Source organism: Saccostrea cucullata, unplaced genomic scaffold (assembly GCF_032062105.1).
Source record: "Saccostrea cucullata isolate Sc308-1 unplaced genomic scaffold, CSIRO_AGI_Scuc_v1 ctg879, whole genome shotgun sequence".
Taxonomy (NCBI): Eukaryota; Metazoa; Mollusca; class Bivalvia; order Ostreida; family Ostreidae; genus Saccostrea; species Saccostrea cuccullata.
Window position 1 is genome coordinate 414 of NW_026924910.1, and position 72,089 is coordinate 72,502.

The window sequence follows — 72,089 nt, forward strand, 5'->3', positions numbered from 1 at the left end:
ATTTAGCCTTAATGATTTAATTAATATTCTTTTTTAATTAAAACATATGTCCGTAAATTTTTTTATCCAATTTCTGATTGTGTTTAGAATTCATTTTTGGGTATGACCCTTAGTGTATATATACTGGAAAATGGCAAATCATATGATTTCCTGGACTCGTTTCTTCCTTCTGAAAGTTGTTTTTTCAAGTTTGGAAAATAAAAGAAGTCTAAAGACGAAAGAGCTGGTGAATATTGAGAAGGTGAAAGAATTAACTTTATGTTTATCCCCCAAACCCCTTTACTCTTCAGGGTGTGCGGGTTTGGACGCTGTCATGAAGAAATATTATTTAGTTGATTCCTGATTTTGGTTCCTTCCTCTCAGTAACCTTTCAATTTTTTTGCAACAAATTTGCTTTGTAGGTTCTTCAACAAATTACCCCGTGGGGATCCGGGTTAGAATAGGTCCTCAGTACCCCCTTGCTTGTCGTAAAAGGCGACTAAATGGGGCGGTCCTTCGGATGAGACCGTATAAACCGAGGCCCCGTGTGGCACGATAAAGATCCCTCCCTGCTCAAAGGCCGTAAGTGCCGAGCATAGGCCTAAATTTGCAGCCCTTCACCGGCAATGGTGACGTCTCCATATCAGTGAAATATTCTGGAGAGGGACGTTGAATAGTATACAATCAATTAATCTTCAACAAATTAAATTGCCTCCCTGAATACGAATTTGAACAACAAGACCGCTAATAATTTAGAACATTGCATATAAGTCTGTCTGTGCTCTTGCAATTCTTTGCTCTTCTCAGACCTTTGCTGTTTTTGTCAAGTATCATTGTAAATTTTGTTTTGAGGGTTTTAAGCAATAGATTCAAGTTTCATTATTTGTTGGTATTCAAAATAAACGTGGATAACTACAATTACTGATATTTCAAAATAATTTGTTAGATATTCTCACACGCTATGGTTTTCACTAATTTTTCAAAACATAGGGTGACCTTTGAGTACTAAGCTTTTTTACTGTCAAACGTTTCTTTAAAACAGTATGAACTACTCCCGAAATGATGTCTATCAAATTTGCTATATCTCTTAAAGTCAATCAAACATCATCAGTGATTATTTGTTGAAATTTGGCAAATAGTACATAAGCTGTTTAATTTTTTTGTTAGCAAGGACGGTACCCATTTTCGATGCCCATTATATAATTTTTTATCATTGAAATCCACCTGCTCATTTGTCTATAAAACATACATTAGTTGCAGTAAGTTTTATCCAAAAAAAAAATAATAATAATTTTCCTTGATGAAATAAAGCTAAATATACATGTATATTTATATTTTGCAATCGCATACACGCGTTCTTCTATGAAAATACCACCACTTATACGAGCCTGGTCTCGGATAGGTGAGTTTATTTCAGTAACCCTATGTCCCTCCATTCCGGATATCTTAAGTCATTTCAGATATATATTTATACTCACCCTTAGTCACAACCTATCATTCCGGATAATGTAGGTCCATTGCATATATAGTCTAATATTTAGTTGATTCCTATTCTTCTTTTCTCGATGAATGGATAAAATGGTAAGGTCATGGGAAATTTTATGAAGTTGAATGGTTGCAATGTTTTAATTTTTCCTACCCACCCTCCTTTTGTTTTAGAAAAATACTGCTGTTCTTGTAATGTCATTGTAGCTGTAGTCCGCCTGCTTGGTCCTGCATCCACAAGAGCTATGTCGCAGCGATAATCGTGTGCTCCAATAATCCTTAATGGTGCCCTGCTTTGTCCAGCTACGTCATCTACTTGCGTTGCGTTAGTGAATTCTGTGTAATTGCGAGTTCTGCAAAGACTGCCCGTTGGGTACAGCGTCCACATCAACCAATGTCGCGGTGATGAAGTCTCCATTTTACATATACCGTGAAGAATGCCTGTTGGGGATAGCGTCCACTTCAGCCTTATCGTGATTGAAATTTATAGTGTTTGCGTATTCCATCGCACCTCAACGCAATTGGACGAGTGCAACACATATTCTTACGCTCATTTCATTGTTAATGACTTGATTGATATTTGAATTGATTGATTGATTAATAATTGATTGATTGACAAGTAATTGACTTGATTGATATTTGAATTAATCGATTGACTCATTGATTAATAATTGATTGATTGAATTTGGAAAGTTTTCTAAAAGTTAGTAGATGTTGTCACAGCGAAGAAATTCCTTATATTTTGCATCACTACAACTAATGTTATCGTAGCTCTTTCTTGTGATCAAAATGACATTTAACTTAACATTTAAATTTCAATGCCGTTTAATATCACTGAATTTCATAATCACATAAAAATGTGTCCTTCATAAACATTTTAGATCCAAAAAGTTGATAAAAGTTAAGAAAATGGCAATCATTATTCTTTTAAGTTGAAAAATGAGAAAAGAGATCTGGAAAATCAATTTTGGAAATTATTATCTGAAAAATTTCTTATTTTTTTATGAATAAGTCTTTGTATGTGACATAACTCGTAAACGTCTCATGTGACGAAAAAAATATCGCTAATTTTATATTGATAGTAAAAAAAACTTTGTTCATAATTGGCTTTTGCAGAAGTACTGACTTTTACAGTTGACAGATTATTTTGACATTTAAACCTGTATCATGTACAGAAGTTTAAAATTGATAATGGAAAAGAGAGACATTTCTAGTGGTCATGGGTGTTAAGGGCATATACATGCTGAGGTTGGAAGTCGAGCTTTGGTAATTGTCTCCAAGGGCAACGTATTTGTGCTTTGAAATAATCCGTAATTTTTGTTGAATTAAGATGTTGAGCTTCCGTTCATTGTCCTAGTGTAAACAGTAAGCCGTCAATTGTAAAAGTAAGCCCTCCTCCTCCTCCTCGCAAAAGTCCATTATGAGAATGTATTAAAGAAAATCTCTATATCTTCACGGTTAAAAAATGTTTAAATTATTGCATTGATAAAAATGTTTACATGCAATTCTGATCAACAAAAATCAGTATAAATATTGTATGTATTCATTAAGATTGATGGAGAAAATCAAGAGTCCATTATGCAATCGGCACTCTCTATACATTTATCTTCGCACACCGGCACCAAGACCTGTAAAAATACAAAATGAAACTAAATATGTAAAGTATTCCATATTTCACTATTAAAATATAATTAATATTTCGAGAGCAATTCATAAATATATATTATTTTATATTATTTAAAGAGAGAATTTATCACTGGTGCTTCTCTTGAATGAACAATCTGAAATTAGAAAATAAATTGTAAATTTTCTGTTCACTCAAATCATTACAAAAGTATTATACATGTATCGTGATCAATTTAATTATCGATATATAAGGAAAAACATGAATAATAACCCATTGTACAAAATAATAGCATCCATGGAAGTTCAACATTAACCACAAATTAAAAAACATAAAGCACATTAATACAAACTATATGTATACAACTCACATTCAAACGCTTTCACTCATTATATAAAAAACGCTTTTATTAGAAAATATGACCAAGTAAAACATAAACAAGTTAACAAAACAAAAACAAAAATGATTAAAAGTTTGACTGCATGATTATATAATTCTTTAAATAGTTTTATTTTCCTATCATAAAATATTGAAGATAAAGTATAATAATTGTATTTATGACAGCATTCTTTATATTGCATGAAGAAAGCAAGAAAAAGATTTATACTTACTTATAAAAGGGCTGAAATGAAAATTAAACAGATTATCGTATAATACATAATAAGTACATTTGCAAATAAATTCATCATGACTTCTTCTGTCTCAGTTCTGTATTAAGGCTAAAAACCCTGTTTTGTTTAGTTCGGAATACATAAAGCTGGTATATCATAATGAGTAAAACTTCATACTAGTAAACTTTCAGCAATTGATACATTCATATGCTTACATGCAAGTCACTGTCTGATTTATGAATTCTTGGCATCTATATCCCGCATCACATGCTCCTTGTGAGTTCACAACAGCGCATCCATCAGATGAGTTGGTTATTATAACTACAAAAAACAATACAACCTTTATATTGTGATATCTGTAGGAGAAATAATTCTTACTTAATTATGTATATGTGGTATATATGTATCAGAAAGATTTGATTGATAGAAAACTAACACTTATTTTTTTTTTTTAAATTAAAACCTTTTCAACTGTAAAAATATACTATATAGCTAAAAAATTCATTACCCTCGCCGTATGTTGAATGTTGTATTGAAGCAGTGGTAACGTTGACTATTTCTCCCGAGAAGTTGACAAATACCAGACCATTCACAAGCTTGTACACGGTGTCAACGACGAGTACTTTTGATATTGGACTGTCTGGTATGACGAGGTCAAAGTCAACAATCAAGCTTCCCATCCTGTTAAATAAACATACAGTTTCTTATTTTAAATATTTGGAATGTAAACATGTATCATTATAGATGTTTTAAAATCAATACAATTATTAAGTTACTCGCTTTGAACATATTTCACCCAATCAAATCTTTGTAGCGATGGAATAATCCCTCTTAACTGAATTGTGTCAATTTAGCAATTTGCAGGTGACGGACATATTTCATAACAATATATGTCGGTTCGAACATCCTCAATCTATTTTTGTTTTCATGCACAAAAATGTAACCTATATTTGAAAGATATCGTTTTGGTAAATATAATTTGAGTATTTGATCATTTTTTTAATTGTCGTTTTATGTATAGCATTTTATTTTTTTCATTTACTTCACATGCATACATGTAATCTTTGATGAAATAAACAATTTATTTACGACCAAGACGACCCAAAAATGTTAAATAAGGGTCATGTTACTTTACAAAACTGTTATTCAAAGTAATCCACTAAGATACGTGAACACGAAGAGGAAATAATTTTTTTAATTCATTTATACATAAAAAACCACCTCTATTCCTAAGATTTTTCGATACATTCTTTCAAAAAATTTGTTTTTGACGTACTGTTCTTTAAATAATGAAATGTTATATTCAATCACAAATTTGGGTAAACAATTTCTAATATACATTTTGAAATCATTAAAAACCCACAAGCCAAAAATTAAATATTTACAGGTTCCTTTTATATAAAATCCCATTTAAAAATACTAACAAGCTGCTTTGTAAACATACCTTAAGCTTTTTATTATGACTTTTGATCCAACAATTCTTTTACTGTAAACATCAGTTAACTATAAAATATAATCAGATGAATGTTCATTATAAATAAATGTTAAATTGTTTTTAAACTCAAAAAAGATATAAATACTAACCGCTTCTTGAACTTTATTCTTTACTTTGATATATTCTTTCTCTATGCTCAGATTTTCTGTTGTTGTAACGTCGAGATTCAAGACAAGCTTATATTTCATCAAATTTGATTCTTCAATGAAAATATGTAAAATTGCATCAAAAATTCATAAAAGAGAACCATATTTTTAAGGTGTGTGGCAAAGCACTTTGAAAAAATTACGCACTTTGAAAATTATTTTACAAGTGCATTAAAATTGGGACAAAACGCACTTTGATAAAAATTTCAAAGTGCGTTAAATTTGGGACCAATTCAACGCACTTTGAAAATTTTGCGTTAAGAGTCTACACCAACATGTTTTACCATGGAGACACTTAACGCACTTTGAAAAAAAATCATATTTTAGTAATGGAAAGATTTTTTTTGATAATTATCTTTCAAAAAAAAATAACCCTAACCCTAACCTCAAAAAAGAATTGATTTACTCCCGTCGAAAAGAGGAGAAGACGGGTATAAGATTCCTCAGTCAAAATCTTTATCTTTCCAATACATAGGTGTCGGTAACAAACTGGGGAGGGGAGCAATAAATCCAAAAAGGGTAAGCTGCATTTTCAACGCTTATACGATGTATATATCTTTCCAAAATAAGTGGGGGGCTTAGCCCCCTCCCCCCTCCCCCCTCCCCTGGCCCTTCGCCCGGTCTCAATGTCTATGCTTTACTCAAAATATTCATATAATTATGTATTTACCTAACTGGTATGAAGTTGAAAACTTTCAATATTAAATGATTTAATTAAAAAAGATGAAAACTAGAATTTTTTAAAGTACAGTGAAACGTATGAGAGAGAAAGAATTTTCATAGTTTTGAACAATCAAATTGCCCTTTTTTGTTATGATTAATGCTACATGTAAGTTGCTAAAAGCTGTCCACTGTTAGTGCCCCCTTTACACCTTTACATCTACTTATCAAAGACTAGAACTTTAAAAAAAAACGAATTAATTATCTTTAACATTCGTCACTCTTTTTTTCAAGACCCCTTTCCCTTTTATTTTATCAAAACCTCAAATATTTAAAACGTCAATATCTCAGGTCCTGAAGTGACTTTATCATAAAAAAAATTATCCAGCCAGGATCTGTTATTTATCATACAGATTATTTGTAGGAATATTGATCAGTCTTTACATTATTTTTCAAAGTGCGTTAATATGGTCGATTATAACGCACTTTGAAAAAAAAAATTATTTTTTTCTAAGTGCGTTAGCTGGTCCCAATTTTGACGCATTTTAAAATTTTTTTTCAAAGTGCGTAATTTTTCAAAGTACGTTGTAACAAAGGTGTCATTTAAGAACAGATTAGTTGGAATATTAAAGATGCAAGTGATGATGATAGTACTCAAATACATTTCATAAGAATGATAAGAATACATTTATTCGAATAATTTGAATTCATAACATTATTAAAAGTACAAATCATTTAATTCAACTTACTTGTTGAGCAATCTGTACCGTTAAATTCAACATCACACTGACATTCATACTCATTGACCAAATCAACACAGGTTCCATTGTTCTGACAAGGCAATGAAGCGCACTCATCCACATCTATTTAAGAAAATATTGAGAATTTTCATAAATGTTTTATTCAAAGTACGGCAAGATAATTTTCTTTGAACCAAAGTTATTGTATAAGTACTCTTTTCCGCGTGGTTTTAATTTACACTATGCACGCGGTCACAAAGAACTATATGCGGTATACTGCATATCTTTGCCCCCACAAAAGTCAAATTTTGAAAAATTCTTGAAATATGTGGAATTTTATAAATTATGTAAAGAAAATATAAATTAACTGAACATATTATAGTTTCAAAGTAGTTTATTGACAAGTTTTGTTTCTATGACGTCACAAATTAGTCTAATCTTATATCATTTTTTTTAGAAAGAGGACAAAATTTCAACAATTTTAGCTTAAAAATTTATAGAGCGCAGGTTTGCTCAGGAACAATATTTACATATTTCAATGATATTATCATTATTCACAGTATATCAAAATATTGAGCCTGATCAGACCTGCGCTCGGTGACTTTTACTCCAAATATCGACGTAATATATACATTTTTCTGTAGAAATCATGGAAATTCTAAATTTACGTCATTTTCGTGACGTCATTTCAAATATATGACGTCATTGCTTATGAAAATATTCAGTGATATGAAGTCAGCATATATTCCCCTAATTAAGAACATAATTAAATATTTCTCCGTCAAAGTTTGATTTTGGGGGAAATATTGCTTATTACCGAATAAAATTCTTTTCCGCGGAAATTTGTCCGAGCGTACTTAATATAAATGTCAGGAATAAAGAGACAGTCTATGGAATCCGCATACTTTTCTACCAGCGAATTAAACAGAAATTGAGATTCTGCGGAATTATTATCCCGTGGGAAAAAGTACGTCTACAGTATAACAAACATTAACCTAGAAAATATTTGCACTGATCAGTAAGATTCCACCCTTTATTTTCAAAATCTAACTAATTCTACAATTAATGTTATTGAATCAATGAACACAAACAATCATAATCATTGATTAGACATACATATGCACCATTCGTCCGACAAGGACCCACTCATTAATATTTAAAGAAATTAAATATTAGAATACATTTTCTGTAATGAGGTCCAATAAGGAGCTTCTTTACAAGAAATACCTACCGCTTGCGCAGTTTGTATCATTAAATCCGGGAACACAGAAACATTCATAACCATTGATGAGGTCCACACACGTTCCATTGTTCTGACAAGGACCATCAGAACATTCATCAACATCTGTAATAAATTTTGCCTTCAAACAAATTGATATTTAAATAAAGCGGATATCAAATATTCTGGAGATTCACAGATTTTCCTCCAAGAAAAAGGCACCACATTCCAAATATATCTTACTGAACAAGCGATCTTCAAAATGAAATAACTTCTTTTGTCGTAATTGTATTAATTAACTTACTCCTCTCACAGTTTGTACCATTAAATCCTGCCTCACAACTGCAGTTGTAATCATTGATGAAGTCCTCACATGTTGCATTGTTTTGACAAGGATTTTCTGCACATTCATCTATATCTGTTACAAATAAAACGCATAAGATATGATTTAGAGATGAAGAATATGCAATGGTTTGCAATATTGAATCCAATCAGTCATTTCATTCACTACTGGCAAAGGATTTCTAAAACTTTCACGTGATGCTTTGCAATTGGATCCGTAATTTATTTCACCACTGGCAAAGGATTTTAAAATGTTCACGAGACTTTGAAAATGAAGGTGTTAATTTTTCAAGCCTGGAAGAAATTGATTGCACGACTGAAAAAGACTTCTTTTATGGAACATATGGAGATTACGAACAGTATTCAAGATCAAACGTCTATAAAACAATACAAAATGGGAGCACAGCAAATACGGACCTCCAAAACATCAGATGTGGGATCAGGTCATGATATTGATCAAGAAAAGTCTCAAGGAATGACTAATTGTGAACAGTTTCGTAAAGAATATTGTTGGGAGATATTAAGGAGTAGACGGATAATTCAGGGGACGCCAGAAAGGGGTCAGGTTAAACAGGGGTTAGATCAAGGTACGTCAAGGGGTAGAATACTTTCAAAATATCTTTGTCTGTGGTGGAACACATAGATTGGTATGAGACGTCAGACTTGAACAATTGTGAGATGAGGATTTTAATACTGGTATAACTTGAACGACCTCTAAAAGATAAAATGTATCTTCAAGAAAAAAGCTTGGAAAAACATGCTTCTTTATATATACTCACTGTTTGTACAATTAGTGTCATTGAATCCTGCAGCACAGTTACAATGGTAATCATTGATGAGATCAAGGCATGTCCCATTGTTCTGACATGGATTTTCAGCACATTCATCAATATCTGTAACAGATGCTCTTTGCTAAGCATACCTGATTTTAAACTAGTTTAATTCACCGTCATTTCATATCATTTTCATTGACTTACCTTCCTCGCAATTGGTTCCATTAAATCCAGGAGCACAGCTACACTCATAAGCATTGATGAGGTCCGCACATGTTCCATTGTTCTGACAAGGGTTATCGGCACATTCATCAATATCTGTAAAAACATCTTTCATGTAATCCCAACATTCACTTATACAAATGATAGCCAATGTTCTTAAGCAATGCCATATCAGAATTTAAAGAGTTGTGCTATCTAAAATGTGATCTAAAGTTTCATTTGTCTTAGGTTCATTAATTTACTCACTCTCCTCACAGTTTGTACCATTAAATCCTGCCTCACAACTGCAGTTGTAATCATTGATGAGGTCCTCACATGTTGCATTGTTTTGACAAGGATTTTCTGCACATTCATCTATATCTGTTACAAATAAAACGCATAAGATATGATTTAGAGATGAAGAATATGCAATGGTTTGCAATATTGAATCCAATCAGTCATTTCATTCACTACTGGCAAAGGATTTCTAAAACTTTCACGTGATGCTTTGCAATTGGATCCTTAATTTATTTCACCACTGGCAAAGGATTTTAAAATGTTCTCGAGACTTTGAAAATGAAGGTGTTAATTTTTCAAGCCCGGAAGAAATTGATTGCACGACTGAAAAAGACTTCTTTTATGGAACATATGGAGATTACGAACAGTATTCAAGATCAAACGTCCATAAAACAATACAAAATGGGAGCACAGCAAACACGGACCTCCAAAACATCAGATGTGGGATCAGGTCATGATATTGATCAAAAAAAGTCTCAAGTAATGACTAAGTAAGAGAAGTGTCGTAAAGGAATTTGTTGGGAGATACTAAGGAGTAGACGGATAATTCAGGGGACGCCAGAAAGGGTCAGGTTAAACAGGGGTTAGGTCAAGGTACGTCAAGGGGTAGACTACTTTCAAAATATCTTTGTCTGTGGTGGAACACATAGATTGGTATGAGACGTCAGACTTGAACAATTGTGAGATGAGGATTTTAATACTGGTATAGCTTGAACGACCTCTAAAAGATAAAATGTATCTTCAAGAATAAGTCCACATTTGCTTGGAAAAACATGCTTCTTTATAGATACTCACTGTTTGTACAATTAGTGTCATTGAATCCTGCAGCACAGTTACAATGGTAATCATTGATGAGATCAAGGCATGTTCCATTGTTCTGACATGGATTTTCAGCACATTCATCAATATCTGAAACAGATGCTCTTTGTTAAGCATAACTGATTTTAAACTAGTTTAATTCACCGTCATTTCATATCATTTTCGTTGGCTTACCTTCCTCGCAATTGGTTCCATTAAATCCAGGAGCACAGCTACACTCATAACCATTGATGAGGTCCGCACATGTTCCATTGTTCTGACAAGGGCTATTGGCACATTCATCAATATCTGTAAAAACGTCTTTCATGTAATCCCAACATTCACTTATACAAAGGATAGCCAATGTTCTTAAGCATTGACGTATCAGAATTTACATAGTTGTGATATCTAAAATGTGATCTAAAGTTTCATTTGTCTTAGGTTCATTAATTTACTCACTCTCCTCACAGTTTGTACCATTAAATCCTGCCTCACAACTGCAGTTGTAATCATTGATGAGGTCCTCACATGTTGCATTGTTTTGACAAGGATTTTCTGCACATTCATCTATATCTGTTACAAATAAAACGCATAAGATATGATTTAGAGATAAAGAATATGCAATGGTTTGCAATATTGAATCCAATCAGTCATTTCATTCACTACTGGCAAAGGATTTCTAAAACTTTCACGTGATGCTTTGCAATTGGATCCGTAATTTATTTCACCACTGGCAAAGGATTTTGAAATGTTCACGAGACTTTGAAAATGAAGGTGTGTAGTTTTCAAGCCCGGAAGAAATTGATTGCACGACTGAAAAAGACTTCTTTTATGGAACATATGGAGATTACGAACAGTATTCAAGATCAAACGTCTATAAAACAATACAAAATGGGAGCACAGCAAATACGGACCTCCAAAACATCAGATGTGGGATCAGGTCATGATATTGATCAAGAAAAGTGTCAAGGAATGACTAATTGTGAACAGTTTCGTAAAGAATATTGTTGGGAGATATTAAGGAGTAGACGGATAATTCAGGGGACGCCAGAAAGGGGTCAGGTTAAACAGGGGTTAGATCAAGGTACGTCAAGGGGTAGAATACTTTCAAAATATCTTTGTCTGTGGTGGAACACATAGATTGGTATGAGACGTCAGACTTGAACAATTGTGAGATGAGGATTTTAATACTGGTATAACTTGAACGACCTCTAAAAGATAAAATGTATCTTCAAGAAAAAAGCTTGGAAAAACATGCTTCTTTATATATACTCACTGTTTGTACAATTAGTGTCATTGAATCCTGCAGCACAGTTACACTGGTAATCATTGATGAGATCAAGGCATGTCCCATTGTTCTGACATGGATTTTCAGCACATTCATCAATATCTGTAACAGATGCTCTTTGCTAAGCATACCTGATTTTAAACTAGTTTAATTCACCGTCATTTCATATCATTTTCATTGACTTACCTTCCTCGCAATTGGTTCCATTAAATCCAGGAGCACAGCTACACTCATAAGCATTGATGAGGTCCGCACATGTTCCATTGTTCTGACAAGGGTTATCGGCACATTCATCAATATCTGTAAAAACATCTTTCATGTAATCCCAACATTCACTTATACAAATGATAGCCAATGTTCTTAAGCAATGCCATATCAGAATTTAAAGAGTTGTGCTATCTAAAATGTGATCTAAAGTTTCATTTGTCTTAGGTTCATTAATTTACTCACTCTCCTCACAGTTTGTACCATTAAATCCTGCCTCACAACTGCAGTTGTAATCATTGATGAGGTCCTCACATGTTGCATTGTTTTGACAAGGATTTTCTGCACATTCATCTATATCTGTTACAAATAAAACGCATAAGATATGATTTAGAGATGAAGAATATGCAATGGTTTGCAATATTGAATCCAATCAGTCATTTCATTCACTACTGGCAAAGGATTTCTAAAACTTTCACGTGATGCTTTGCAATTGGATCCTTAATTTATTTCACCACTGGCAAAGGATTTTAAAATGTTCTCGAGACTTTGAAAATGAAGGTGTTAATTTTTCAAGCCCGGAAGAAATTGATTGCACGACTGAAAAAGACTTCTTTTATGGAACATATGGAGATTACGAACAGTATTCAAGATCAAACGTCCATAAAACAATACAAAATGGGAGCACAGCAAACACGGACCTCCAAAACATCAGATGTGGGATCAGGTCATGATATTGATCAAAAAAAGTCTCAAGGACTGACTAAGTAAGAGAAGTGTCGTAAAGGAATTTGTTGGGAGATACTAAGGAGTAGACGGATAATTCAGGGGACGCCAGAAAGGGTCAGGTTAAACAGGGGTTAGGTCAAGGTACGTCAAGGGGTAGACTACTTTCAAAATATCTTTGTCTGTGGTGGAACACATAGATTGGTATGAGACGTCAGACTTGAACAATTGTGAGATGAGGATTTTAATACTGGTATAGCTTGAACGACCTCTAAAAGATAAAATGTATCTTCAAGAATAAGTCCACATTTGCTTGGAAAAACATGCTTCTTTATAGATACTCACTGTTTGTACAATTAGTGTCATTGAATCCTGCAGCACAGTTACATTGGTAATCATTGATGAGATCAAGGCATGTTCCATTGTTCTGACATGGATTTTCAGCACATTCATCAATATCTGAAACAGATGCTCTTTGTTAAGCATAACTGATTTTAAACTAGTTTAATTCACCGTCATTTCATATCATTTTCGTTGGCTTACCTTCCTCGCAATTGGTTCCATTAAATCCAGGAGCACAGCTACACTCATAACCATTGATGAGGTCCGCACATGTTCCATTGTTCTGACAAGGGCTATTGGCACATTCATCAATATCTGTAAAAACGTCTTTCATGTAATCCCAACATTCACTTATACAAAGGATAGCCAATGTTCTTAAGCATTGACGTATCAGAATTTACATAGTTGTGATATCTAAAATGTGATCTAAAGTTTCATTTGTCTTAGGTTCATTAATTTACTCACTCTCCTCACAGTTTGTACCATTAAATCCTGCCTCACAACTGCAGTTGTAATCATTGATGAGGTCCTCACATGTTGCATTGTTTTGACAAGGATTTTCTGCACATTCATCTATATCTGTTACAAATAAAACGCATAAGATATGATTTAGAGATAAAGAATATGCAATGGTTTGCAATATTGAATCCAATCAGTCATTTCATTCACTACTGGCAAAGGATTTCTAAAACTTTCACGTGATGCTTTGCAATTGGATCCGTAATTTATTTCACCACTGGCAAAGGATTTTGAAATGTTCACGAGACTTTGAAAATGAAGGTGTGTAGTTTTCAAGCCCGGAAGAAATTGATTGCACGACTGAAAAAGACTTCTTTTATGGAACATATGGAGATTACGAACAGTATTCAAGATCAAACGTCTATAAAACAATACAAAATGGGAGCACAGCAAATACGGACCTCCAAAACATCAGATGTGGGATCAGGTCATGATATTGATCAAGAAAAGTCTCAAGGAATGACTAATTGTGAACAGTTTCGTAAAGAATATTGTTGGGAGATATTAAGGAGTAGACGGATAATTCAGGGGACGCCAGAAAGGGGTCAGGTTAAACAGGGGTTAGATCAAGGTACGTCAAGGGGTAGAATACTTTCAAAATATCTTTGTCTGTGGTGGAACACATAGATTGGTATGAGACGTCAGACTTGAACAATTGTGAGATGAGGATTTTAATACTGGTATAACTTGAACGACCTCTAAAAGATAAAATGTATCTTCAAGAAAAAAGCTTGGAAAAACATGCTTCTTTATATATACTCACTGTTTGTACAATTAGTGTCATTGAATCCTGCAGCACAGTTACACTGGTAATCATTGATGAGATCAAGGCATGTCCCATTGTTCTGACATGGATTTTCAGCACATTCATCAATATCTGTAACAGATGCTCTTTGCTAAGCATACCTGATTTTAAACTAGTTTAATTCACCGTCATTTCATATCATTTTCATTGACTTACCTTCCTCGCAATTGGTTCCATTAAATCCAGGAGCACAGCTACACTCATAAGCATTGATGAGGTCCGCACATGTTCCATTGTTCTGACAAGGGTTATCGGCACATTCATCAATATCTGTAAAAACATCTTTCATGTAATCCCAACATTCACTTATACAAATGATAGCCAATGTTCTTAAGCAATGCCATATCAGAATTTAAAGAGTTGTGCTATCTAAAATGTGATCTAAAGTTTCATTTGTCTTAGGTTCATTAATTTACTCACTCTCCTCACAGTTTGTACCATTAAATCCTGCCTCACAACTGCAGTTGTAATCATTGATGAGGTCCTCACATGTTGCATTGTTTTGACAAGGATTTTCTGCACATTCATCTATATCTGTTACAAATAAAACGCATAAGATATGATTTAGAGATGAAGAATATGCAATGGTTTGCAATATTGAATCCAATCAGTCATTTCATTCACTACTGGCAAAGGATTTCTAAAACTTTCACGTGATGCTTTGCAATTGGATCCTTAATTTATTTCACCACTGGCAAAGGATTTTAAAATGTTCTCGAGACTTTGAAAATGAAGGTGTTAATTTTTCAAGCCCGGAAGAAATTGATTGCACGACTGAAAAAGACTTCTTTTATGGAACATATGGAGATTACGAACAGTATTCAAGATCAAACGTCCATAAAACAATACAAAATGGGAGCACAGCAAACACGGACCTCCAAAACATCAGATGTGGGATCAGGTCATGATATTGATCAAAAAAAGTCTCAAGGACTGACTAAGTAAGAGAAGTGTCGTAAAGGAATTTGTTGGGAGATACTAAGGAGTAGACGGATAATTCAGGGGACGCCAGAAAGGGTCAGGTTAAACAGGGGTTAGGTCAAGGTACGTCAAGGGGTAGACTACTTTCAAAATATCTTTGTCTGTGGTGGAACACATAGATTGGTATGAGACGTCAGACTTGAACAATTGTGAGATGAGGATTTTAATACTGGTATAGCTTGAACGACCTCTAAAAGATAAAATGTATCTTCAAGAATAAGTCCACATTTGCTTGGAAAAACATGCTTCTTTATAGATACTCACTGTTTGTACAATTAGTGTCATTGAATCCTGCAGCACAGTTACATTGGTAATCATTGATGACATCAAGGCATGTTCCATTGTTCTGACATGGATTTTCAGCACATTCATCAATATCTGAAACAGATGCTCTTTGTTAAGCATAACTGATTTTAAACTAGTTTAATTCACCGTCATTTCATATCATTTTCGTTGGCTTACCTTCCTCGCAATTGGTTCCATTAAATCCAGGAGCACAGCTACACTCATAACCATTGATGAGGTCCGCACATGTTCCATTGTTCTGACAAGGGCTATTGGCACATTCATCAATATCTGTAAAAACGTCTTTCATGTAATCCCAACATTCACTTATACAAAGGATAGCCAATGTTCTTAAGCATTGACGTATCAGAATTTACATAGTTGTGATATCTAAAATGTGATCTAAAGTTTCATTTGTCTTAGGTTCATTAATTTACTCACTCTCCTCACAGTTTGTACCATTAAAGACGTACAACACACTGGGGGAGATAACTCTTGCGATTTCAATTGAACGTTTGACGTGACGTCAAATTTAACGTCAAAAATAAAGCGTCAAAATGACGAGTAAAACGATCCCAATGTATTTCAATCATTAAAGAAAAATGGGATATGGGGCTTGGCTGTGATTATGCGTACCATACTCAGTCAATAAGTATTTTTTTTAATTAACCCGATTAAACTCCGTGAAAAAGCAAGTAATAGACATAAATTGTCGCATATCTGCGGTGATTTTCTTTGATCTTTGTGTGGTGATATATCCCATATCACATATGCGATAATACTTTCCACGCCCCTTCATATATCACTGCAGGAGGCAGAAATCAGGTCATGAGAAAAAAAAACTAATTTTATTTCACAAGTTCATAACTACAGAAAAATGAAGATTTTAAGCTATTTCTTAGCCTTTAACTAAATTAAAACACATGTATTTAACTCGGTTGAAAGTTCCCAGTCGTTCAATAGATTAATCCATTTTGAAATTTTGAAAGTTACGGAAAAATCTCCAAATTTTATATCGTTAAACTCCTTGATATTTGCTTCTGTGATTTCACATTTGTCGAGTGCTAACCTCAAAAATAAATTGTCAAAATCTTCAAACTCAGTTAAAAAGTCAAAGACAAATTCACTAAGAACGTCCGACATGTTGGAGAGCTAGCTTGAAATGAATTTTAAGTTAATGACTCTGAATATTTTTTTTTATTTTGACACTCTCAATGAAATTTACGTCATCAGACATGCGACAAGTTGCTTACATCATAGATGCCTCGTACTATTGGTTATATCGTTTTCATGGGGCGTGGAAATCTCGGGCGCTCCGCGCCCTCGATTTCCACGCCCCATGAAAACGATATAATCAATACTACTCGGCTTCTATGATGTAACCTATACATACCATCCTTTAATGTTTATTTCATTTCATTCCATAAATTGTAAACTTGATCTAAAGCGCAGCATTTTTTTTTATTCTGAAAATTTTATTTTACATTGCCGAAATTCTCATTATGTACAATTGGCTATATAACATTCCGATTAATTAATGGTCTTCATTACAATTTGTGCATTTACGATATAGATATTGTTTTTCTTCTTTAATTAAATAAAACAACAATAAACAAACAAAAAACTTTTTACAATGTAAAATCGATGTTGTTCTCAGACACTTACTGATCAAAGAGGAACAACTACTGAAAATGTAGGAGATGTTTATTTTCCTCCCTTTATTCACGGTTTTCCACAGAAATACATTTACAGCAAGACCTGATAAATCCGAGTATTCAATACTATAGACCTCATATACACAATGTAAGTATAGAATTGAAAAGAATTGTTTACTAGTACTGAAATTATCTGCTTTTATGAATATCGGCTATTTCAGCAAATCGTTTGACTTTCTGTCACTGCCAACAATGCAATGTCGGTTCGCATTTCCTCGAATCAAAACAAAACGTAGCCTATAAGATTTTAAAAAATATCAATGTGCGATTTGATATAAATTGAAATAGATGAAGAGTTTAATGTTTGATATTTTGAAGTTAATGTGGACGAATACGGAATTTTCATTTTAACTTTAGAAGCAACGACATTGAAAGAAATGCGTAAAATATCATGAGGGGTGTACATCTATACAAATGTCGATGTATCCCCACGGCCACATACTGTCTCGTTTGAAATTATAATGACATGAAAGAAACTACAATTATTCCATTTATATCACAGGAGAATTGAACATACACCATTTTTTTTAATGAATAAAATTAAAGAAATAAAATTAAAATCAACATATAAGTTCAACATAACTTGAATTCGTATCTAGGTTTCATGTGATATGGAATGCATAACGCGTACATATATGGACTTAAAACTAAAATCTTTCAGTAATTTTTTCCTGATACATATAAAAACAGTAGTCAATATTTATCAATATTTATTCTGCATTCATTCATTTAAAAACTAATGCATACCTCCGGGATTCAAATAACGAAATACTAGTATATTTGCACTGTTTAAACGACGTTTCGTCAAACGCTAACATTGGTCTGCGACGCAAAAAAGGAAGGGGTGGGGGTGGTAGGGGTATTCAAAAAATTACCTATAAATCTACATTTAAATACGCTTTACATATGAGAACTTTTAAATTTGTAAGTTAATATATTTTTTAAGCAAAAGCAATATTCCAATTTGATTTTTTTTTTAAAATGTGTATTTGTAGATAACTGATTCATAGCAAAGTGATCGACCCCCGTCTGAAAGACGCGCGGGAACGTGATTTATTGAGGAAGGGGGAGGGGGTAATTTTCCGCTATTAAATCAAAACTGGTCGTACAAAAATTATACAAAAAATTATGAAGATTGTTTTTACTACCAGCTACCTAAAGAAAGTTTTTTACCAAAATTAAACGACAGGTTTTTTCACAAAAAAATTTTAATTTGAAAAATACACAATTTTTAAGGCTTAGATAATTCATAGTTTTTCAGTTTAAGGCCTTTAAAAATTGTTTTGATGATATGTATATCAAAAAGATGACTATGTTTTTGTGTTAAATGGTTAAAGGAATAAGTCAATGAAATTTGACATTTATATCTAACCTGGCTGTTTTGAAAATCAAGGTTTAAGTAGTTCATTGATTAAAAATTTTCTCTCCTTGTAAACAACTAAAGGGGGGTAACTTTTGGAAGTTCCTGCCCAAAAACCACTCGAATGATTTTGTCCAAAATGTGCTTACACGCAGTAGATATAGTCATGTACTAAATATACAAAAATAACGAAAATTAAACGACAGGAATTTTTGGGGGTAGGTGTGTTGTACATCCTTAAATCCTGCCTCACAACTGCAGTTGTAATCATTGATGAGGTCCTCACATGTTGCATTGTTTTGACAAGGATTTTCTGCACATTCATCTATATCTGTTACAAATAAAACGCATAAGATATGATTTAGAGATAAAGAATATGCAATGGTTTGCAATATTGAATCCAATCAGTCATTTCATTCACTACTGGCAAAGGATTTCTAAAACTTTCACGTGATGCTTTGCAATTGGATCCGTAATTTATTTCACCACTGGCAAAGGATTTTGAAATGTTCACGAGACTTTGAAAATGAAGGTGTGTAGTTTTCAAGCCCGGAAGAAATTGATTGCACGACTGAAAAAGACTTCTATTATGGAACATATGGAGATTCCGAACAGTATTCAAGATCAAACGTCCATAAAATAATACAAAATGGGAGCACAGCAAACACGGACCTCCAAAACATCAGATGTGGGATCAGGTCATGATATTGATCAAAAAAAGTATCAAGGAATGACTAAGTGAGAGAAGCGTCGTAAAGGATATTGTTGGGAGATATTAAGGAGTAGACGGATAATTCAGGGGACGCCAGAAAGGGGTCAGGTTAAACAGGGGTTAGGTCAAGGTACGTCAAGGGGTAGAATACTTTCAAGATATCTTTGTCTGTGGTGGAACACATAGACTGGTATGAGACGACAGACTTGAAGAATTGTGAGATAAGGATTTTAATATTAGTATAACTTGATTGACCTCTAACAGATAAAATGTATCTTCAAGAAAAAGTCCACATTTCCTTGGAAAAACATGCTTCTTTATATATACTCACTGTTTGTACAATTAGTGTCATTGAATCCTCCAGCACAGTTACATTGGTAATCATTGATGAGATCAACGCATGTCCCATTGTTCTGACATGGATTTTCAGCACATTCATCATTATCTGTAACACATGGTCTTTGTTAAGCATAACTGATTTTAAACTAGTTTAATTCACCGTCATTTCATATCATTTTCATTGGCTTACCTTCCTCGCAATTGGTTCCATTAAATCCAGGAGCACAGCTACACTCATAAGCATTGATGAGGTCCGCACATGTTCCATTGTTCTGACAAGGATTATCGGCACATTCATTAATATCTGTAAAAACGTATTTCATGTAATCCCAACTTTCACTTATAGAAAGGATAGCCAAAGTTCTTCAGCATTGAGTATCAGAATTTATAGAGTTGTGATATTTAAAATGTGATCTAAAGTTGCATTTGTCTTAGGTTCATTAATTTACTTACCTTCCTCACAGTTTGTTCCATTAAATCCTGCCTCACAAGTGCAGTTGTAATCATTGATGAGGTCCTCACAGGTTGCATTGTTTTGACAAGGATTTTCTGCACATTCATCTATATCTGTTACAAATAAAACGCATAAGATATGATTTACAGATAAAGAATATGCAATGGTTTGCAATATTGAATCCAATCAGTCATTTCATTCACTACTGGTAAAGGATTTCTAAAACTTTCACGTGATGGTTTGCAATTGGATCTGTTATTTATTTCAACACTGGCAAAGGATTTTGAAATGTTCACGAGACTTTGAAAATGAAGGTGTGTAGTTTTCAAGCCTGGAAGAAATTGATTGCACGACTGAAAAAGACTTCTTTTATGGAACATATGGAGATAACCAACAGTATTCAAGATCAAACGTCCATAAAACAATACAAAATAGGAGCACAGCAAACACGGACCTCCAAAACATCAGATGTGGGATCAGGTCATGATATTGATCAAGAGAAACCTCAAGTAATGACTAAGTGAGAGAAGCGTCGTAAAGGATATTGTTGGGAGATATTAAGGAGTAGACGGATAATTCAGGGGACGCCAGAAAGGGGTCAGGTTAAACAGGGGTTAGGTCAAGGTACGTCAAGGGGTAGAATACTTTCAAATTATCTTTGTCTGTGGTGGAACACATAGACTGGTATGAGACGGCAGACTTGAAGAATTGTGAGATAAGGATTTTAATATTCGTATAACTTGATTGACCTCTAACAGATAAAATATATCTTCAAGAAAAAGTCCACATTTCCTTGGAAAAACATGCTTCTTTATATATACTCACTGTTTGTACAATTAGTGTCATTGAATCCTGCAGCACAGTTACATTGGTAATCATTGATGAGATCAAGGCATGTTCCATTGTTCTGACATGGATTTTCAGCACATTCATCAATATCTGAAACAGATGCTCTTTGTTAAGCATAACTGATTTTAAACTAGTTTAATTCACCGTCATTTCATATCATTTTCGTTGGCTTACCTTCCTCGCAATTGGTTCCATTAAATCCAGGAGCACAGCTACACTCATAACCATTGATGAGGTCCGCACATGTTCCATTGTTCTGACAAGGGCTATTGGCACATTCATCAATATCTGTAAAAACGTCTTTCATGTAATCCCAACATTCACTTATACAAAGGATAGCCAATGTTCTTAAGCATTGACGTATCAGAATTTACATAGTTGTGATATCTAAAATGTGATCTAAAGTTTCATTTGTCTTAGGTTCATTAATTTACTCACTCTCCTCACAGTTTGTACCATTAAATCCTGCCTCACAACTGCAGTTGTAATCATTGATGAGGTCCTCACATGTTGCATTGTTTTGACAAGGATTTTCTGCACATTCATCTATATCTGTTACAAATAAAACGCATAAGATATGATTTAGAGATAAAGAATATGCAATGGTTTGCAATATTGAATCCAATCAGTCATTTCATTCACTACTGGCAAAGGATTTCTAAAACTTTCACGTGATGCTTTGCAATTGGATCCGTAATTTATTTCACCACTGGCAAAGGATTTTGAAATGTTCACGAGACTTTGAAAATGAAGGTGTGTAGTTTTCAAGCCCGGAAGAAATTGATTGCACGACTGAAAAAGACTTCTATTATGGAACATATGGAGATTCCGAACAGTATTCAAGATCAAACGTCCATAAAATAATACAAAATGGGAGCACAGCAAACACGGACCTCCAAAACATCAGATGTGGGATCAGGTCATGATATTGATCAAAAAAAGTATCAAGGAATGACTAAGTGAGAGAAGCGTCGTAAAGGATATTGTTTGGAGATATTAAGGAGTAGACGGATAATTCAGGGGACGCCAGAAAGGGGTCAGGTTAAACAGGGGTTAGGTCAAGGTACGTCAAGGGGTAGAATACTTTCAAGATATCTTTGTCTGTGGTGGAACACATAGACTGGTATGAGACGACAGACTTGAAGAATTGTGAGATAAGGATTTTAATATTAGTATAACTTGATTGACCTCTAACAGATAAAATATATCTTCAAGAAAAAGTCCACATTTCCTTGGAAAAACATGCTTCTTTATATATACTCACTGTTTGTACAATTAGTGTCATTGAATCCTGCAGCACAGTTACATTGGTAATCATTGATGAGATCAACGCATGTCCCATTGTTCTGACATGGATTTTCAGCACATTCATCATTATCTGTAACACATGGTCTTTGTTAAGCATAACTGATTTTAAACTAGTTTAATTCACCGTCATTTCATATCATTTTCATTGGCTTACCTTCCTCGCAATTGGTTCCATTAAATCCAGGAGCACAGCTACACTCATAAGCATTGATGAGGTCCGCACATGTTCCATTGTTCTGACAAGGATTATCGGCACATTCATTAATATCTGTAAAAACGTATTTCATGTAATCCCAACTTTCACTTATAGAAAGGATAGCCAAAGTTCTTCAGCATTGAGTATCAGAATTTATAGAGTTGTGATATTTAAAATGTGATCTAAAGTTGCATTTGTCTTAGGTTCATTAATTTACTTACCTTCCTCACAGTTTGTTCCATTAAATCCTGCCTCACAACTGCAGTTGTAATCATTGATGAGGTCCTCACAGGTTGCATTGTTTTGACAAGGATTTTCTGCACATTCATCTATATCTGTTACAAATAAAACGCATAAGATATGATTTAGAGATAAAGAATATGCAATGGTTTGCAATATTGAATCCAATCAGTCATTTCATTCACTACTGGTAAAGGATTTCTAAAACTTTCACGTGATGGTTTGCAATTGGATCTGTTATTTATTTCAACACTGGCAAAGGATTTTGAAATGTTCACGAGACTTTGAAAATGAAGGTGTGTAGTTTTCAAGCCTGGAAGAAATTGATTGCACGACTGAAAAAGACTTCTTTTATGGAACATATGGAGATAACCAACAGTATTCAAGATCAAACGTCCATAAAACAATACAAAATAGGAGCACAGCAAACACGGACCTCCAAAACATCAGATGTGGGATCAGGTCATGATATTGATCAAGAGAAACCTCAAGTAATGACTAAGTGAGAGAAGCGTCGTAAAGGATATTGTTGGGAGATATTAAGGAGTAGACGGATAATTCAGGGGACGCCAGAAAGGGGTCAGGTTAAACAGGGGTTAGGTCAAGGTACGTCAAGGGGTAGAATACTTTCAAAATATCTTTGTCTGTGGTGGAACACATAGACTGGTATGAGACGGCAGACTTGAAGAATTGTGAGATAAGGATTTTAATATTAGTATAACTTGATTGACCTCTAACAGATAAAATATATCTTCAAGAAAAAGTCCACATTTCCTTGGAAAAACATGCTTCTTTATATATACTCACTGTTTGTACAATTAGTGTCATTGAATCCTGCAGCACAGTTACATTGGTAATCATTGATGAGATCAAGGCATGTCCCATTGTTCTGACATGGATTTTCAGCACATTCATCAATATCTGTAACAGATGCTCTTTGTTAAGCATACAGACCCTAAACCGTGCTACTACACCTCAGAAACGAACCGTACCGTTCTGTGCAGAAAGCGTACCGTACCGGGAACAAAGCGAACCGTTCCGTTCACAAAACGTACCGTTCCGTGCACAAAGCGAACCGTTCCGTGCACAAAGCGTACCATACCGTTCTCAAAGCGAACCGTTCCGCCCACAAAGCGTACCGTTCCGTGCAAGAAACGAACCGTGTTGTTCTTTGGTTAATTATGCAAACCACGCTCCCAATGATTTTTGAATCGTGTAATGACCAAATAAGTCATTTTGGTTTATTTCTCGCTACGGCGCCTGTGAAAGGAGGACGGAGGTTGTGTCTGCTCGATCGAAACACCATTATCAAGTATCATGCATCTGGGCCTTCAACTTGAAAAATAAGGAAACTACTCGAAGCGAACTACAACTTTAAAACAACTAGACAGAGTGTGAGACGATTCCTTATTTGCTATAAATTAGATCAACTGGTTGTGTTTGTGGTCAAAGGTACAGTACAGGCCACGAGTTTTTCCCGCAAAACACGTACGGGGCACAGTGGACCTCGAACAATGTCGGCGTCTTTGAAGTCTTTCATTTTCTTTATAATACCACCAAGATAGAACACGCTTTCATGAATTAATTCCCTGGTTGTCTCTACTTTTGATTTTAATTTTGCTCATTTTATTTATTAAAACTTATCGGAAACAAGATCGTTTTAGTCGTGAGTATATGCATTCATATGTAGTACATATCAGATGCGTGATTTAACTAAATAAATGAATTATTTTGTTAGAATTTCAAAACATATGTAAACTGTCTAGAGTAAAATTTAAAAAAAGAACCGTATTAGACTCTCGCATTAATTCTGTTAAGATTTTTACCATAGGCGAATCATTGGTGCAGTTATACTTACACTGAAAATCTGTAATCATGTAAAATATGGATTAAAATATTACATGCGGTAAACATGAAGATTTCTACTGAACTGACAGAGATGATAACCTTACTAATAAAACTGTGATCAACTTTCACGCTGCATACAAAAATCGCCTGCCGAATTTCTTGCAAATAAAATGTGCAAACTGCAGTATAAATATTACTTCATTCTGAAACACATCTCATGAAAAATGAAAAAAAAAAGTTTGCGAAAAAAATAAAGATATTATAAGGTTTGTTACACTGTATCCCCATCCCCTTTCTAGAAAGCAATACGAATTAGCTGGTTAAATTTCTTTAGAAATCTGCAAAATGGTACGTTGTTGTAAATAAAAAAATATCACAATCTACAGGAAACATCCTTATTAGTGCCTGTAAAAAGATAATTTACTAAATAAAATGAAATAAAAAAAAATATCAATCCTCTTTCAAGTCATATTATGTTTGTTAACCCCCCCTCGACCAAAATGTACGATCCTTGGAGAGAGCTATGTGCGCGGACTGTGGACCGTGGCTTGAGACGATGCTCCCCCCACTAGAAGGCGATACTAATGCGAATTAATGTGACTTTAAATTGTGCTTTTGTAAAAACAGAAAAAATTATAATTTACTGATACATGCTTATTTATTTTTGTCTGAAAAAGGATAATTTAGGAAGTACATTTGTAATCAGTGTTGTGGTGAAACCTGGAAGATGAGTTTGCTGGATGTCAGTTGAGTGATTAAATACACTTGATGTGGTCAGAACTAAATAATTTGAAAGGTGTGTTAAACACCCGGCGCCCCTGTCCCTCCGGCTGTGACCCAATGTTTTTTTTAAACAGGTGTGAACTATGAACTGACCATAAGAATGTTTCAAATCACAGGAGAAATTCTTCCTGCGTAAACAGACTTTCAGGGTCACCTAGCGTCATGCCAATTTGATTGACAGGTGATGCACGAGGATTTCATGCGTGCAGCAAGCATGTACAGAGAACGGATTATTCATAGCACAATAGTTGTAAATGGGTTGATTAAATAGAATCATAGACTGATTAATTGTGACTTTGGCGATGTAGATAAAACGAAGAATGAGAATAAATACAAGTATTTTTTTTAGAGAATGTATTAAGGGGTTGCATCTCTCTCTCTCCCTCTCTCTCTCTCTCTCTCTCTCTCTCATTCACGACATCGTTTTTACAGACTTTAGAAGAGCAGAATAACTTAATAAAATTAAGAAAAACTTATTAAAATAATTACTCGATACACTGAAAGGATTATTGAAAACATAGATACTTGTCTGTGAAAAAAAAATGTTTTCTGTTACGAGAAAGTGCTCGGAAGTTTTTGTATTGATTTCGTGTATCTGCTGCTGATTTTCGTATTTATTTTGTTTACTGATATTTTTCTTCTGCAGCAAACGTTTAAACGAGAGATCTACAATTTTAAAAATAAAAAAAACCGATGTACATATCTAATTACTAGGAATAAAAATGAAGCAGGAATAGTCATATTTATTTCTATAGATCAATCATTTAAAAATAATTTATATATGTGCGTAGCGTTATATGTATAGAACAAGTATATACCAGGTATATATTAATTCCTTTTTGTTATGTTACAACTTTATTTTAAAGTGAAAAAATATTTCATTAATCTTTTTTTCCTTTTTAAAATGAAGGTTCAGCATACGTAAAAAAGAAGCACGGAAATACTTACGAGTTCTATATATATTAATACATATCTAAACATATGCCAAAGACATCGGTGGGATGATGTTTTTTCTTCCTTTCATTTTTGTTTTCATTTTCCCTCCATCACCGCTTTAGTGTAAATTTATGTTTAAATTGAAAACGAGAAATTAATTTGTTAATATAGGAAATTAATTATATACGTGCATTAAGTACTTTAAAAGTCATTTAAAATGAATTGATTTTTAGCAGCCAATCAAGAATTAAAGCTAACAGGGTCCGCCCACTTCATTTGCATACCGTTTCCCAAAGCGTACCGTTCACAAAACGAACCGTTCCGTGCAAGAAACGAAACGTACCGTGCACAAAGCGTACCGTTCCGTGCACAAAGCGTACTGTTCCGTGCACAAAGCGAACCGTTCCGTGCACAAAGCGTACCGTACCGTTCACAAAACGAACCGTTCCGTTCACAAAGCGTACCGTTCCGTGCACAAAGCGTACCGAACCGTACCGTTCAAGTGGTGTAGTAGCACGGTTTAGGGTCTGTAACTGATTTTAAACTAGTTTAATTCACCGTCATTTCATATCATTTTCATTGACTTACCTTCCTCGCAATTGGTTCCATTAAATCCAGGAGCACAGCTACATTCATAACCATTGATGAGGTCCACACATGTTCCATTGTTCTGACAAGGACTATCGGCACATTCATCAATATCTGTAAAAACGTCTTTCGTGTAATCCCAACTTTCACTTATACAAAGGATATCAAATGTTCTTAAGCATTGCCGTTCCCAAGTGAAGTAAATCAACTAGAAATCTTTCTTATCAACTGAACAGTTTACAGAGTTGTGATATCTAAAATTTCATTTGTCTTAGCTTCATTAATTTACTTACTCTCCTCACAGTTTGTTCCACTAAAACCTGCAACAATACTTGTGTTGTTATCATTGATGTGGGCCGCTCATGTTCCATTGTTTTGACACGGACTATCGGCACATTCATCAATATCTGTAAAAACGTATTTCATGTAATCCCAACGTCCACTTATACAAAGGATATCAAATGTTATGAAGCATGGACATTCCCAAATGAAAAAAATCAACTTAAAAATGTTTCCTCATAAATGAAAAGTTTACACTGTTTTGATATCTTAAATTAGTTTAATGTAATGAAAAGTTTCATTTGTCTTATTTTCATTTATTTACTAACTTTTCTCACAGTTTGTTCCATTAAATCCTGCAACACAACTGCAGTTGTAATCATTGATGAGGTCCGCACATGTTCCATTGTTTTGACACGGATTTTCTGCACATTCATCTATATCTGTTACAAATAAAATGCATATGATACGAATTATAGATTAAGAATACTCAATGGTTTGAAATTGAATTGAATCAGTCATTTAATCCATTATTGGTTGAGAATTTTTTTAATTTTCACGTGATGGTTTGCAATTGGATCGGTAATTTATTTCACCCATGATTAAGAATTTTAAAATGTTCACGAGACTTTGAAAATGAAAGTGTGTACATTTCAAGCCTGAAAGAAACAGATTGCACAACTGAAAAAGCAAAAGTTCGTAACACAATACAAAAGGAGAGCAGAGCAAACACGGACCTCCAAAATATCAAATGTGGGATCAAGTCATGATATTGATCAAGAAAAATCTCAAGAAATGACTAAGTGAGAGCAATGTCGTAATGGATATTGTCAGGAGATATTAAAGGAAAGACTGATAATTCAGGGCATGTCAGAAATTGGACAGGTTTAACACGGATTAGGTCATGGTTCTTCAAGGGTTAGAATACTTCCAAAATATCTTTGTCTGTGGTGGAATTCATAGACTGGTGTCAGACGACAGACTTGAGTGATTTTGAGATAAGGATTAAAATATAACTTGAATGACCTATAAAAGATATCTAAAAAACAAAATATATCTTCCAGAAAAAGTCAACATTTCCTTGGGAAAAAGGATGGTTCCTCATATGTACTCACTGTTTGTACAATTCGTGTCATTGAATCCTGCAGCACAGTTACATTGGTAATCATTGATGACATCAAGGCATGTCCCATTGTTCTGACATGGATTTTCAGCACATTCATCAATATCTGTAACAGATGCTCTTTGTTAAGCATAACTGATTTTGAACTAGTTTTATTCACCGTCACTTCATATCATTTTCATTGACTTACCTTCCCCGCAATTGGTTCCATTAAATCCAGGAGCACAGCTACACTCATAACCATTGATGAGGTCCGCACATGTTCCATTGTTCTGACAAGGACTATCGGCACATTCATCAATATCTGTAAATACGTATTTCATGTAATCCCAACGTCCACTTACACAAAGCATATCAAATGTTATGAAGCATGGACATTTCCAAATTAAAAAATTCAACTTAAAAATGTTTCCTCTTAACTGAACAGTTTACACTGTTTTGATATCTTAAATTAGGTTAATGTGATCAAAAGTTTCATTTGTCTTATTTTCATTTATTTACTTACTTTCCTCACAGTTTGTTCCATTAAATCCTGCAACACAACTGCAGTTGTAATCATTGATGAGGTCCACGCATGTTCCATTGTTTTGACACGGATTTTCTGCACATTCATCTATATCTGTTACAAATGAATTACATAAGATATGATTTAGAGATAAAATATATTCAATGGTTTGCAATATTGAATCGAATCAGTCATTTCATTCACTACTGGTAAAGGATTTGTAAAACTTTCAGGAGACTTTGAAATAGTATGGGGTTTAGTTTTCAAGTAGAGAAGAAATTGATTGCACTACTAAAAGGAATTTCATTAATAATGTCAAGATTTTGATCAAGAAAAAGCTCGAATAATGACTAAGTGAGAGCAGAATCGTTTGGGGTTATGTCAAAGGGTAGAATTGGGTTTTAGGAATTTGTCATGAGAAATGCTGGGAGAGAGTAAGGATAACCAAGGAAAATTTTAGTAAATGACAGTTAAACGTCATTTGTTTAACCTAAGGGGAAAACTTCTCAGTATTTATAGTAGAAAACCCCTTATACTTTCAGTCGTGCGAAGAAAAAAAAAGTGACAAATTAAAAGATCCTCTCACATGGGTGAACTGAATCCCATGTTCAACAATGATACATTAAATTTTCCCTGAATGACATTTTTTTTCATATTCCTCTCGTTTCTCTCTTTTCATGACAAAATGCTGAAGTATGTGGCGCTATAGAAAGATTGGTATGAAATGTCAGACCTTAGTAATTGTAAGATTAAATTGAAAAATCTAGGATTAAAATAGAAAATTTTAAAATGAATGATCTCTAAGATATCTTTAAAAAAAAGTCAATCTCTGCTCGGAAAAATCTTGATTCTTCTTTCCCTTTTACACTTACTGTTTGCACAATTTGTGTCATTGAATCCTGCAACACAGTTACATTGGTAATCATTGATCAGATCAAGGCATGTCCCATTGTTCTGACATGGATTTTCAGCACATTCATCAATATCTGTAACAAATGCTCTAGGCTAAGGAGGACTTATTTTGAAAAATAGTTTTATTCATCGTCATTTCATATCATTTTGATTTACCTACCCTTTTCGCAATTGGTTCCATTAAATCCAGGAACACAGTTACACTCATAACCATTGATGAGGTCCACACATGTTCCATTGTTCTGACAAGGGCTATCAGAACATTCATCAATATCTGCTAAATGCAATGAAATGCAATCAAAATATATAAGTCGTGATAAGTCGTGATATTATACAGAAAATATTAACTTAAAATCTTTGTCCATGCACCCTTAAAGTTACACACTCACTGTTTTTACAGTTCTTATCATTAAATCCAGGAGCACAGTCACATTCATATTTATTTATAAGGTCCGCACATATTCCATTGTTCTGGCATGGATTTTCAGCGCATTCATCAATATATATCAAAATATATCCAAAGCTAGGTGATTATTTTGATTTTATGTTAGAGTATTTAGAATATGGCTTGTGAAAATATAGAAGTCTATTAACATTTAACAGGGGCTTTTCAACAGAGATCGATAAATGGCGACCCTGTTATCAAGGTCTACAATTTTTCAAAGTGGATAAAATGGGGATGTAAGGAGGAACTTAATACTAGCACGTGTGTAAATGACATTTATTTTCAATAAGGTCAATAAGTACAAACGATTGCGATTGAATTTCTTTAATTGCCTACCATATTAATGATTGAAATGTGACAACAACACAGGTAGAAGGAGGGATAGCCATGTCACGATTTGACCTCGTCAAGAATGGTGGTCGTCACTGTTAGGAAATCTTCCTATCAGACGACGGAAGGATTTTTGATTGGATAAATTAACAAAATTTGTACACCAATGCAACCTGTTATTGACATTTACTTAACTTTTGCATTGAAAAGGATTTTTCACAATGGCAAGAAACAAAAATTAATTAATGAAATCATTGTGATCATTGTGTACTCACAACTTTCAACTAGTCTCTTGCGAGAAATTAAAATAATTTTTCCACATGAGTTTTTTTCTGTTCACAACTCTTTTCCTTCATAATGAAACATAAATATCAATATAACAATATCTTCATCTTAAAAACTGAAAACGTCGAGTTGACAGGAGCCGATCATCTAAGGGAAACGAGATTCGAAGCGTTCTGATGACTTGATGGGTGTGGTCATTTTAAAACTTTAGTGATCTCATCTAGAAGAAGACCTCCAGATAAAGACATACAAAATTGGTAAAATTTTAGAATTAAAATGTATGAGATTTTTCTTTGCCAAATGTTGTTGGACGACTAAAGATATCATATCTTTAATATCAAGTTATATTTTATGGTTTCTTTTTTGATACCAGCCTTCTTAAATTTGATGTTCTATGGCAGACAACGGACCAAATCAGTTTCTAAAATTTTTAGCTCACCTGAGCCAAAGGCTCAAGTGAGCTATTCTGATCAAAATTTGTCCGTCGTCTGTCGTCGTCGTTGTCGTAAACTTTTCACATTTTCGACTTCTTCTCAAGAACCGCTGGGCCGATTTCAACCAAACTTGCCACAAACTATCCTTGGGTGAAGGGGATTCAAGTTTGTTCAAATGAAGGGCCACGCCCTCATTCAAGGGGAGATAATTGGGAATAAATGAAAATTTGGTGGCATATTTTAAAAATCTTCTTCTCAAGAACCAGTGTGCCAGGAAAGATGAAACTTACAGAGAAACATCCTCAGGTAGTGTACATTCAAATTTGTTCAAATCATGACCCCCGGGGGTAGGGCGGGGCCAAAATGGCCGACCAAAGTTTTACATAGAAATATATAGGAAAATCTTTAAAAATCTTCTTCTCAAGAATGACAAAGCCATAATTCATCATATTTATATGGAAGCATGCTCAAGTAGTGTAGATTCAAGTTTGTTCAAATCATGACCCCCGGGGGTAGGGCGGGGCCAAAATGGCCGACCAAAGTTTTACATAGAAATATACAGGAAAATTCTTTTAAAATCTTTTTCTCAAGAATGACAAAGCCATAATTCATCATATTTATATGGAAGCATGCTCAGGTAGTGTGGATTCAACTTTGATGAAATCATGGCCCCCGGGGGTAAGGCGGGGCCAAAATGGCCGACCAAAGTTTTCAAAGATATATATAGGAAAATTCTTTAAAAATCATTTTCTAAAAAATAGCAAATCCATGATTGTTCATGGGACTACTTTTGGATTTAAACTTTACAATAAAAAACCATTTTCTACTTTTTCCTACCCTTAGTGCTCAGGTGAACGATGTGGCCCATGGGCCTCTTGTTTGATTAACTATAGGACGTTTTTTTTTATTCATTCAAATAATCGTTTTTCAAGGAAACTTTGGATTTACATGACAAAATCACGAAAAACACCATGTTTAACATAATGTCATCAGTTTTACAGAGTGGTACACATGTAAATGGATTCAGTGCACAATAGTCCGGAGATTGATTGATTGTAAAACTGTATATTGTTTAACGCCGAGTTGGCAATTTTTCAACCATGTTTTGGCGGACCACAGTCCGGAGAAATTTGGATAATACTGTCTCAATAATATCAGCAGTGAAACTGAGTGAAACCAGTTGGTGATGAGCATTTATGGGGATCGCATTTTAAAAGTAAATTGATTTAGATACTCTTATATTGGTATTTAGAATGTTTGTACCTAGCAATAATAACCATTACATTTAATATTTTTTCAGTGATTTTTCCATTCAATAAACACATTTGTGCAAAGAAAAGGAAAGATGACGTTGAACTGCAAATTGATTTGTTTTTCATTTTAATTGCATTTGTTTTGAATTACCGTTTGTACAATTTGTTCCATTGAATCCAGGTACACATTGACAGTCGTAGTTGTTTATAAGGTCAATACAGGTTCCATTGTTCTGACAAGGGTCAACCGCACATTCGTCTACATTAATGAAGACAAATAATCAACAATTACAATATATTTATCTATTATCAAAAAATGCTATCTTAAATATATTGGATTATACGCGAAATAATAATAATGTTTAATAGTCTAGTTTATTCGAGGGATGAACCAAAAGTTATGTCACAACTTCGAAAAATTTGCTGTTAGGTGACGTAAAACAATAAAATTAGAAATGATGGTAGCTAACTCTACACCAAATCAGACCTGAAAATTTCAATTTAATATGGTTTATACTTTTCAAAATATCAGATTATACACAACATGCTTTTTTGGTAGTCACCGCACCTATATTACGTCATATGAATTGACGGATAATACTTTTAAACATTTCCCTGTTTCACTAAATATACGAGGGTTGTCCCAAAAAGTCGTAGACAGGGAACATAGTTTATTTTCTCTTTGCTAAATCAAATTTATTTTTTGGTCATGCAAAGAGTAACATTTTATGATCATGTATTTCAATTTTCATGACGATACCATATTTAATATGAAAACTATGGAAAAATAAAGAAACCATGTAAGTGTACATCGGCGCACGAAAGCAAACGTAATTTACGTCTCTCATAACGTCATAGTCCCTTTTTCTGCTTCACATGAGGCTATCAACATCCAAATGAATATTTATTATAGTTAAAAACCACTCTTGACTAAGGGAATAATTTAATCGTTTTCTTAAGCATATTCAAATTTTTGTCAAAATTAAATTAGTTGAAAGATCACTTTACATTTTAGGCAGCAGAGAACACACCTTCTTTGACGACGTTCATGGTCCAGAACGTTCCCAAATGTCTGCTCTAAACAATCAGTACTCTACTTTACATACAATAACTATTTTTTCTATCTAGAGAAAAAACCTTTGAATCTCATACTATTAAAAAAAAATTTATTAAAATATTATGTGTAATGTCCTTTCTGTACTCTTTCTCCCCGTCTCTGATGAATATAAAACATACCTAAAACAATTTATTACATTTCCGTGCGCCGGGTACGCGTTCGACGACGTCATTTTCATCAACCTCAATTCCAACAACACTTTGAAAATCATGCCATCAATCCTCTGTTTCTAATGCTATTTATATGAAAATTTAACATATGATTAAGATTTTGATTCTGGTTTCAGTGATTTAAATTTTAGTTCAATCTTTTACATAGTACCAAAGAAATAGAAACAAAATTAATGTAATAGTTATATGCGTAAATTATTCCGAATTTTGGTCGTGCGCCGACAGACCATATCGGCCTTCATATAAATCGTCCCAATATAATTAATATGAAAGATATATATTTAAGAATTCACAATTTTAAATAACATTGAATGTATTATGTCTATGCAAAATTTGGTTAGTATTGGTTGCGTGTTAAAAAAGTTAATAAGATTGTCTACGACTTTTTGGGACAACCCTCGTATTTGAGATTCACGGACACGTTCATAAATTTTCCCTCCTTTAAGAATTCTTGTCACCCATCTCAATCTATTTTCACTATAATTTCACTCTGTTTTCATAATCAGGTTCTCTGTAAAACTTCTTTGAACAGTGGCATATGACAAACTTAAACTTTAATATGTCGCTATAACCGCCTGTGTTTTTTTTTTTTTTGACACCATGAAAGTTTTCGTCCGACCTGTCATCTTTCGGTTTTCTTGTCCTTGTTAAATGACCCATCGCCCTCCCAAAATTAATGAAACAATTATCTAAAAAGAAGTCTTATTTTCATTCTTTCTTCTGTGAGTCTGGTGAATCACTGTAACTGTCTCCATTGGCGATTTTCCCATTTTGAAACAAAAATGCATTAAAGCTCATCGCGACGTTTTTCTTTTTCATTGTGACAATTGTTATATACAAAGTAAAACAACAATGTTTATGATAAGAATTATAAATGTTGTCATGTCTTTTTCACCTAAAATCCAGAAAATAACGTAAATTTTGTCTTTTAAAGTATTAGCGATTAGGCGCTTTTTAGATGCTATTTAGATGCTATTTAGTGTGTTTGTCTTCTTCATTCTAGGAAAAATACATTTAAAAACGTGACGTTTAGCTGTGACACTGCGACAACTCCTTTGTTCTAGATCATAAACATTTTTTAAAATAAATTCAATTAATCAATTTTAAATGCAAATTCAATTTTAATTAGATTTACACATATGTGCATCCTTTGGTATATTATATTTTATAATGTGACGCCATATATAGAAAAGATATCGACACTGTGACATTACCTCTGGATAAACGGATATTGCTGAATAAAATTTTTAATTAGATTGGTACTTTTATAGTTTGACATAAATCACCAGTTGTGCAGTTCGTTCCATTGAATCCAGGTACACAGAGGCATTTGAAGCCGATTTTAAGGTCTACACATGTTCCATTGTTTTGACAAGGCTCATCCACACATTCATTGATATCTAAACCAAAAACAAATCTATTGTTACATTTTAATTCATTCTACACGTTGTAAATCTTTAAATATTTACATGATTTTTCTATATTAGGAAATATATGAAAAGTTTGACGTATGTAATAGCATTTAATTGTAAATACTGTTTGAAACAAAAATCAATTAATGGATCACCTAAACAAGATACCCCTGCATCTTCATGATGTCCACAATTATGAGATCCCCATTCTCTATGTGGGCAAAGGGATATGTCCGTTTCTGTTCCACTACATTTAACTTCATCCAACCAAATCTGTCCACTCCCCTCACCAAAGTATGCTAAGGAAAATGCAGTTGCATTTTGTCTGAAAAAGTGTAATCACTTAACAGTAGTAGAGCCACTAGTACATGTATATCTAACTATCAGTTATGAGTCGTCTTTTAGTTGAAGGTTAATATATAATGACAAATCTACGTGCAACATATGGGCCATGAGTTATATGACTATGGCCTCAAAATGTTCTGAGTATAATTTTTTAGCAACTGAGTAATTTCAGTGTAACGTTAACTGGATCTTAGTTAAGTTTTTTCCCTTGAATCATCTGCCAGTTTAGCCTATACACATTACAGCATATTGACAACAAATCTCCTAAAAAAATTATCATCTAAGTAGAATTTAGGCCAAATTCAGTGAGACATCTAGTACTGAGAATGAAGTCTTTACTTTCAAGTAATCTGACTATAGGAATACTTTTATTTAGAAAAGTATTCTATATATAAACAGCAGACAATATTGACCTTCTTTTGAGTAAAACAACTTTCACCGATACACGTAAGCATACTATATGACTTATGCCTCATTGCTTGAGAGGCATGGACTGTGCAAGACGTGTATATGATAAGTCTCAAAATAAGGTCATAGTAATGTACCCGTACTTTTGAGAAATATATACAAAAGAAACATATAAGAAAAAGGGCCTTAAAGTGGAAGAGATTTGTTTAGGAAATTAAAAGCTACCATATGGAAAAAAGGAAAGATTCAAAGGAAAAAAAAAGGAGAAAACTTGCTGTCATTGTTGAATCCAAATTTATGTTTTATAGTTATTTCTGTAATCTCAGATTTGAACTCACCGCAAGGTTTTCTAGCTAAGAGACAAGACCCCCCCCCCAACTTTTTTTCATCATATATTAAATATCTCTAGTTTGACTCAACCACTTGCAAGATGCATTCCAGGAAGCAGTATTGTCCTATTAAAATTTGAATTGAATATGTCTTAAACATTTCTTACAATTAAGGGAAAGTAGTTTTGAATATGATTTTTTTAATTATAAAGTTGTCCTGAGTTTTTTACCTTTGATATCCGAGCATCTCACAGATAACTCCGGCATCTATAGAATCCCATCTATCATCACAGATTGTACCCCATACACCGGAATGAAAGACCTCAACTCGGCCATTGCTTGGGTATATTCCATCGACGAGTCTTACACTAGTATTGCTGAATAATTCACCTGATAAAGTTGACACAACATAATTATTGTTACTGTAGCCACAGTACTGTATCCTCTGCCGCTTTCTGGTCGAAATGCAATAATAATTGATAACAAAGCAAAAATTGAAAGCTGAGAACAAAAAAGGCACAAGGACCCGGTGAGACGTTGAATATTGACTAGACTTGAAAATTGATCCGGGGTTCATTTTTCAACGTTGAATATTGAACCGGGGGTGATTTTTCTCCGTTGAAAATTGAGACCAAAAGTCGTTGAATTTATAACCGGGGCCATTTCTTCAACAACTTGATTTGTTTTCGTATCCCTGATGACTTTAACAAGTTGAAAATTGACCCTTTTGAATGTTGACCCCACCTCAGAGTTTGAACATTTTTAAAACTGGGATGTTGTTTTAAGAGATTTATCAGTATCTCTATATTTATATTTCAGTTTCGATTTTCCCTATTCAAGAGTAAGAGAAATAGACCTATAATCCCGTGTATACAGTATATGTACATTTTGATCAGTACACGATTTCAGTTATCTTCAAGCACGACAACTTTATTTTATGACAGTATTTTCTAAAATCCATAGCATCAATAAATAACGACAAAACTATGAATAGGGCATAAACAAAAATCCTGGAAATCTGGTGTCTAGAAAGTGAGCCCTATATATATTGATCAGGTGTGCAGAACTTCCTATCTAGTCAAATTTAGTATAATAATTAACAAATTAAAAGCCTAAAAATAAGAATGAAACACGTCGGCCAAAATGAATCCAATGATAGGTTTTATTTCTGAAAAAGATTAATATAGCGACATTAGCATGTAAGTAATGCTGACATGTAAGTAATGCTGACTTCAAACAAGGTTGATGAAGTCCTTGTAATAAACTTATCTGTCAGTAGCCTTCCTCGGCTTAAAAATTGATCGTTTTCGGAGCTTAACCTTGAGATTATTATTATTTTAAAACACAGCATTCGATACAATGTGATTCCTTTTCGATTAGTTGTTATTCACATTGGAGGAAATATGACAGTATGATTCATATATCATAATATGTCATTCTATTTTGAAAACATGCGTTTCCTATTCGATGTCATTGATACTTGAAAACATGCGTTTCCTATTCGATGTCATTGATATATTTGAAAACATGCGTTTCCTATTCGCTAATTCTGTCATTCCTATTCGACAATTCTATCTTTCTTATTCGATAATCATTTGGTTTATATGCAATTAAGTTGATGCTAGCATCTATTTCGATTTGAAAAAAAAATACGATTCCCATTCGATAAACTTCTTTTCTTATGGCATAATTTCATCTGGGATGTTTTTCATATTCTTTTTCAATAATTGCATTTTGGGGAATATGAAAAAACTAGAACTGGTAGCAAACTCAATCAAATAGGAATGACATGTTTAACATTATCATCGTATATAAATCATTTTATTATGGAATAGAATGACAAAACTATCGAATAGGAATTTCATATTGTCGAATAGAATAACACCATAAATGTGATGAATTCTCGAACAGAAATAACATTTTTCTCGCACAAGAATAACAACTAATCGAATAGGAATCATATTTTATCGAACAGGAATGACATGATTTAGAAAAAGAAAACAAAGTTTTTGAATATGAACTAGAGGTACTGTGAGCAATGAGCTCACTAAATGATACCCCCGCCTCCCATAATGTCCATGTGTTGCTATTTATTGTTTTACGGTAATGTTTAAAGAGGAATAACTCGTCCTATCAAATGTTATCCAGAAGGTTCTATATGTGACGTCATAGGTAAACATATAATGGCAATGTCCATGTTTTGCTATGGGAAACCTAAAATACGTGTCGAATAAAAAAGTAACATAGGAGGTGCACAATGGCAATATGTAATAAAGATTCTGTGAAAGTTTCATTAAATTTCACTCAGTAGGATAAGAGGAGTTGCGGATAAGAGATAACAGACGGACGGACGTACAGACGGACGGACGGAAATCCCGATTACTATAAACCCTCTCACTTTTCAAGCGGGGGTATAATGAAACAGTTTAGGCACATTCTATGGTGACTTTAATTTAAAGTTCATTGTGATATATCGAGTCGAAATATGAACTAAAGTAACTATAGTTTTCTGATCATACGTCATCGGTGTATTTAAATGTTGAGTTGAACTCAACAGCAAGTGCTTTCTTCTTGTCATGCAAAGTTTTTTTAAAAACATATTTTGATTCTGCTTCATAGAAATATTAAAAAAGGTCAGCCAATAAAGGAGCACAAGTAGTACCCATCGAAATTCCAATTTTGAAGGAAGACTTCGTCTTCGAAGACTGCAAAAAAGGTAACGATTAGGAACTCCAGCTTCCTTTTTATATCAACTTCAAGATACTTTTAAGTAAAATCTTTTTTAACAAATTGGTGATTTTTAACACAGTGATTTTCGTTGATGACCTATCACAAGATACGAAAATATCCGAGTTCTATTTTTATTGAGAAAGCAGTTGTCTATGATGTAAAACTGTATAGATTTGAATTTTTCGCGAGGAATGCTTGTTAAGATTGTATAAAAGTTGTGAGTTTTGATGTTATTGACTATTGAAAAAAATGGTATTTTCAAATTTTCTAAATGGGGGGGGGGGACGAAAGCATCTCTAGCCCCCCCCCCAACGTTCCAGAGGCCTGTGGATTAAATCACAGTTGTGAAAAAAAAAGTCATAAACATGCGTTTTTATGCAATTGAATTTAGAATCACGGTGTAATGATCAAACTTCCAAGATCCGGCTCAATTTCAACGGACTAGGGTCTAAATTCAACACCTTTGGTCTCAGTATTCAACGTTGAAAATGGCCCCCGGGTCAAATATCAACGTAACACCGAAGTAAGCATCTCTTGTCGAACAAGTTCCTTTTATCTAAATCTTACAGTCGGAGTAGTCAGTTTATTTTCTCTTACTATTCCCTTACTAATGAAGCAATATACCTTCATCACCTGCATACGGTGTTTATATTTCTCATTTGATTTGATACGGAAGAGCATGCTGTACGCATGAACATTTTTAAAGCGAGGTAAGTTATTGACAAACAAGTTGTTGAAAGAAGAATATCATCAGTCTCGTTTGAAGTTATCATTTTATGGTTGTTACAATGCCCTTGTCAGCAAATACAATTTATTATTTATCATTTAGTCAAATGCTGACTGACTTTTTTCATACTTATTGTTAGGCGATTATTTACACACTGAATTGTTGACGATTTTCCTGTTATATTCAAATGATGACATGGAGAACATATGGCAGGTGTGACCGGTCGACAGCGGTTACTTACTGCTCCATGGCACTTGATCCTACCTCAGATGATTTTGATCCGTATTTGCTCTCATATCGTATTTTGTATTCTTTAATAGACTTTGAGCTTGAACACTGTTCGTTATCTCCATATTACTCAAGTCGGAAATTAAAACAAGTATATTTGGAAGACCATAGAATTTACAAAATGTTGACTTTAAGGAGATCGTCGATACCATTTTGTCACTTGATAATGAATTGAATATTTCCTTTTCAAATTTGCATTTCGTTTGCAAGTAAAGAATAAAATTTCAGTTGCCAGGTTCCTGTGATTTAAGTTTACATGTACAAAAATATACTGAAAGGAAAAAGATGTGCATAAGAACATAATGTAGGAAAATTTTTTGACTATGTGGCCGAATATTATGCCAATTGGTCAGATGTATTTTGGTTACTTTGCACTAAAACCGCTAGTCAAAACTACTCAACCATGAAATGTATGGCGTCACGTAGGGGAAATGATAAAAAGTCAAAAACACGTGCATGTTGATGATGATAATTTTGTGATAAAATTTTGTAGTGCCATAGGCTGCATTAGAGTTATAGACATCGTTTTTGCATATTTGTAGTCAGTATAAATTTCTTGCAATCGTGGTATGGCTGACGGAAGCTACTGTGGGTTTAGTAATCGAATTCAATATTGCATAAGTGAATAAAAAGGCAAAAACATGCTGCTGTACAGATTGTTTTCAACTTTTCAACCAAATAAAAGTTTTTTTGGTTGTCAGAGAGTTAACTTAAAATGTTTCCAACCAACCATGACGGTGACGTTGGCGCGTAACAATGTCTCAACAAGATAGGACTTTTCATCATGCCACCTCGGTTGTTGTCAAGGCATTATCATTCAAACTGATATTTATACAGCAGACAATCATATTCATTTTTTTCACCCTAAATTGGCAGAAACTCTCTGCTCTAATTTGGGCCGCGAGCTTGGCCACTTTACGTCGATTTTACTTTCAAACGCGCACGTACACGTCGTTTGCCTGATTTTTTTTAGCATGTTTACACTGGAAAAATATAGCTAGTGTTTGTTGAGACTTTTTTTACAAACATTCACGTGTACCAAACCTGCTGGGTTCTGTACATTCTAACCTAAATCGAAAATTCGTGGAATTCATTGATCGGGGGGATTTGTTAGCTTTGGAATAATATAGCTACTCTCATTAAGACTACCGTCGGAAGGGTTGAATAATAATCCAATGAAAAAGATAAATGCTCTGGTGAACTCATTGCACAGGAAAATCAAGTTTGATGCAAAAGGGAGATTATGACAATTTTTAGTTTTATTTTTGGGGGTGTCGACATATTGATATCAATATCTCAGGAATTATCGCTCAAAATCACACAAAAGTTTGGGAACTTGATGATTAGAGATGAATTAAAAATTTAAAATGTATAATAACAATGCTGGAAAACAGTTGAAATAATTGTTTTAATTTAACTCAAAAGTTTAATATGCGTTTCTTTATCCTTTCAGTATATTTAACTCACCTGTGACATTAACTGACATGCATCGAAGTTTGGTGGAGCGCCTGCAAGTATGAATATTATTTTTTTAGAATATTTCATTCAAAAGTATTTTCTTGTGTAAAGATAAAGAAATATATAGAACACACTGAATATCCATCTTAAAAATTCATTTTATACACTTAACAAAACTTCTAAGTTTTCACTTTAATAAAATGATACATTTATTTAAAAACTACTGTTTAGGATGGTATGATATTTTCAAATTATTACAACAAATGAGTCTTCTCAACAATTGTTGAAAGAAAATAAAATATCACCGATGAGAACCAATGTTCCGTGATGAAGCTTAAAAACAATAAATCTGTACTTTGCGGCACATGCTTTGTGTAATTAGCATCTTTTTGTGATCATTATCAAATTTTAAAAACTGGTTTCACTAAAAACACAAAACAGTGGCAAAATGACCACTGAGATAGAAGGAAGAGCCGTTGGAATGTTTATATCTGGAATATTCTTGCACAACGTTTTACTCACTTTTATTTTTATGTTTAATTGTATCACACTTTTCTATAAGGTTAACGTCATTTTTCATCACCAGTTTATCACAATTTTACGGTGGTATATTTAGGACACGCAATTATTTTTTTTTAAATACCAGAAAAAGTTATCTTGTGAAAACGACATAATTATCTTGTGAAAACGAGATATTATCTTGTGAAAACGAGATATTATCTTGTGAAAACAAGATAATATCTTGTGAAAACGAGAAATTATCTTGTGAAAACGAGATATTATCTTGTGAAAACGAGATAATATCTTGTGAAAAAGAGAAATTATCTTGTGAAAACGAGATATTATCTTGTGAAAACGAGATAATATCTTGTGAAAACGACTTATTATCTTGTGAAAACGAGATATTATCTTGTGAAAACGACATAATATCTTGTGAAAACGACTTATTATCTTGTGAAAACGAGATAATATCTTGTGAAAACGACTTATTATCTTGTGAATGCGAGATAATATCTTGTGAAAACGAGAAATTATAATATAATAAGTCGTTTTCACAAGATAATATCTCGTTTTCACAAGATAATATCTCGTTTTCACAAGATAATATCTCGTTTTCACAAGATATTATGTCGTTTTCACAAGATAATATCTCGTTTTCACAATAAAATATGTCGTTTTCACAAGATAATAAGTCGTTTTCACAAGATAATATCTCGTTTTCACAAGATATTATGTCGTTTTCACAAGATAATATGTCGTTTTCACAAGATAATAAGTCGTTTTCACAAGATAATATCTCGTTTTCACAAGATATCTCGTTTTCACAAGATATTATGTCGTTTTCACAAGATAATATCTCGTTTTCACAAGATATTATGTCGTTTTCACAAGATAATATCTCGTTTTCACAAGATAATATCTCGTTTTCACAAGATAATAAGTCGTTTTCACAAGATATTATCTCGTTTTCACAAGATATTATGTCGTTTTCACAAGATAATATCTTGTTTTCACAAGATAATATCTCGTTTTCACAAGATATTATGTCGTTTTCACAAGATAATATCTCGTTTTCACAAGATAATAAGTCGTTTTCACAAGATCTTGTTTTAAGTATCTCGTTTTCACAAGATAATATCTCGTTTTCACAAGATATTATCTCGTTTTCACAAGATAATAAGTCGTTTTCACAAGATATTATCTCGTTTTCACAAGATATTATCTCGTTTTCACAAGATATTATCTCGTTTTCACAAGATAATATCTCGTTTTCACAAGATATTATGTCGTTTTCACAAGATATTATCTCGTTTTCACAAGATAATAAGTCGTTTTCACAAGATAATATCTCGTTTTCACAAGATAATTATGTCGTTTTCACACGATAATTTTTTTCTGGTATTTAAAAAAAAATAATTGTGTGTCCTAAATATACCACCGTACAATTTGAAAGTTTTGGACAAAATTTAACCAAACCGGAAGTGGCCTTGATCTTCGTCTAAGGCCAAAATTTCGCGTCACACCAGGTTAAAAGAGTGCTAAATTGTTCTGAAACAATCTTAGAAACATGAAAACAAACAATTTCAATCGTATGAAAATGATAAGAAATCGGTGCTCGTGACAGTCAAATATCAGCTCAAGCAGCCTATTCAGGGGTACATGGTATCCAACAGTAAAGATTGTCTTATAGTAGTTAGAGCGAGTGGTGGTATTACTCCATAGAGAATTTTTGTGTGAATTTTCATTTTGAGGGTACGTCAATTCCTTTACACTTTGCTTAAAATTCTGACGAGATACTTACATTAAATTTACGCAACATCGAACTTAAATATGCATCATTAACCATGAATTAAAGAAATTATTTATTATATGCATTTGTTCTTTAAAACTTAAAAAATGTTAGGTGAACACTTAGAAGTTTGGTTCAGTGTATATTACATAATATACTATAACAAAACAAACAAACAAATTTAGGTGAAACTAGTTTTGTTTATGGAACACTGTGCATTGGCGGCAACAAAGTTCGAAAAAGCTATGTATATAAGTCAAAGTCATGGTCACAAGATCATTGACCTTTGTGTCAGATGAAATAACTTAATTAGTGGATCCGGAGTATCCATACTAAGTATTAATTCTGTATATCTCATGGTTTAAAAATTATGGCGAATGTTCAAAAAGGCTGTTTTTAACATTTATGTAACTGTGAAGGTCACGAAGTCATTTATCTTGGTGCCATTTGAAAGACACTAACAATTAGTATGAAAGATAGTGCGCATACCAAATATGAAGTCTATCTCTCATTTCATGGTTGACAATTTATGACGAAGGTTAAAGTTGACAGAACGAAATCAATATCATGAATAGCCCCCCGATCTATCGATCCGGGCGAATAAAAATGAAAACGAATAAATTGTGTTTACCGATAATTTGACTCTGCTGAAAAACACAAGTTGTACAGTCCGATTTCATTCTCTGAAGTTTCTGCCAGTAAAATAGTGGTTTCATATTCGTCAGCCATGGGATTAGAGATGTTAGACATCGTAAAATTCAGTGGTGATAAAATATGAAATTTAGTAATGCTGCAAAAGAAAAACAATTAAATATTAACATTGCTTGATTCAAAAATCAGCATCATGTCGACCATTAGATAAAATGTAATGAGGAAAATTTAAATATAGTGCAGTTAAATTGTGAAGTAAAATATAGACATTGCATAAATATTCATCTGGATTTTTTGTTTTTTATGTTTTTGTGCCGCTTTATAAAGTAAAATAATTCCTATCTTAATTTTATTTATTGATTCCCTGTGTTTTGATTGGACGAGAACAAATTCAAGAAAAAGTTTACACATCGATGAATTTTTCAATCAGCTTCTAGGCTGTTGTAAAAACAATGAAAACAGATACTTCTAGTCCGTTTTAGCTAAATTATGATTACAAGAAACTTGAAATAAAAAAGCAAAACAGGAGATAAACAGGACTGATAGACGGGAATATTATGTTTATGTCACTGTCGGATCACGAGTGTGAATTTAAAAAAATCGCTGATCATGCTGTCATTTTCTCGACGTTCCATATCGATCAGCTCAGATGGTATCGTTGTGATAGGGATAAGAAACTTACCTCAGACTCTTGCCTTATTAGCATCAAATTCATATAAAATTATTTACATTCTACAGTGTTTACGATATTTGCTGACTTAAACAACATTCATTGAGTTTTTATAGTTTATTTATTAATTGTTTTGACAATTTAAGTTGGATTTTATCGTTATTCATCTTGTATACGTTTCTTTGCGGCATAAAATATTCCTACGCCATACAAAATAACGGATTGTATGGCGGCCTCAAAGAGAAATAATTTTGATAATTTTAAAAAGTCGTAATTGGAATTATAAGAATTAAACGTTCATTTTTTCAGAATTTATCGATGTGTAAACTCTGCCTTTTTACTCACAAACTTTACATAAAAGTGCTTCACACTTTTATTCAGTTTGTGAGTAAAAATGCAGAGTTTACACATCGATAAATTCTGAAAAAAGAACGTTTAATCCTATAGTAACACTTTACATGTCAAGCCGCCTTTAAATTAAAACGTCTAAGCTTTAGAAATTGAGTTATCCTGCTTTAAATATGGTGTGTTTTTTAAGTACAGGTAAGTAATTTCTAAAGTTTAAATCTAATATTTAATCTAGTTTCCAAATTTAATCATAATATTGATATACACAATGCATGTATTCTTTGATCCATGAGAGGTTAGTCCAAGTGACTTCTTGTCATGTTATATGGAAAAACATACCAGTAATTCTGTCACTTAACATTTACATATGGCTACTATTCAATTATACTTGTAAAGATTAGTTTCACATAATTATATCTTTTGAATATATTGATTGGTAGAACTTTCATTATTAATAGTTTTTTTTCATGTTTATCTCTTAATGATTTGTATTCCTTTAACAAAGAATCTCTTTTACGAAAATCAGTGATAGTATGTAACATTTTTTTTTAGTTTAACTCAGCAAGACTGGGTTCTCCATAAACTTAACAGTGTTGCTATAATTACACAAAGCATTTTATCTGATTTTTATCTGGATCAAACTTGGTAGATGATGTACAAATTGGCCGAGATGTTCCGCATAATTATACATATACTATAAATGCATAGGAATAAAATATGTTTGAATAAGTAAACTTACATTTCAGGTCTATCATAAACTATGACTGTTGGTTTAATCTGCTGTTGTATGCCATTGAAAAATTGTATTACACTTCCCTCTGGATAAGTATTGGACTTGAAATATGGATCGATGTAACATGATCCACTAGAATTTACTGTAACAATGAACTGCAAAGGAATGCTACTTAGGGCAGTTGATGATAATATACTCGTGAAATCCTCTATCTGTACTGCTACAACATAGTCTCCATCAGGCATCAATCCAGTTGTCAAAGCGCACGATGTCTGCGAAATTAATTAGAAATAAAATGTGTAATTATTTGAACAAGTATGAAAAGGAAAGGCATTAAAGATGATGGTAAATTGAACATAATTTTATATTGACAGAAGCAGCAAAGACAAACATAGAGCTAGAACTCCATATTCATTTGACATAGATTTAAAGGTGCATGGACACAGATTTGAAGTTATAGTATTTTCTCAAATTTTCATTGTATCATGACTTGTATGTTTCTATATGATAGCATTTCGAATGCAAATACATGTATAGCACAAAACTTATTTTATCTTTAAATTACTGACACTTGTTTTTATTTAAATGTTTAAATAAAAAAAAGGCTTTAATGGTAAGCAAACAACAATGCAAACATGCTGACTTTTAACTTATCAATCGTCAACGTTCCTTATCTGTATCAACATACTAGTGTCCCAGCTGCATACGGAGTTTTGGTCTCTCGATAGACACACAATAGCATGCTGTATGACCAATTTCTAAAAGAATGTAAGCTATTGACAAAGAAGTTGATAAACATGTTTTATACAAATTGTTAGGCTGAATTGTCTTTGGATTTTCCGTTTTTCCCGTTCATGACAAGGATGTGAACGGTCGGCAGGAAATGCTCACTACTCCATGACACCTCTCTCCAACAGGAAGAAATACGACCTTTCAGTTAAAACTAAATTAAAGGCAGCGTTCAGTGGCCACCCAGACACTGAATGGCGGGTACATTTCAGCGATCGTTTAGTTACCTTCAGCCACAGTTCAGGTAACTTTTAGTCACTATATCTTTTATTGACCTTTCCGTCGTCTTTCAATCGCTTTTTAGTATTTTTTCAGTCGACTCAGTAACCTTCTGTCGCATTTCAAATTTCCTCTTAACGTGTTTGTGTTTTCTTATTGTCATAAAATTCGGGTAAATAGAACTTTACTGAGGATCAATCACAAGATGTGAAAACTTCTGAGTTCTCTTTTAATAGGACCATTCGAATTAAAAAAAAAAGAAAAAAAAACAAGCTCACAATACCATTAACCCTTCTAGCTAGCCCGGTTAGATAAACGTCTAAAGCGTCTAAAACTTTTAAAAATGTTACATATAAATTAAGATAAAGAATTACGATAAGTAAAAACTCGGACAATAAACTGATTTATTGATAAAATGGAATTCCTTTTATAACGATATTCTGTTTTGTTGTTATTTTTTATTTATTCCTTTTGGAATTAAACATTGTTATAGTTTTGAATATAACTTTTCAAATGTCTTGATTGTATCGGTATAATAAAACAGTTGAAGTATATATACGCAAGCGCCTCGGGAAATAGACATGCTCTTGGGGAACTGGAATCTTGCTGACTCCCTCAATGATATACTTTAACTGTATATTGAACATCCGTCCAACAATAATGCTTGGTTACAATGAACATTTATATAATAATATTTACATTCGCTGTGTTTTACTACTAAGCCAACTGTGAAATTGATTTGAAAATCATTTTCGTGTGTACTCACGCGTAGAAATATACACGGAGAAACGTGCGTTACCGTGACGTCACAATAGGGCTACAGCGATGTTAGTAAAAGTCTAACAATATAGGGCAGCGAGAAATTCATATATTGAGTATATTTTCGGTGCTTCCAAACATGTAAAATGTAAATATAAGGAATGTTTTTAAGTTTAGTGTGAATTATTGGTGTGAGAATCACACAGACTTGCACGTAGGCATATTTTTCATGAAGCGCTAGCGCACTTCATGAAATATGCCTACGTGACAAGTCTGTGTGATTCACACACCAATAACTCACACAAAACTTAAAAACATTCCTTAAGTTCATGAATATATACATCAACCTGTTAGTTTTAAGGTGTCAATTTTTCATGATAAGATTTTCTGGAGGAAAACAGATAGTGAGATATAAAATTAAATTTTATATGTATGTAAGGAATTTCTGAACTACAAACTAAAAAAAAAAACAATTTTACGACGAACAAACATACTCATGCTTACATTCATCAGAGAAAAATATTTCTTTTCATATTTATTAATTTACTGTTGACTCTCACTATTTGTAAAATAAATAGAAATGCGTACTTTAAGTTTGAAATATTAACCTACTCACCCCTATAAATGAGAAATAAGTGCTAGTTGAGTTACATATATCACCACACTCTTCTGTCGTAATAGGAAACCGGCAACGTATGTAGTCTCCATCAAAATCCACCACTTGAAAAAAAAAACACGACGTTTATTTTTATATCAAAGATGCATGCAATACCTTGCCAAAATAATGGGTAATACAGCTAATCAAATGGGGAATAGTGAATGAATTTTAAAAGGAATCACTGTTTAGTTTGAGTACGCCAGGTCATCAACGAATGTTGGAAACGTGGTATAATTTGCTTATTACAGTTGAAGTCCATTATGTATGAATTATCCCACATTTCCAACTATTGTTTGTTTCCCTGACATACTGTTATAACTAGACAGTGTAATTATATTTTCACTTCATTATGAAATTAAATTGTAAATTTTATTTCAAAAATGCAAACTAATAGATTTAAATTACACGAGGCCTCCCAATAACCAATAGTCCCTGTCCACCGACGTCAAACAAAAAGAAAGCTGCACGAGATTTTCATACATATTAGGCATCTATACCTCATGCATATTAGGCATCTTTAGCTCCTGGCCTATCTCTATGGGAACAAAAACTAACCAGAAGTCTCTGTCGAGACTGTAACTCTACTGGTTTGTACTTATAACAGCGGATGAGAAAAGAAGACATTGCCATCAGACCAAAACTGTAGGAGGAGTAGCGATTTAAAGGAATTTCACAGAAAATTCTATTTTGAGAAACCATGGCAACACCGTTCATCAAAATAAAAAACTGATGCACTAAAATATGTATCACAGTGTAGTCTTCTTGTGTGCCAAGTTATACTGAAATCAGACTAAAACTGTAGCAGGAGGAGCGTTTTAAAGGAATTTTACAGAAATTTCTATTTTTAGTAACCACGGCAACACCGTTCATAGAAATCAAAAACTGATATACGGAATTATGTATCTTAGTGTAGTCTACTTGTATGCCAAGTTATGTTGAAATCAGATCAAAACTGTAGGAGGAGTAGCATTTTAAAAGTATTTTACAAAAATTTTATTTTTAGTAACCACGGCAACACCGTTCATCGAAATTAAAAACCGATATACAGAATTATGTATCTTAGTGTAGTCTACTTGTGTGTGAAGTTATATTGAAATCAGACCAAAACTGTAGGAGGAGTAGCATTTTAAAAAAAATTCTATTTTTAGTAACCACGGCAACAACGTTCATTGAAATTAAAAACCGATACACAGAATTATGTATCTTAGTGTAGTCTACTTGTGTGCCAAGTTATATTGAAATCAGACCAACACTGTAGGAGGAGTAGCATTTTGAAAAATTGTTTACAGACAGACAGACGGACAGGCAGACAGCTAGACGGACGGACGACGGACGCATTACTATCGCATAAGCTCTTCTGGTCTTTGACCAGTAGAGCTAAAAATCAGACAATGAAGAGTAAATGAGTTTTGGGGATAAACAGAAAGTAAATGTTTTGTCACACTAACAATATTTGCGAGAAATTTCAACCTTTGACTTGTTTTATTCCCCACTCTTGAAAAACACACCTTTCAGAAAGAAAAAAGTACAGGTAATCATAGGATCTGCCATATTCTGGGGACAGTATACGAAGGGTCATACTAAGAGTTAGCTGCAGATCTGTAGCTCTCCGAAAAATATATATTGATAGACCGGAGAGCTACAGAGCCACCCATTGAAAAAACTGTATATTTATTGCGCACAAAAAAATGCGCTCGGTTCTTGATTAATTCTTCCAAATTCTTACCTCAATTGCAAAAAATGGAAGATTTCAAAAAATTTCTCTCTCCTCTATCAAGTACTCTCGTAGTTGACATCTGAACGAAGTATATTAGACCGAATTATCTTTGAAACCAAACTGGCAGTATAAATAAGCGAAATGTTCAATGATTGCAATATCAGGACCAGGAGGACCATTAACAACAATTATGAGGAATTTTTTGTTGTGGAAAGATTTAAAGAATATGTTAGGAACACACGGTTAGTAATATTTTGAGATTACAGTTTTAAAAACATGGAGAAATGAATCTAGAACCGAGCGCACTTTTTTGTGTGCAATAAATATACAGTTTTTTCAATGGGTGGATCTGTAGCTCTCCGGCCTATCAATAAATATATATTTTCGGAGAGCTACAGATCTGCAGCTAACTCAAAAGTGTGTTCTTAAAACAATTTGAAAAACAAAAATGTAACAGATACATGTATGTGTTTTAAATCAAAGAGAATATTTTATTAAATCATTAAGACTAAATCATAGAAAAGCGTTTTTTTTGTTTCTTTCCGAGCACCGATGAATCTAAATCTATGAATTTGATATACATCATTTAAAATTATCTACCTTTATTTTGAGTGTATGGGTCTGAAATAAAATGATATTGAAGTATCGTAATTTCTAATACCTGGTATTTCTATGTTTGCTATGCCACACGAGCTTCGAATTTTGACAGATGAAGCCATCACTGAAACAGGAGATTGGTTGATCCTTCCTGTATCCGTTCTTGTGGAAACGTTTACTTTAATTCGTAAGCTCGAAATGCTTGAAGCGTTCACTAGACTTATCCAATCTCCTGTATATCTGCAAAGACGTCGAACTGCATACATGTAGTTGAAACTAAAATAATTTCCTTTGCACTAAATTATATAATTGTGGACTGTTTAGAAGGGAGACATCAGCAATCAGCAGGTCTGAGTAGGGTTGTAACTCGAAGGCGCTTCTTAGAGCTGATATATATATTTATTTATGGAAACACATTTTTAAAAAAAAAATTATATGTAACTCGGAGATATATGCTACTATGTTTGTCATCCCTCCTTTACGAGTAAGTTATTACAGAGAATGTAATAGTCCGCGAAGCGACTTATAAAACAGCGTAAACTGACCCAAACCAGGATGTACTCGAATAATTAGGCCAAGAATAAGAGCTATTCCTTATAATTTTATTCTAAAATCAATTAACAGCTGTGAGTGTAAAATTCCGTTGCATTTATTGGTTAAAGTATGCCTCCCAATTATACAGCCGTAGTAACATCAAAGTACTGAAAGTACTGGGAAGCGCTAAGCATATTGATTTGAAATTCATCAGAATTATTTTGAATTTAAATTTCCTGTTTTATTGAATTTTAAGCAATATGTTGACAGTGCGACAGCGCTTGGGGGAGCACGGTTGGCTGGTACATAATCAAACATGTTAGTCCTGAAAACTTCCCGTTGGATTATGAAATTCAACATTGTCTTGGGTTTTTTTTTTCTGTCAAAAAATATTTCAATATAACATACATGAAATTGCAAGAAGATAAATCTCCGTGTAAAAATATTTTCTTTTCCAATTGCCTTGTTGGAATCTATTAGAGGTAATATTTGCGTATAAATTGCTATTTATTGGAAGGGAGATGGTAATCGAGTTTTCCGATGAAACTTAGAGTTTAAATGTAGCGATACAAATGCTGGAAAATGTATATTTTGAAATAAATTTGAACACTTAATGGAAAATGTCGCTAAAATTCCTTTCATTTGTGTTTAACACTGAAAGCTAAAATCCTCTTGTGATCATTTTTAATCACAAATTCATTCCTCGTTTACGAGTGTTTCAAATTGAAGATTGGCATCATGTTTGTAACATCGTCATGTGACAAAACTCTGTGTAGATGAAATGAGCATCCTAGAATTAACGCCCTTTTTGTCAGATACATTTAATAGGTAAATTAACATTTGAGTATAAAACTATTATATTAAACTTTCGACGATATCCTTTTATCTCTGATTCTCAAATACATGATTTATGGCATATTTGCAGTAACATTTGTGTTGATATCACAGTATGTTTTACTTATTTGTAAATATTACTTTTTTTACAATAAAAAAATGTACACTTTTCTTCTTTGGAATAAAAAAAATCATTAAACCCCCCAAAGCATTTTGACTATTGTTAAAATAATTTAAAATGCTTCAACATTTTTGCTACGGACGCTTGAAGCTTTACACCATTCTTTACTTGTGTATTTATGATCTTCATTACCATGCAAAACATGCTGAGAGGAGAAACATATCTAGGACATTGTTGTGCTAGTTAAAAAGGAATACGGAAAATAATTGCTCATTATTTTTCTGCTTTTTCAATGAAAACTAATTCAAGAGACCAAGAAAGAAAATATATGCAAGTATTAATCTCAAGTATTAATAAATCTTCATGAAGATATACAACATTGTTTTATTCTGTTTTTATTGAGTCTTCATTAAGAATCGGCAACACAGCTTAAGTACATTTTTACATAAACTATTTCTTCCTTATAGTTTCTTACTTCAAGTATATATTAAACTTTTTGCTTAACATTACATTAGCCCTATCCCTGTCCATTGCGAAGAACGTTAATTAAGGTTTTAGCATTTTTCGCCATATCCTGCACACTACACACACAATTCTAAAGCACAATATTCCGAGAAATAAGTTTTACTATTTGAATGGATTCGTTGAAAACACAACCACCACATGCCCTACATGTGTGTACAACCACAGAAACTGCCTTTCCTTTCGAATTATTTACATAATATGTTTTACTCATATGATGCAAGTATAGAGTACAAGTAAACACAAGTAAAGACATTAAAAAGACAGTCCATGAATGCATTGCAGTCTGTTACTAATTATCGGCCGCAGCAGCGGCCGATCTATTTGTGATTGTGTTAGAAAGTGCACATGGGGAAATGAGACGTTATTTTTCATTAGGTCAGGAAAATATTTCTCAAATGATAACAAGTAGAAAACCATGAGTAAAATATTTTCAAAAATTGCTTTGAATACAGTGTTAATTGTTGCTACTATGTTTCAATTTCTTTATCATTTCTCATCAGATAATTGATAATTTATGGTTATGTAAAAAGAGTTAACAATAGATACTCCCCAGCCTGGGAGTGTATAAGATATGAAAGGAAATCGTCATGATTTTCCGGATAAAAATGACGTGTAAATGTGCATGGGTTGGTGAATAAAAATTGAAAAAAATTTCAACCAGTAAAAATTGTTTTGAACATGCTCTACGGCTGCAAATAACACAAAGACATTTTTCTACATTTTGTACTGCGCCTTGCAGCACAGCCATGGGCATTATCACGTGACCAAGATCCAGGGTATCAGCACCTGGTTCATCTTGAGATACCACAGGCACCTGACGTTACTTATTTTTCTTTTAATAAAAAAATATACACATACCGAATAATATTCGGTATGTGTATATTTTTTTTATTAAAAGAAATATAAGTAACGTCAGGTGCCTGTGTGAGATACCTACATCTTTATTTTGATGACAATAAATTCTTATCATTTATTGCTGCCCTTTTTACATCGATGAATCTATTTATAAGCAAATGGGGTAAATGTCTATTTTTTTTTTAAAATTTTAATTAATTATTTATTTTGCTTTGAAGACAGCCTAAAATAAAAATGAATCAACTATTTCACCTTTGAATACTAGTATCTTGACGTGCTTTCCTTTCATGGACACTTTGAAATTGTAAAAGAAATTTGTTTATGCTAAATTTTGTTTGCGGCCGATTTGATGCTTTGCATCAATTTAACTTGTTGATACTTAGATGCGAAAATCAACTTCACTGATAGCTCTCAGCATGGTGCAAGGTGTTAAAGGAAGGCTTGTTTTAGTTACAATGCCTGAAGTAAGGGTCTAGAAGGAAAAAAAATAGTTTATATGGATATAAGTTATAAAGAACGTACCATATTATGTAAGTAGCACATTGTTAATCATTTTTCAAAATACTGAATACTAGTTACTCACTTCCAGTTTGAGATTTACAGCTGTATAAAACTTAATTATTAAAATCCCATCTGAGTTTTAAATTAAGTACTTATTCAATCACTATATTACATGTACATGATTAATAATATACTGCTTTTAATTGTGTATTTGCGCAATAGATGCAGCAATTATTAGCTACATGATACAAAAGTAATGTGTGCCGACATGATTTAAATGAACTACAATATATAGAGAAGAGCATGATAAGAACTGCTTTTATCTACTAACTGTGGAATATCCCTTTACCTTACTAATTGCTTCCTAATATTAGAAATACACGTAACGCAGCAGTACACTAAAATAGCAGGAAGAGAGTCAGGGATTTCCTGTTGCATATTTTTAGAATAACAAGAGGAGTTATCTAACTTGCTTATAGTGGCGCTAGTTGGCGAACGGAAGTAGATTTACGCTGACAGAAAGTGCTTTGCGCTGCGCTTAGCGCTTAAAAAGTGATGGGAAGCTAGAGGAGATAAAAATTAAAACATAGGCCAAGCAGTTGTGTTGTTTGTTTACACTTTTTAAAAGATCAAGTTACTGTTTGAAGTTATAGATACATATATAAAATCTGGAGCTTTTCATGAACCCCTAGGACTTAATTGATTAAGTAATTGATTTTATGTTGTTTAACATCCCTCTCGAGAATTTTTCACTTATACCACTTGCCGGTTGAGAGCTTCAAATGTTGTCCTATACTCGGCACTCAGGGCCATTGAGCAGGGAGGAATCTCTTTCGTGCAAGCACCTACTGCGACACGGGACCTCAGTTTATACGGTCTCATCCAAAAGAGCCGGTGTTAACGTCCGAAGGTGGGATTCGAACCCGCGACATAAGGATCAACTCCTTCAACACTCTAGAGCTGACGATCTAACCACTGCGCCACGCGGGCTACCCTTGGGACTGGAAATGAGAGGATTGGATGGATACAGATGATTTAGGTGGTTTTCAGGGGTGTGTCCCCATACCAAACCAGGTTATAAGAAGTACTATAGTTCCTCTTTGGATATTAACCTATCAGAGGCTGGAATGCCAAAAAAATTAATTTACGACAATAACGGCCTCAGGCAGACAGATTGGTTCTTGGGTACGAAAAAAAAAGCATGTTGCCATCGAAATCAGTCAATAAATTTATAATATTAATGCATGAACTAAGTTGATCTGTATAATTGGTTCATTTATTCTAAAAATACCTTCACATACCCAATAAAGTATACATTTGTTGATGTTGAATTTGTGATTGTAAAATTGGTGTCTCCTTCACTATCAGCCCAGTTTTCAGTGGAATTAGACTCTGTACACAGCCCTATCATTGTTGTACTATCATTACATCCACCTCCTGGGAAACATATCAGAGTGGCACTCGAATTTCTATTCGGACAACTGTCATTATACACAAATGACAGACGGTGATGAACTGTTATCTGTAATAAAAAACCCATTGTATTACAAAGACTTATAATACCTGTAGTACTTGTTTCAATAATTATTATTGTTAAGCAATTTGAAATCAAGTTACCTGTGTCTCATTAATAGCTTTCCAAGACAATAAACCGCCACGAAAATGGTTTAACTTCACGAATGGTGCCGCAAGCAAAACAAGGACTGAACACTTGTACAGAAGCATCATATAATTAATACCTTGTTAAATATCATCTTCTTATTTTGTATAAAATACTGCATTTTTTGGCGTTAAATTACTTGATATACCCTTGTCACTTCCTCGTCCATGGTCTATCAGAATTGATTTTAAATTGTGGTTACTAAAACGATTAGGTTGATGTTCAACAGACCCTGGAATAATACCCTTGTCTAAGTATATTAAAACTTTATCGATAGAACTGTCAGGATAAGACAAAAAAGCCCAATGCATTGACAAATTTCCAAATTTTGATTCTTCATGCGTTTTGTGCCTAGTGTGTATATTAAATGTACAATTACTTGTCTTTAATTAATAGTTCTTTTGAAATAATATGCCAAACCTCGTATTGTTAACTTTTTCGTGCCTATTGAATAACAAATAAAAAACAACAACACCCAAGGTATAAATAACAAGATTTCAATTTCCACATCCCGAAATAGGTCTTAGATTCGTCTGATGCTTTTTTTATATACTGAAAGGAAAAAGAAACGCAGAGTAGCATAATATTCGAAATTTTTTTTGATCGCATGACTGAAAATTACTAAAACTGGTCAGATAAGGAATTTAATTATTAGCTTAAAAGCACCAAAATCCGTGTTCAGAATTATTCAACCGTTAAATGTATGACGTCATGTAGGAAAAGCGCTAAAATGCCCAAAACACGTGCAATTTGATGATGACGAGTTTGTCAACAAATCTTGTTGTACCATTTGATGCACCTGAGGTATACACATTGTTTTTCAATTTTTAGAGACGATATGAATTTCTTGCAATCTTGGTACAGTTTACGGAAGTTCATTGGGGTCTGGTTTTCGAATTGCCTATTTAATGAAAAAGGTAACAACGGATAACTAAGCAGTTTCTTGTTAATTTCCCCCATAAAACTTGTTACCCTTTGTCAGAGAGGGCCTGGAACGGTTTTTTAATCAACTGTGACGATGACGTTAACGCGAAACAGAGTTATGTTACGGGCGGGTTATTCGTCCTGCCACCTCTTAAATCGCAACCCTACTATCACAAAAACCGCCTACAGTAGACTATTATAATCATTACATTCACACGAAAAATGAAAGAAAAAAATTCCGCAATTTGGTTTTTTGAGCCAGTCAACTTATGCCTATGTCACATTTAAGCCGATGGTCGGGCGACTAAAGAACCACGAACGATAGTATTGTTCTCCCGCCTACCTCTAAGTCAATTTTCAAAAGTTGACATATTCGAATGATTTTCGAAATTTTTATAGATATTTATATGAATTTTCATAAAACGTTTCTTATTTTGGATACCAAAGAGAGATAACTCTATAATTTTGGTTAAACTTGTGTTTTTCACTATATAAATCAACGGAAAACGGAAAATATTTTTAAAACATCTTTCCCCCCGTGAAACAAAAATTCCTTTTCACAGATAATATGAACTGTCATTTAACAAATTCATGCCAAAGCTTTTTGTGTTTCACGGGGGGGAACATATGTTTATAGACAAAAAACGAACAAAATGCTGATTTTTCACAAATTTTAAAGCTATTTACAACTAAATAATTGTATTTTATTTATTTATATATGTTTTATTTATTTACGTAAAACATATAAACAGAAGAAAAGATATGAGATACATTTTCTGATACATGTATTTAAAACTATTTCAAAATATGGTGATGCTTGAAAGTTCGATTTCACCAGAAAATATCGCCTACCCCCCTTTTTTTCAAGAGCTGGAATTAATGATAATTTACTATCTAGCGCTGGAAATAGAATGATTAATTAATTACCATAGACCTGATCTTTGTATTAAACAAAGATTTAATGGCTAAATTGCCATTAAAATTGAATTTAATGGATGCAAAATGTAGGCGGGAATCAAGAGTTAGAGTTCGTACTTCTTTTTCTTGTCTTGTCGGCTGTAAGAACATGATCGGTCGACACAAGTTCCGCCGACACGGAGCAGTCACATTAATTCCCAGGAACACCGATGACTTGGATAAATAACACAACAAATCTTTTTTGTCCCCCGCTTGAAAAGTGGGGGATATTAATTTGGGTTTGTCCGTCCGTCCGTCCGTCTGTCCGTCCGTCCCTCCGTCCGTCCGTCTTTCTGTCTGTCTGTAACGCTTTCGTTTCCACACGATATCTCGAGAACCCTTTGAGCTTTTGCAATGAAATTTAGCATAGCAACTCCCTGTGGCCTAAGGAAGACCCCTATTGATTTTGAGGTCAAAAGGTCAAAGGTCAAGGTCATAAGTAAGCAAATTCTGTCTGTTATAACACTTTCGTTTCCACACGATATCTCTAGAACCATTTGAGCTATTGCAATGAAATTTTACGTAACAACTCCCTGTGGCCTACGGAAGACCCCTATTGATTTTGAGATCAAAAGGTCAAAGTTCAAGGTCGTAAATTTATACATTCTGTCTGTGTGTAACACTATCATTTTCGGGCGATATTTTAAGAAGATTTTGAGCTTATACAATGTAATTTTATACCAAAACTCCCTAGGATCTCTCTCACCCCTCTCAAAGTGCCCCGCCCCGTTTGTTTTATTAGTATTTATAGTATTACCTGTCGCTATTTTTAGCACAGGGGCATGCGGAGAGTTATTGCGTATTTATAAAACAGGTTCTCGGCGGACTTTATGTTCTTATTACATCTATTAGAACTGTTTAATAAACAGGTTGGGCACAGCCTACCAAATGGTACTTTATCCCCTGTTTGGTAGATAATCTACCATATCGGTAACGAATTTTACTAACCAAATGGGGGACAAAATTGGTTGTGTTTAATTCCATAGAGTGGAGTGGAATTTCGCATAATTTTAAACCATGTGGAATAAAATATAGATATTTATCGGTATTCTGGGTGAAAAAAATCAAAAATTTTATGTGCAATTTTTTGCGCAGAGTCGTTCAAAAATTTGGCAAAAAACGTAGCTTATGTAAACAAGTGCAATGTTTCTTAGTTTTTTACTTTAAAAGAAAATTCTCTCCTTCTCCAACGATGCTGCACCTGTCAATCATGTCCTTTACTTTCTATTTCGATTATCCGGGCAACCGATCAATTAGTGCAAACCAATCAAAACGATGATCTTTTTTAAACCTGATGAAAAGTCGGATTTATCTATGGAGGCACATTTGTGTTAATTTTCAACTAGGAAATCAGAAGAAAAATAAGTTTTGCCTTTATTTCTTTTTATTTTGAACACAATGGCTTTGTTCTTCATAGAAATAGTAAATGCAGTTGGAGTATGACATAATTATTGTTTTAAAACGATGTACTTGGAACAAAAACAAGAATAATGGCAAAAGTCATTTTGTACATCTTTTATTGAATATTATTTTTCGAATTTATTAAATTCACCAGTAATATGCATATTAAACCCCAAAAGATCGCATGGAATCTGCAACTTCATCCTAAAAGAAAAATAACAACAAATATTACGTACAACTCTGAAAAAAATTAACTTTATAGCAGGAAGTGCCCACCATACCGGTAAGGCATGAGGAGCTCGTGTTTAACAGGATTTTATGGAGATAAACTTTGACGAAGATCCAAAAAGAGATTGAAAGTTAACTCATCAAGAGTTAAATCACTGTATAAAGTTGGATTTTTATCCAACAAGACACAATAAAGATTTTTTTTTGATCGTTTGATCAAGAAGTTCGGCTGTTACAGACAACTACGGGTATTGTTTTTACGAAGTTACGGAGAAATTACACATAGAAATTCGACCGATTTATGTTAATTGTACGAGGAATATGTTCACTAAAATCCCCCATTGCCTGAATAAATGCGCTTTTGTTTTATTTTAATAAAATTGCAATAGAATAAAAAAGTCCCCCATTTGGTTAGTAATATTCGTTACCGATATGGTAGATTATCTACCAAACGGGGGATAAAGTACCATTTGGTAGGCTGTGCCCAACCTGATAAAGGCTAAATAAATCAAACACCATGGACTGTGTGAAATTTTGACAATACCGAACATGAATATATACATGTATGTGACTTAACTTCTGCATATAACTGCCGAATTTTAAAGCGATTCCGTGGTCTAGTGGTATGTCTTCCGCTTCTCAAGTGAGAGGTACCGGGATCGAATCTCGGACGATCCCTCCTTTTTTTTTTTTTTAAACTTTTTTTTAATGATAGTATTCAGCATGTGAAAAGAATAATTTATGAGGTTATAAAATCATCATTACAGTGTGAAATAAAATCATCATTACAGTGTGATAAATATTCCATATAAAAAGAATCTTCTATACACATAATAAAGAATAAGCAATCTAATCTTTAAACGCATATTGACAAATATTTTATTTGCTTCAGTATACATGTATACATTTAATAATTCTACAAATTCAGTCAGGGGGATCCGACTTTTTCCCTAAGCGGGGGACACGAATTCTCTGAATTAGCTTGTTTCTTCAGAAATCGGCAATATTTTTCATAGATCTATATTGAGATAGGTGACATGAGTAATTTTTGCAAGGCAAAGTGGCAGAATTTTGTAAGATTGTGACTCAATGTTTAAAATGTGTGCAAAATTTTTATATAAAACTGCACAAAAAACGACAAATGGCGCATATCTAAGCAGTAAAGAATGCTTAAGATTTTTTTTTATATCTTACGGATTAATTATTTATGTTATTTCCGTTCAAAAAATATATATCAATCCTTCCATCAAAATTTTATTTGTGTTAAATATCCTAAGTAGGTTAAATATTCACAAGACGGCCAATCGTCGCCCGATCATCGAGCTTTAAGCTACATTTTGATTTTAACCGTCGGCCGAAATTTTGGACACCCCTGTTGTCGAATGAAGGACGACCGACTTAATAAACTGACCGCCGATGGTCGGACGATGATCGAAGGTTGATCGACGGATAACTTCAATTGAAGAAATCGGCCACCGACACAGAAAAAAAAATATAACTTGGACCGATGGACACAAAATTGGTCGGCCGAGAAAAAAAGAGGTCAAAATCGGGCAAGACATCGACCGATGAACTGCCGACTGTCACCCGAAGAATCACATTTTTGCTTCAAAACCCGACGGCCATTGGTCGTTTTTGGAAACGTGACTGGGGTTTTACTGTTGTGTTCCTCTCAGTGGCGCATGCGCGCGTCGTATGAATATTTTTTGGTATGCTTACCCATGCCAAATATAGCCATGGTTTGAAAGATACTCACTTTGATGAATTCCATGAATAGGAGAAATAACGCTCATGACACATGTGCAGGAGAGACATTGAAGATAATGAGAGTTCTCGATTTTCACTTTTGGTGGGTATCGTCATATGAGCTTTGTGGCAACGCACTTTGAAAAAATTACGCACTTTGAAAAATTTTTTCAAAGTGCGTTAAATTTTGGGACCAGGTTAACGCACTTTGAAAAAATATATTTTTTTTCAAAGTGCGTTAATATCGACCATATTAACGCACTTTGAAAAAAAAAAATCTGCATGGCTTGGTCAATATTCCTACAAATCTTAGGTATGATAAATTATCATTTGAACCTGATTTGATACTTTTTGTCCCCCGCTTGAAAAGTGGGAGATATTAATTTGGGTCTATCTGTCAGTCCGTCCGTCTAGCTGTCCGTCCATCCGTCTTTCTGTAACGCTTTTGTTTCCACACGATATCTCGCCAACCCTTTGAACATTTGCAATGAAATTTAACATAACAGAATCCCTGTGGCCTTAGGAAGACCCCTTTTGAATTTGGGGTCAAAAGGTCAACATTCAATGTCGTAAAGAACTACGAACGATAGTATTGTTCTTCCGCCTATCTCTTAGTCAATTCTCAAATGTTAACATATTGGAATGATTCTAAAAAAATTTATAGATATTTATTTGAATTTTCATAAAACCTTACTTATTTGGGATACCAAAGAGAAATAACTCTATAATTTTGGCAAAACTTGTGTTTTTTACGGAAGCCCATTTAGGACCTACCAAAAAATATTTTTTAATTCGTTATAACAATTTTTTAGAATTCGTTATAACGAATTAAATTTGTTATAACAGATTTATTGAATTCGTTATAACGAATTTAATTTATTTTAACAGATTTATTAAATTCGTAATAACGAATTTAATTTGTTATAACAGATTCATTGAATTCGTTATTACGAATTTAATCTGTTATTACAGATTTGTTGAATTCGTTATAACTAATTTAATCTGTTATTACATTTTTTTAATTCGTTATAACAAATTCATTAATTTGGTTATAACGAATTCAACAAATCTGTAATAACAGATTAAATTCGTTAAAACGAATTCAATAAATCTGTAATAACAAATTAAATCCGTTATAACGAATTCAGTGAATCTGTAATAACAACTTTAATTCGTTATAACGTATTTTAAAAGGCTGTAATAACAAATTAAATTCGTTATAACGAATTCTAAAAGGCTGTTAAAACAAATTAAATTCGTTATAACGAATTCTAAAAATTTGTTATAACAAATTAAATTCGTTATAACGAATTCTAAAAATCGTTATAACGAATTCAAAAATATTTTTGATAGGTCCTAAATGGGCTTCCGTAGTTTTTAAACACCTGGAGTTTAACAGAGAGATTATCAGATATGGTATCAAATTAACATCGAAAAGCAGACAGGTACTGTAGATTCCTTAATATAATCGAGGAATTAATTTCTGCGTAATTTCGCGAGAAGTATCACTCGCGAAAAAAATATTTCTCGCTTTTATTTTTCTGGTGCTTAAATCTATGTAAAATCTGTTAATAAACCGTTCATTCGCGAATTATAATTCTAGCGATTTGACGTTTGAGAGCCAGTTCGCGATAAAAAACACTCGCGAAAAATAAGGAATTTACAGCTAGTAATTAATATTCTGATTTTCCTGAAAATGAACATAAATAGACTTTGAGAGTTAAAAGAACAAAATTTCGATTTACTACAGACTTCCTTGTACAGTTCTTATACTGTATTTAGAATGCTCTTTTTTTTCAAATATCATTGACACTTAAGGTTACGAGTTATAGAAATATATATATATCTGGGTGGGAATGATAAAGAGTTGAGCTGATAGACCTTAATTCAGCCAGTCTTTTCTTCGTTTTCCGTTTCTTGGTTTTCTTCAATCCATCAGTTTTTAGAAAAAAATACATCAAAGTAAGGGCACCGCAAAGCGGAGCATTCCTTCCCAAAAAAGATCCCGATACAAAGAACTGCGAACGATAGTATTGTTCTCCCGCCTACCTCAAAGTCAATTTTCAAAAGTTAACATATTCGATGAATTTTTAATATTTTTTTATAGATAATTATATGAATTTTCATAAAAAATTACTTATTTGTGAAAACAAAGAGAGATAACTCTAAAATTTTGGTAAAACTTGTGTTTTACACTATAGAAATCAATGGAAAACGGAAAATATTTTTAAAACATCTCCCCCCCCCCCCGTGTCACAAAAATTCCTTTTTACAGGTAATATGGAATGGTATTTCACAAATTCATACCAAAGTTTTTTGTGTGACACGGGGGGGAACATATGTTTATTCACAAAAAACGATGAAAATGCTTATTTTCCACCAATTTCAAGGCGATATACAACTGAAACTTTATATTTTATTGAAATAATTATGTTTTATTTATTTGTCTAAAACATAAGAAAAGATATAAGGAACATTTAATCGTATCCAAGACTATTTCAAAATACGGTGATGCTGGAAACTCCAATTTCAATGGAAAAAATCGTCTACCCCCCTTTTTTCAAGAGTTGGAATTAGGGATAATTTACTGTTTAGCGCTGGCATTAAGACGATTTATCAATTACCATTGAACTGTTCTTTGTATTAAGCAAAGATTTTATGGCCAAATTGCTTTTCATATTGAATTAAATGGTTCCAAAATGTAGGCGGGAATCCAGAGTTAGCGTGCGTGTTTCTTACGTCAATTCCACACAGAAAAAACTAACATACACATAAAGTAATAACAGTATTATAACACACATAATCGCATCACTACATCCCATCATACGTTGCAAGGGGATAATACTGTTGTCTATTTCTAAAATATAAGCCTAATTCCTTTTGTTTCATGAAAATTTTTTCAAAGTGCGTTAAATGTTTACATGGTATAAAATTATGATGTACAGTTTTAACGCACTTTGAAAAAATTTTTCAAAGTGCGTTGATTTGGTCCCAAATTCAACGCACTTTGAAAAAATTTTTCAAAGTGCGTTAACCTGGTCCCAAAACTTAACGCACTTTGAAAAATTTTTTCAAAGTGCGTAATTTTTCAAAGTGCGTTGTAACAGAGCTTAAATATCTCATGAATTATTCGACAAAATCAAATGGGATTTTGGTTATATCATTTTGAAAGATGATTTTAAAAGTAAGATAGGAATACTGAAAAAAATTGAAAGAAAAATAGAATTAATTCACCTCAAAAGTTTACCCTGCATTTCTTTTTGCTTTCAGTATATTATTTTTGCTTTGATGATAGCTTTTTAGATCTGACATTACGAATTTCCTCTCTGATTTGTTATAGAATTCCTGTTCGAATTGTACAATCATAATGACTTCTTACACAACGCTATATAGCCTAAATTTAAAATGGAGACAACCATTAATAATAGCTTTTAAAAGAATGGTCTTGTGATTTTTTAAAAATTTTGTTTTTAATATTTTTATTACTAGAGTGCAAATAAATTTTGAATTAAAATCTTTGCACAAGATCTCCAAACCTAAAAAAAAATTACAAAAAGAAAATTAAAAGAAACAACACAATTAAGCAAATGTTCTGACTACCAAACCTCCTTTATTTTTAAAATTTTAACAACAAAGAACGAAAATTTCATCAGAACTGCAAAGCAGATACGAAAATTGAGGTTAATCAAATGTCAGTGCTATAAAGAATTCCAAAGAACTTTTGGAGGGTTTAAAACCACACAATTTCACCAGAAAAAAAAGTATCAACACTTAGGACTTTTCTGTAATTTTTGCAAACCCAAAATAGATTATTGCCCGGACTTGGTGATTTAATAGATAACTGCTCTATAGATAGGAATGGACGTTATCTACCTTATCATTTGTCATATAGTCTGCTCGAAAAAGCAGAGTGTTTTGATCATAAAGAATAAAATGAAAACAATATAAACGTTTTCTCAACTATGGATGATTGACCCCACCTTTGCCAATGTTATAAGTGTCAAACTACATTGTATACTCTCTGTATTTACGTGTTAAATTCTTCATTTTGTTTTGTAAGGGAGAAATCTGCAAACAATAGTTATTATTATATGATTGAATAATTTACCTCTCTCTGATTGGTTGAGATCCAACAATGTTAGAAATATTTTAAGTTATATTGACCTGCACGTGACCTTCCAGGTCAATACGAGGAATTATTGCAGGTCAATATAAGGAATTATTCCTGTTCCATTTTTCTTGTTACAATGTGTTCTTGTTGAAATTTCTCGTTTAAAAAACTTTCAATTAAAACAAAAAGAGCCTGGTAGGAGCTTGCTATCATTTAATCATATAATAAAATAGTTATTGCTGTTTATTGAGGTCAATACGATGATTTAGCCACCTTCGAAGTACAACCGCGTAAACAGACAGGTGGGACAGTTATTTATAAATTGGATACATTGCATCATCGATATACTGAATTAGCATAACTAAATGAATGTCATGTTGCCCTCTGCAACTCGAGAATAACCGAATTAAGGTAAAGGCACCATTATTTAAAGCAAAAAATCGTAACAAAAAAGAAATTATGTGCTCGACATTTCAGACGAGGAAAGAGATATGGACCTCAAATAAATACGGTATACATGCATCTGATCATCGCACATGGGCAATATTTAAATGACATATTGATTCTTTTTCTTATTATAACTAAAAAAAGAAAACAACTAACTATTTTAGAAAATGTTTGTAAGTTACTTTTTATAACGACTACGACGTTTCTTTCGTTTTCAAGTACCCAATGATTGAAAGTAGATTTGTAAATATGCATAATTGAGCTTGATAAAACCATCAAATGCATCACTGCTTAACATTATTATATTTCTATAACATTTAATAAATTTTAAAAGCCATAAATCTCGTTCATTTATTCATGCACATATGTATACAGAAACAACCTGTCCCACCTCCATGCTGAAATGGATACTTTTTGCGCCTCTTTTCTCGGAGAGTTACAATCTCAAAACTCGCGTATTAAAGATGCACAATTTATAATTTCTAATTATAAAATTATTAATAAATTAACAAATATGCCTAGGTGAATAGAATTTATTTTACTATCATAAAACTATAAAGGAGAGGTTTCCACAAAGCTGTTTTTGGCCCATGCGAAAAATGAAATGAGATTGCCAACAATTTTAAACTTACTTTCATTATATTCAACATGTCTAATTTTGTGCTGTGTATTTATTTTGTAAGAAAAAGGTTAGGATAATATTGGAATAAACGATCAAAGTATGGTACCCTCAACTGCTTTAACATTGATTATATGGGAAAATGTTGGAGGGTTATGATGTTTAACCTTCTAGTACACCACGTGTTGCATTCTGAACCAAAACCATAATTTGATAATTATTTACTTATATGTACAGACACATTATACTGAAAATATGGTTGTGGTTCGCAATGCAACACACACTTAAATACTAATGAATTTGCAAATTTTGCACTCTGTTGAGTTGTTGTTAATTTTATTCAAACACTTAAAGTGAATCATACACATTTATAACATAATTCCACCCTAGCTCTGAAGGAGAGCTAGGGTATACTTTTTTACCCTTGTGTGTCTGTCTAGCTGTCTGTAACAAATGTTCTTTGCATATTTTTGGCAACTACTCATAGTAGATGATTGGGGCTTTTAACACACGCTTTGCATGTCAAAAGGTGACATTTATTTTTGTATGAATACAATGTCAACTTTCTGTTTATCTGTGTGTCTGTATGTACCAAATTTCCATCACGGTTTTCTCAGTGAATACTCATTGCAGTTTCTTTAAATTTTAGTACACTCTTTGTTTAGGCATGCCATGTTATTGTGAGATTTATTCACGAGAGTCAATCAGAGTGGGTGTTTTACTATTTAGTACTGGCTTGTCCTTTTATACCTGTATTAAAATCATACAAAAGAAAAATAATTGATTATATTATAAAATGCCTGTGTGTCTGTTTATTAGGAAAACCAAAACCTTTGACACTAGCGACGGTAGTTTCAATATATACAGACCAAGGTCAGACTTATTGTTTCACCATAAACAATATTAATTATTTAATGTAAATCAAGGTCAAAGTTTCTTGATTTGGGTATGTTGCCGTTTCAAAGATTTAACGTACGTTTTTTTCTGTTTACAAAAACCCAAAACCTTTAGTAACCAGCTCCTTTCAACTTAATGTGAATTTGAATTTTACAAGGTGTTGATGATGCAGTTTGTGCCTTGGTCTGTTCTAAATCTATTGCCCAAATAACCAGTGGTCTTATCATTATACCCGCCACAAACCAAGTTTTGGGGTATGTATAGGAATCGCCTCGTCCATCTATCTGTGCAAACGTGTCCTGTTCATATCATTCTTACGGAGGAACATAAGAATTAATACTTTACACCTTGATCCAAGGTCATTTGTGCAAGTTCAAAGGGGCACATGTAAATGCGATTACAATAACATTTTGAAAAAAAATTAAGATACGTTTCACACGAAAATGGGTACGGACATGGAATCAAAGGATATATCTTTAGAATTCAAATGAATGTATATAAAATGAATTTTGATAAAAGACACATCTCAGATCTTGCATCCAATATCTATAAATTTTTAATGCCTGTGTACAGTATACACTTACAGAATCAGTTTTTTTTTTATCGCAAAAAATATTTTTAGTATTGCAAAACAATTTATTGATAAGAGATTTCTACACTTCCTATGTGTCAATCTAAACGAAATACTATTAAATCGATGTACTTACTTATAATGCGTAGGAACATGCATGGGTCGCAAACACAGTTATATTTTAACCCCTTACATGGCATATACGCATTTCTACGCCTCTGACTTGAAGAACAAGTAAAGTGTGAAAAAACATTCATAACGTTGTTAATAATAGACATATCAGAGTAAATCTTGCACCGTTGGAAAGAGAAAATAAATACGGAAAAATAATATACAGAAAATATCTTAATTGGCTGTACCAGTTTTTTGCCAGTTTGAGTAAAACTTTGATCACTATTTGAGCATTTTTGCCATTCTCGAAATCAATGTGGGGGTAACACATTATATGTAAAAATGCTAAATTCTGGTACATGTTTACATCCCAATCCTACCCATCCCCCCCCCAAAAAAAAATACTGTAGAAGTACTTTTTTCCGCGTGGTATTAATTTACGCTATGTACGCGGTCACAAATTTTCCGCGGAAATTTGTCCAAGCGAACTTAATATAAATGTAAGACTTATAGTGACAGTCTAGAAAATCCGCGTAATTTTCTACCAGCGGATTAAACAGAAATTGGGATTCCGCGGAATTATGACCCCGTGGAAAAAAGTACGTATACAGTACTTAAAATTGGTTTGTAAAAAATGTACAACATGTTCATAATTTTCAATGTCCACAACAATACAATATTTTTTTTTATATATTTAACTATGCAAAAAACAAGAATGAAAATCATTGTTTAATAAATGGAAATTCTAGCATGATTATGGTGTATTTCGTTGCCATGGCAACAGAAATGAAATTTTTATAATGATTTTCAGAAACAACACAATACCTGGTTTCAGAATATATATACATTGGTATATACAAAAATTACCAGAAATACCCCCAAAAATGCATTGAAATCTTAATATAAAGTCTAAAAATGCTTAAAATCTTTGCCATGGAAGGGGTTAAATGATTTGTCTCAATATATGATATATCTTAATATTGAAAGCTTTTTTTTTTATTTTTTTTTTTATAACTGATTGTTTTTCATACCTTTTTTTATGTTATTATAGGTAGCAAAGATGTCTAATAAGAAAGCGTTCACAATTTCCATTGAATTTTTATGGCTACAATTACAGAAGTTCTTTTCCCAAAAAATATTAAATTAGTTAACTTTTTGTGTTACTTCAGCCCTGTTCCATGTTCCCTGATGATATATAATTAATCTTTCTAGGGTTTTTCACAATGAATAGTCTTCTACAAGTAGTAAATCTTCATAACCCTCTTAGACGCTTTTAGAGGGACCCTTTAGATACCCCTTGGTCACGTGACTAGTATATGTTGGTTTTGCAAATAAATTAAGAAATATGACAGAGGAAACATTACTGGACATAAATAAAGGAATTAATTTGAAATTCATTATGTGCCAAAAAATAGCCTTAGGAAACCCTACCTTTTAAATAATGAATTTATTACTTTTCTTATATGTTATCTAATAAGTAATTTCATTATCATTGTTAATTTCCTCTCCTTTTACTAATCATTAATAAGTGTAGTAAGTGTAAAAGCTTTTGTTTGTGGTCAATAAAACATTTAACTGAACATTTAAATTTTAATATCGTTTACTTCCACTGAATTTCATAATCACATGAAAATACGTCCTTTACGAGTATATATAGCACTTTAGATCTAAAGATTTAATACAAGTTATGAAAATGCCAATTGATTATTTTTAAAAGTTGAAAACTGACTACTACAATTGACGGTTTACTTTGACATTTTAACCTGTATCATGTACGGAGGTACAAAATGGATTAGGAAATCTCTCTCTCTCTCTCTCTGCGGTTTAAAATATGACCTTTTAATACCTACATTTTAAAAATTGATTTATTTGCAATTTTGCAAAACAACAAACAAAAACAACAAAAATCAGTATAAATTTTGTATGTATTTAAAAGCACTGGAGAAAAAAGAGTCCATTACGCAACCGGCGCTCTCTTTACAATTATCTTCTCACAACAGCACTGTTCCAAGACCTGTTAAAATGCAAAATGAAACTGAATAATAAAAGCAATCCATAGTTCATTAACAGTCAAATAGAAGTTTCATTTGGAAAGCAAATATCACAAATATATATATGAATTTAAATTATTAAGTGAGAGAATTTATCACTGGTCCTTCTCTGTAATGAACAATCTGAAATTAGAAAATAAATTGTAAAAATTTCTGTGAACTCAAGTCATGATAAAAATCATAAGTATTATACATGCATAATGATCAATTATCGATATATAAAGAAATTCATAAATAACAACTTATTATTCAAAACAATAACATCTATGGAAGTTCAAAAATATACACATAGAACACATTAAGCACATAGAAACAAACAACATGTATGGAACTCACATTCACACCATTTCATTCATTATAAAAAAAAATAAATGTTTTAATTAGAAAATATAATGAAGTAAAACACAAACAAGTTAACAAAAACAAAAAAATATTAATAGTTTGACTGCATATATTATTCTTCAAAAAAGTTTTATTTTCCAATTATAGAATATCTAGGATAAGGTATAAAAATTGTACTTATGACAGCAGTCTTTATATCGCATAAAACAAAGCAAGGAAAACATTTATACTTACTTATAATAGGGCTGCAATGAAAATTAAACAGATTATCAATAATACATCATAAGTACATTTGCAAATAAATTCAACATAACTTCTTCTGTCTCAGTTCTGAATGGGGGCTATATAAAAGCCCTGATTTGTTTAGGTCGGAACACATAAGGCTGGTATATCAAAATGAGTAAGACTTCTTCGCAATCTCTAGCAATTGTTACATTCATATGCTTACATGCAAGCCACTGTCTGATTGATGAATTCTTGACATCTATATCCCGCATCACAAGCTCCTTGTGAGTTCACAACAGCACATCCATCAGATGAGTTGGTAATAATAACTACAAAGAAACAGGAACATCTTTATATTGTAATTTCTACAGGAGAAATAATTCAAACTTAATTCTGTATATGTTGTATTCGTGTTTCAGATAGATTGATAGATGACTAACATTCAATTTAAAAAAAATCTTTCCCACTATAAAAATGTATATCGAAATAACTATAAAACTCAATACCCTCGCCGTATGTTGAATGCTGTATTGTAGCACTGGTAATGTTGACTACTTCTCCCGAGAAGTTGACAAATACCAGACCATTCACAAGCTTATACACGGTATCAACGACGAGTACTTTTGATGTTGGACTGTCTGGTATGACAAGGTCAAAGTCAACAATTAAGCTGCCTTTCCTGTTAAATAAACAAATAATTTCTTATTTTAAATACTAGAAATGTAAACATGCATAATAATAGATGTTTTAAGAGAGAATGTCACGAATCATCAAGCTTCAGATGGAAACTTAAAATTTTAACCTCCTGTTTTCTTATATTGGTTGTAAAGAGTGTTCATTGTACACAACTTTCACATATATGAAAATGATATTTGACCAACAGAACTATTATTTATCCATCTTCTTATGTGTTGCCATGGAAACCACCGTAAGTGAAGGAAAAAAAGCTTAAATTTTAACATTTTTGGAAGAATATTTTTACAGAAAGAATACTGATATCACCCACAACAGACTTTATGCAAACTATTAAAGATATATAGTGTACAAAAAAGTTTCAAAGCAAATTTAAATACCCATGCATCTGTTGCCATGGCAACACAAATACTATATAGTTGAACAATGTGAAAATTTAAATATTTACCTGTCAAATTAAAACTAATATATATAAAATCTACAACAGGTTCAGCATTTAAATGAATTTTATTCTTGCACAATACATGTTGATCTTCAAGACTGACATAAAAAATTGAGAAGCATTTTTACTACTTTTGTGGGAAAACTGTTCAATTTCATGTTTGATTTCTTTAAAGAATGCTTAAAATTCACTTCCAATATTTTAGGAAAATTTTAAATTTCTTCCAAATTGATACAATTGTATGTATAAAAGCTATCATACTCTTGCATCATTAATAAATATAGTGAAATTTTGGGATAAAAATCCTGTAACGTGCCCATAGCAACCAAATTTACTGCATAGCAACCAAGACATTTTCGAAACATCATGTCAAAAAAATAGAGGAGAACATGTTTTATAAGTATAAATTAATTGAAAAACCTTTTTTTCTTTAAAAAAAAAATATATATACTGAAATTTAGACAT

At 32.9% G+C, this 72,089-nt stretch overlaps 3 protein-coding genes across 4 annotated transcripts in view; all 3 read right to left on the minus strand.

Annotated features, from left to right (window-relative positions):
• Positions 1 to 3,570: 3,570 nt before the first annotated feature.
• On the minus strand, positions 3,571 to 41,426 carry LOC134267578 (fibropellin-1-like). The gene is made up of 47 exons (XM_062749783.1): positions 41,408 to 41,426; positions 36,426 to 36,585; positions 35,269 to 35,438; positions 34,988 to 35,101; positions 32,566 to 32,673; positions 30,057 to 30,170; positions 29,828 to 29,941; positions 29,628 to 29,741; positions 28,756 to 28,869; positions 28,441 to 28,554; positions 28,243 to 28,356; positions 27,457 to 27,570; positions 27,142 to 27,168; positions 26,849 to 26,962; positions 23,501 to 23,614; positions 22,675 to 22,788; positions 22,412 to 22,525; positions 22,214 to 22,327; positions 21,388 to 21,501; positions 21,124 to 21,237; positions 20,926 to 21,039; positions 20,100 to 20,213; positions 19,837 to 19,950; positions 19,639 to 19,752; positions 18,829 to 18,926; positions 15,698 to 15,893; positions 15,500 to 15,613; positions 14,675 to 14,788; positions 14,411 to 14,524; positions 14,213 to 14,326; positions 13,396 to 13,509; positions 13,132 to 13,245; positions 12,934 to 13,047; positions 12,109 to 12,222; positions 11,845 to 11,958; positions 11,647 to 11,760; positions 10,830 to 10,943; positions 10,566 to 10,679; positions 10,368 to 10,481; positions 9,543 to 9,656; positions 7,972 to 8,085; positions 6,750 to 6,863; positions 5,284 to 5,393; positions 5,144 to 5,202; positions 4,208 to 4,380; positions 3,915 to 4,020; positions 3,571 to 3,710 (listed from the first exon to the last, which is right to left on the minus strand). Exons 1-47 carry the CDS (start codon positions 41,424 to 41,426, stop codon positions 3,659 to 3,661), a joined length of 5,268 nt encoding a protein of 1,755 aa, XP_062605767.1. The 3' UTR covers positions 3,571 to 3,658.
• Positions 41,427 to 44,315: 2,889 nt separating this feature from the next.
• Positions 44,316 to 55,924, minus strand: LOC134267579 (uncharacterized). The gene is made up of 6 exons (XM_062749784.1): positions 55,817 to 55,924; positions 55,501 to 55,721; positions 50,894 to 51,069; positions 48,474 to 48,577; positions 46,097 to 46,362; positions 44,316 to 44,478 (listed from the first exon to the last, which is right to left on the minus strand). The coding sequence occupies exons 1-6, from the start codon at positions 55,922 to 55,924 to the stop codon at positions 44,316 to 44,318; spliced, it is 1,038 nt and encodes a 345-aa protein (XP_062605768.1).
• Positions 55,925 to 70,708: 14,784 nt separating this feature from the next.
• Positions 70,709 to 72,089, minus strand: part of LOC134267582 (fibropellin-1-like) — a 58,369-nt gene continuing 56,988 nt past the window's right edge. The window contains exons 24-25 of one of the 2 annotated variants that reach the window (XM_062749788.1): positions 70,996 to 71,168; positions 70,709 to 70,818 (exon numbers count right to left, since the gene is read on the minus strand). In XM_062749788.1, coding sequence (XP_062605772.1) covers positions 70,709 to 70,818; positions 70,996 to 71,168 — 283 coding nt within the window. Of the gene's footprint in view, positions 70,819 to 70,995; positions 71,169 to 72,089 lie in introns of those variants that run through there. The other variant, XM_062749789.1, reaches the window with a different exon arrangement.

Coding starts and splice junctions, on each gene's coding strand:
- LOC134267579 (XM_062749784.1), bottom strand. CDS start 55,924: ATGCTTCTGTACAAGTGTTCAGTCCTTGTTTTGCTTGCGGCACCATTC. Junction 46,363..48,473: donor CTTATTTCTCATTTATAGGG/GTGAGTAGGTTA, acceptor TTAATTTCGCAG/ACATCGTGCGCTTTGACAAC. Junction 44,479..46,096: donor GTTTATGATAGACCTGAAAT/GTAAGTTTACTT, acceptor TTTCTTTTGCAG/CATTACTAAATTTCATATTT.
- LOC134267578 (XM_062749783.1), bottom strand. Junction 28,357..28,440: donor TGGAACCAATTGCGGGGAAG/GTAAGTCAATGA, acceptor CATCTGTTACAG/ATATTGATGAATGTGCTGAA. Junction 3,711..3,914: donor AATCAGACAGTGACTTGCAT/GTAAGCATATGA, acceptor TTTTCATTTCAG/CCCTTTTATAAGTAAGTATA.